Source organism: Micropterus salmoides, unplaced genomic scaffold, assembly GCF_014851395.1.
Source record: "Micropterus salmoides isolate LMB-PRFRI ecotype aquatic unplaced genomic scaffold, ASM1485139v1 Ms_hic_scaffold_2544, whole genome shotgun sequence".
Classification (NCBI taxonomy): Eukaryota; Metazoa; Chordata; class Actinopteri; order Centrarchiformes; family Centrarchidae; genus Micropterus; species Micropterus salmoides.
In genome coordinates this window covers 1-69,452 of record NW_024041756.1, presented here as the reverse complement: position 1 = coordinate 69,452, position 69,452 = coordinate 1, and the positions used below count along the sequence as shown (strand labels likewise).

At 47.3% G+C, this 69,452-nt stretch overlaps 15 non-coding genes and 5 pseudogenes across 15 annotated transcripts; all 20 read right to left on the bottom strand.

Annotated features, from left to right (window-relative positions):
* Positions 1 to 10,143: 10,143 nt before the first annotated feature.
* On the bottom strand, positions 10,144 to 10,323 carry LOC119919086 (annotated as a pseudogene).
* A 12,179-nt stretch (positions 10,324 to 22,502) lies between these two features.
* Positions 22,503 to 22,694, bottom strand: LOC119919111. The gene has a single exon (XR_005447615.1). It is a non-coding gene; the product is annotated as a U2 spliceosomal RNA (small nuclear RNA).
* A 183-nt stretch (positions 22,695 to 22,877) lies between these two features.
* LOC119919105 lies at positions 22,878 to 22,990 on the bottom strand. Its single transcript, XR_005447610.1, has one exon. It is a non-coding gene; the product is annotated as a U5 spliceosomal RNA (small nuclear RNA).
* Positions 22,991 to 23,959: 969 nt separating this feature from the next.
* On the bottom strand, positions 23,960 to 24,141 carry LOC119919090. The gene has a single exon (XR_005447599.1). It is a non-coding gene; the product is annotated as a U2 spliceosomal RNA (small nuclear RNA).
* Positions 24,142 to 29,578: 5,437 nt separating this feature from the next.
* Positions 29,579 to 29,691, bottom strand: LOC119919104. Its single transcript, XR_005447609.1, has one exon. It is a non-coding gene; the product is annotated as a U5 spliceosomal RNA (small nuclear RNA).
* Positions 29,692 to 30,660: 969 nt separating this feature from the next.
* On the bottom strand, positions 30,661 to 30,852 carry LOC119919102. The gene has a single exon (XR_005447607.1). It is a non-coding gene; the product is annotated as a U2 spliceosomal RNA (small nuclear RNA).
* A 183-nt stretch (positions 30,853 to 31,035) lies between these two features.
* Positions 31,036 to 31,148, bottom strand: LOC119919103. Its single transcript, XR_005447608.1, has one exon. It is a non-coding gene; the product is annotated as a U5 spliceosomal RNA (small nuclear RNA).
* A 969-nt stretch (positions 31,149 to 32,117) lies between these two features.
* Positions 32,118 to 32,294, bottom strand: LOC119919092 (annotated as a pseudogene).
* A 6,297-nt stretch (positions 32,295 to 38,591) lies between these two features.
* Positions 38,592 to 38,704, bottom strand: LOC119919100. The gene has a single exon (XR_005447606.1). It is a non-coding gene; the product is annotated as a U5 spliceosomal RNA (small nuclear RNA).
* A 969-nt stretch (positions 38,705 to 39,673) lies between these two features.
* On the bottom strand, positions 39,674 to 39,865 carry LOC119919089. Its single transcript, XR_005447598.1, has one exon. It is a non-coding gene; the product is annotated as a U2 spliceosomal RNA (small nuclear RNA).
* A 183-nt stretch (positions 39,866 to 40,048) lies between these two features.
* LOC119919099 lies at positions 40,049 to 40,161 on the bottom strand. Its single transcript, XR_005447605.1, has one exon. It is a non-coding gene; the product is annotated as a U5 spliceosomal RNA (small nuclear RNA).
* A 969-nt stretch (positions 40,162 to 41,130) lies between these two features.
* On the bottom strand, positions 41,131 to 41,322 carry LOC119919077. The gene has a single exon (XR_005447593.1). It is a non-coding gene; the product is annotated as a U2 spliceosomal RNA (small nuclear RNA).
* A 183-nt stretch (positions 41,323 to 41,505) lies between these two features.
* Positions 41,506 to 41,618, bottom strand: LOC119919098. The gene has a single exon (XR_005447604.1). It is a non-coding gene; the product is annotated as a U5 spliceosomal RNA (small nuclear RNA).
* Positions 41,619 to 42,587: 969 nt separating this feature from the next.
* LOC119919083 lies at positions 42,588 to 42,767 on the bottom strand (annotated as a pseudogene).
* A 5,831-nt stretch (positions 42,768 to 48,598) lies between these two features.
* On the bottom strand, positions 48,599 to 48,711 carry LOC119919097. The gene has a single exon (XR_005447603.1). It is a non-coding gene; the product is annotated as a U5 spliceosomal RNA (small nuclear RNA).
* Positions 48,712 to 49,680: 969 nt separating this feature from the next.
* On the bottom strand, positions 49,681 to 49,863 carry LOC119919093. The gene has a single exon (XR_005447600.1). It is a non-coding gene; the product is annotated as a U2 spliceosomal RNA (small nuclear RNA).
* Positions 49,864 to 55,291: 5,428 nt separating this feature from the next.
* Positions 55,292 to 55,404, bottom strand: LOC119919096. Its single transcript, XR_005447602.1, has one exon. It is a non-coding gene; the product is annotated as a U5 spliceosomal RNA (small nuclear RNA).
* A 968-nt stretch (positions 55,405 to 56,372) lies between these two features.
* LOC119919082 lies at positions 56,373 to 56,552 on the bottom strand (annotated as a pseudogene).
* A 5,685-nt stretch (positions 56,553 to 62,237) lies between these two features.
* On the bottom strand, positions 62,238 to 62,350 carry LOC119919094. The gene has a single exon (XR_005447601.1). It is a non-coding gene; the product is annotated as a U5 spliceosomal RNA (small nuclear RNA).
* A 969-nt stretch (positions 62,351 to 63,319) lies between these two features.
* LOC119919091 lies at positions 63,320 to 63,496 on the bottom strand (annotated as a pseudogene).
* Between the last annotated feature and the right edge of the window lie 5,956 nt (positions 63,497 to 69,452).

Below are 69,452 nucleotides of genomic sequence, written 5' to 3'. Positions count from 1 at the left end.
GGAACCCCATTTTTTACAGTACCTGGAAAAGGTACTGGTGCGAGACCCGATCAAAGGCTTTCTCAAAATCTAAATTCAGGTCTACTAGCCGAATGTTTCTGTCTCTCGCGTAACAGATGGTATCTCGGATCAGTACGAGGCTGTCGGTGATCTTCCTCCCCGGGACGGCACAGGCTTGATCCGGGTGAATCAGATCTTCTAAAAACAAGGACATGCGTGAGGCTAATAGTTTACTAAAAAGTTTACAGTCAAAATTTAAGAGTGTGATAGGTCTCCAATTTTTCAAGTCCGTCTTGTCTTTGTCTTTGTGAAGGAGAGTCACTATCCCTACTCTAAAGCTGTCAGGAAGTCGGTCCATTTGTTCAAAATCCATAAAAACAGCAAGCAAGTCTGGTGCTAAAATGTCCCAAAATGTCAGATAAAATTCCAAGGGAAGCCCGTCTTCTCCCGGCGACTTCCCTGTCTTAAAAGATTTGATGCATTTGTTTAATTCAGGTATCGTAAAATCTTGGGTTAAAAGCACGTTGTCGTTTGTCGCTCGGTCAATGGATTTTAAAACTTCATTAACAGTTTTTTCTGCGTACAGTTCACGGTAAAAATGTTCGACAGTTTCTTTGATTTCCTCTGTTGTGTCAGCTGTGCACCCGTTTTCTTTTTTAAGTCTCAACATGGCCCCCCCTTTATTTACGATTTTCTTAAAAAAATATCTTGTGCACTTCTCTCCTTCCTCTATTTCCCTTTCCTTGCTTCTTAAAATCACACCTTTGCTATTAATTTCTGCTAAAACCGACATCTCTGTTTTAATTTGTTTTATCTCTTCATTAAAATCCATTCCATGTTGGATTAGTTTAAAATACCTCTGAAGACGTTTCTGCAGTCCCAACATGCGTCTGTTGTCCCTCTTTTTCTTTCTTTTCCCTGCCTGTCTGTAAAACGTCTTTGTCTTTCCCTTCACCATTTCCCACCACTGTGCACGTGTATCGTAAAAGTCTTGAAGGGTCTGCCACTCTCGGTATTGCTCCCTGTACAGCCTAACTAGCTCCCTGTCTTCTAACAGGGAGCAATTGAGCTTCCACAGACCACTTCCTGCCGTCACACCGGAAGAGAGTGAAAGGGTGCAGGAAAGAATTGCGTGATCAGAAAAGAAAACAGGTTCCAATCTAGCATCGGTTGGTGGGCAATCACGTGATAAAATGTAGTCTATGCGAGAGGCTCGGGTGCCATCACTACTGAACCAGGTGAAGCCCTCCTCTCTGGGATGCATGGTTTTAAAACAGTCCACAAGTCTAAAATCACGGCATATGCTTTGAAGTAAAACTGAAGTCTTGTCCACTTTAAAATCGTCCCCTATTCTTCTCCTATCGTTCCTGCTTGAAATACAATTAAAATCCCCCCCTACAACTAAAGGTGCCCTGCCTAGCTTGTGGGGCTGCAAGTCTTCTAAAAGGTCATACCTGTCGTTCTTGTCATTAAAGCCATAAATATTTAAGACGTTAAAATCCTTCCCCATAAAAGTCAAGTGTGTTAAAAGTGCCCGACCATCTCTCACCACAGTGCTGCCCTTTACCAGGACTAGAGGGTTTTTTATTAAAATGGCCACTCCATCATTTTTGTTTTCATTTGAGCCGCTCCATATCGACGTTTGTGACCATAACTCCTCCCATTCTCTGTAGTGTTTTAAAAATGGTAGGCCGCATTCCTGTATTAAAAACACGTCAGACTTAAAAGAGTTAAGAAAGGATAAAACAATCTGGGCTCTAACTCTCGACTTCACACTCCTCACATTGATAGTTGAGAAGGTGAGTGTCATGAGTATGGTTAAAATTTGCAGGTATGACATCTTAAAAGACTAAAAAAAAAAGGGGGATTTCAAATGTTTAAAAACACAGCAGTTAGTGGATTTCTTGTGAATGGAGCTCTTCCTTCATTCTCATGGGTGAGAGATGACGGGGTTGAGCTCCATTTCCCTTTCGGACTCTAGGAGTTGGCCTCTGACGCAGGGTGGCATTGAGCTTTGAGTCCTTAGGGGTTGATTGCAGAGCTATAGTTAAAAAAGAGACTTCATTAGGCGAATTGGAGGGGAAGACTCTGGGCTCCTCCACAGATGAACTGTCTGAGTAGCTCTCAGCTCTTCCCCTCTTTTCCGAGGCTCCAGGAGAGTCAGAAGACAATTCTGAAATTAGTCTCTTGGCCGGCTGGGCATTGGGGAGGGGGACATCCTCGCTATCACTCTGTGACTGGCCAAATTTTTGTTCTGAGCCAGTCACTGAGCTAGCTCCGCCTTCTGCCTGCACTGCCACTGCTTCTTCCCTGTTCTCCACTTGTGGGGCAGCTGCAGGCCCCTCCCCTTCTCCCGCCTCTACTGGTCCTTCTCCTCCAATCACAGGATTTGGCGGGAGATTTGAATTCTCCAGCCCAGCCTCTTCAATTAGCTCTCTAACTGCTTCATCTTGTCCGCCATTTTGTTGCTTTTCTGGATTCTTTGCTGCCTTTAATTTGTTGGCAAACGACTTAGGGCAATCTCTAAAGAGGTGGTTTGTTTCTCCACAAAGATTGCACTTTCTGCCATTGGTGCATTCCTCGAAAGTATGCCCAATTTCTCTACATTTACCACAAATGATCTGCTGGCACGCTTCTGCCAGGTGCCCATTCTCACCACACTTGCGGCAGAGTTTGGGCTGGCCCTGGTAATGAATGTAGCCCCTGTTGTTTCCCAGAACTATCATGGATGGCAGATGTTTCAGGCCCTGGAAGCCTTGAGGGTCTTGCCATTGTTGGATGGGGACCCTCCAAGCGCAATTCCAGATGCCATCCTCATCTCTCACTTTGGTAGCCTGGCCTTTAACAGTGCAAAATCTGCCCAGCCACAAACAAATGTCATCTGCATTCACAGTCTCATTGAACATTCTGACAATTACCGTTTTAGCGGCATTATCAGTCAGTTTCTCCACATTAAATGCAGTAAACTGGGGTTTTTCATTTTCGAAGCGTGTCCAGAAATCTCTGAACACGGCAGCAGAGACAAAACTCACATCGAAACCTTTTCCAAATGGCAGAGTCAAAATACAATTGATATCCTGCGGGGAGAATTTCAAAATGTTCTGGATCATTTTCCTTGAGAAGTCCAGCCTTGACATAACAAGGGTTTTCCCATCTTTTTCTTTGAATGTAAATCTGACACTGTGGTGCCTCCTCATGCCGGCATGGTTGGCCGCCATGGTGGAGGCACCACAACGTAAAAGTGGTAAAAAAGAAGCTAAAACACCTAAAACAGTCTAAAACCAAGTCAACTAAAATAAGGTAAAAGAATGCTCTAAAAAGAGCAATAAAATCTACTAAAAATGTTAGAAAGGTGAATAAAACACACTTACCTTGTCTTGTTTGGCCTGGTCGAGATGTTATTCCAGCAGAGTACAGGTAAGCAGTCCTCTGAACCAATGAATTCCTTTGTGTGAAACAATTTCAACTACAACAAAGTTGAAATTTTATTCACAAGGAATAATGTGAGTATCCTCCCAAAAACCTGGTAACACTTCGCCACAAACAGGCAAAAGTTTTATCCAGACACAGGAGGCGATCGCAGTCTTAGCCAAAAGGCCGAGAAGCGATGATAAGAACAGATTTTTTTCTTTTGAGAAAAATTTTATTGACACTCAATTCAAACATGATTCATAATATGTCAATTCCAAGTTACCTTTTAAAATACAACACGTCAATAAATAGATAAATGTTCTCTGTAAAACAACATTTAAAAAAAGTGTTTAAAATGCATTACAGATAACGTCATAAATTAAAGGTATAAAATGGTTTTCAGCTTGTCCATGTCAGTGAGTGTCTCTGTTAAAATGTCTTCAAAGCGGAGTGCATTTGTTAAAATAAAACTCACGAAAAATAAATGGATAATAAAAGCTCTTCTCCAAGTCCACTGTTGTGCAGGAGTGTAGTGAGTCCCTATCAAAGGGGAACTCATTCAGCTCCCCCAAACAGATTTGGTCTCTCGGCATCTTGTCCAGGCGCTCAGAGGAGACCCTCACCCTGTAGCTCCTTCCCACCAACCTCACCCGGAGGGTCAGGCCGCCGCTGCCTTGAACTTTCCTTGTGTGGCTCCGGCTCCTCCGTCCGAATGGGTACAGAGGCGATTCTTCTTTGTGGCTGTGTCTTAGGCCCGCCGCCTGCAGCTCTGGCCGTTTGGACCGTTGCTGCGGCCATCCGGATCACAGCCACGGGGGGGATCTGCATGTGCTTTCTTGCCAGCAAGTTTCTGGAGGTCCATATGGCGTCTTTGATGGCGGCTAGGGTGAGCCACTGTTTGGCAAATGTACGTGCTGGTATCTGATTTCCTTGGCTCACCCCGTACAGCACCAGCTGTGGTGTGAGGACCTCCCTTGCTGGCAAGTACGGGAATTGCAAGGAGCCGGCCGTTGCCCACTGTTCTACGGCAGCGCTGCACTCCCAGAGCAGATGCCTTACCGACTCAGGCGCGCCACAACCTGGTCGGGGGCAAGTTGAGTGCGCCGACATGCCCCGGGAGTGCATTACGGACCTGACTGGGAGGATCTCATGAGCCACCATCCATGACAGGTCCCAGAGTCTGTTTGGAAGAGCTGGATGGTTCACGTTGCGCCAAACTGTTGAGGGCTCGCCGAATGCAAGCCCGCGCACTGGACTCACTGGTTCCCGCTCCTGCACAACAGAAATGAGAGAGCGGTGAGTGGTTAAAACCTGCAACTCCTCCTGCTCAAGGTTAAAATGCCTTAAAAATGACTGGATAAAAGCATAGGCTGGTGGCAGGTTAAAAGACACTGGTACTTTGAGACTTGTGGGTAAGATCTTAAGTTTTCTGAGGTAGGACCCCATCCAGAACCGTGTCATTGCTGCGGTCTTGGGGTTTCTGGATGGGGCTGTGGCGGTTGCGATGTGTAGTGCTGTGTATCTGCTTCCTAGGAACAAGTGCAGGTCTGGCACTCCTTTTCCTCCTTTCTCCTTTGGCTTCTTCATCACGCTTCGTCTCAGTCTTTCCCACTTGGAGCCCCACAAAAAATAAAAGATGGCTCGTTCCAGGTCTAAGATCACTCTCCTAGGCGGGATAAAAACAGAACTGATGAGTAAAAGCAAAGGTAAAATCACTGCTTTGATGATTAAAACCTTTCCTTCTAAAGTCAGTCCTCTAAGTGTCCAGTACCCTAGTCTCTGCCTGACTTTCCCTACTATGTCTGCCCAATTTGTTTTCCCCTCCCCCTCCCTATCAAACCTGATCCCAAGTATTTTTTGGTCAGTCTGGGTCACAGTCAGGGGGAGTCCTGTCATCTCAGTCGCTGTCCACGGTCCATAAAAATGGGCTTGGGTCTTGCTTCTGTTCAGCTTTGACCCAGAGGCCTGTCCGAACCAGTCAGTCAAGTCCAGCGTCCTGTTGACAGATAAAAGGTCAGTGCATAAAATGTTGATGTCGTCCATATATAAAATACATTTTGTCTCGAGTCCCCCGCTCCCTGGGACTCCTACCCCATGGATTCGTTGGTCCCTTCTCAAGGTCTGTGCCAATGGTTCTATACAGATAACGTAGAGGAGGGCAGATAACGGACAACCCTGACGGACACCGCAGTTTATATCCACTGCTCTTGTCAGATGCCCGTTAACAATGAATTTGCTGTTGATCTCCCGGTACAGCAGTCCCACCCAGGCTATAAACCTTCTCGGGAACCCCATTTTTTGCAGTACCTGGAAAAGGTACTGGTGCGAGACCCGATCAAAGGCTTTCTCAAAATCTAAATTCAGGTCTACTAGCCGAATGTTTCTGTCTCTCGCGTAACAGATGGTATCTCGGATCAGTACGAGGCTGTCGGTGATCTTCTCCCCGGGACGGCACAGGCTTGATCCGGGTGAATCAGATCTTCTAAAAACAAGGACATGCGTGAGGCTAATAGTTTACTAAAAAGTTTACAGTCAAAATTTAAGAGTGTGATAGGTCTCCAATTTTTCAAGTCCGTCTTGTCTTTGTCTTTGTGAAGGAGAGTCACTATCCCTGCTCTAAAGCTGTCAGGAAGTCGGTCCATTTGTTCAAAATCCATAAAAACAGCAAGCAAGTCTGGTGCTAAAATGTCCCAAAATGTCAGATAAAATTCCAAGGGAAGCCCGTCTTCTCCCGGCGACTTCCCTGTCTTAAAAGATTTGATGCATTTGTTTAATTCCGGTATCGTAAAATCTTGGGTTAAAAGCACGTTGTCGTTTGTTGCTTGGTCAATGGATTTTAAAACTTCGTCATGGTGTCCCCGTTAACAGTTTTGTATGCGTACAGTTCACGGTAAAAATGTTCGACAGTTTCTTTGATTTCCTCTGTTGTGTCAGCTGTGCACCCGTTTTCTTTTTTAAGTCTCAACATGGCCCCCCCTTTATTTACGATTTTCTTAAAAAAATATCTTGTGCACTTCTCTCCTTCCTCTATTTCCCTTTCCTTGCTTCTTAAAATCACACCTTTGCTATTAATTTCTGCTAAAACCGACATCTCTGTTTTAATTTGTTTTATCTCTTCATTAAAATCCATTCCATGTTGGATTAGTTTAAAATACCTCTGAAGCCGTTTCTGCAGTCCCAACATGCGTCTGTTGTCCCTCTTTTTCTTTCTTTTCCCTGCCTGTCTGTAAAACGTCTTTGTCTTTCCCTTCACCATTTCCCACCACTGTGCACGTGTATCGTAAAAGTCTTGAAGGGTCTGCCACTCTCGGTATTGCTCCCTGTACAGCCTAACTAGCTCCCTGTCTTCTAACAGGGAGCAATTGAGCTTCCACAGACCACTTCCTGCCGTCACACCGGAAGAGAGTGAAAGGGTGCAGGAAAGAATTGCGTGATCAGAAAAGAAAACAGGTTCCAATCTAGCATCGGTTGGTGGGCAATCACGTGATAAAATGTAGTCTATGCGAGAGGCTCGGGTGCCATCACTACTGAACCAGGTGAAGCCCTCCTCTCTGGGATGCATGGTTTTAAAACAGTCCACAAGTCTAAAATCACTGCATATGCTTTGAAGTAAAACTGAAGTCTTGTCCACTTTAAAATCGTCCCCTATTCTTCTCCTGTCGTTCCTGCTTAAAATACAATTAAAATCCCCCCCTACAACTAAAGGTGCCCTGCCTAGCATGTGGGGCTGCAGTCTTCTAAAAGGTCATACCTGTCGTTCTTGTCATTAAAGCCATAAATATTTAAGACGTTAAAATCCTTCCCCATAAAAGTCAAGTGTGTTAAAAGTGCCCGACCATCTCTCACCACAGTGCTGCCCTTCACCAGGACTAGAGGGTTTTTTATTAAAATGGCCACTCCATCATTTTTGTTTTCATTTGAGCCGCTCCATATCGACGTTTGTGGCCATAACTCCTCCCATTCTCTGTAGTGTTTTAAAAATGGTAGGCCGCATTCCTGTATTAAAAACACGTCAGACTTAAAAGAGTTAAGAAAGGATAAAACAATCTGGGCTCTAACTCTCGACTTCACACTCCTCACATTGATAGTTGAGAAGGTGAGTGTCATGAGTATGGTTAAAATTTGCAGGTATGACATCTTAAAAGACTAAAAAAAGGGGGATTTCAAATGTTTAAAAACAGCAGTTAGTGGATTTCTTGTGAATGGAGCTCTTCCTTCATTCTCATGGGTGAGAGATGACGGGGTTGAGCTCCATTTCCCTTTCGGACTCTAGGAGTTGGCCTCTGACGCAGGGTGGCATTGAGCTTTGAGTCCTTAGGGGTTGATTGCAGAGCTATAGTTAAAAAAGAGACTTCATTAGGCGAATTGGAGGGGAAGACTCTGGGCTCCTCCACAGATGAACTGTCTGAGTAGCTCTCAGCTCTTCCCCTCTTTTCCGAGGCTCCAGGAGACTCAGAAGACAATTCTGAAATTAGTCTCTTGGCCGGCTGGGCATTGGGGAGGGGGACATCCTCGCTATCACTCTGTGACTGGCCAAATTTTTGTTCTGAGCCAGTCACTGAGCTAGCTCCGCCTTCTGCCTGCACTGCCACTGCTTCTTCCCTGTTCTCCACTTGTGGGGCAGCTGCAGGCCCCTCCCCTTCTCCCGCCTCTACTGGTCCTTCTCCTCCAATCACAGGATTTGGCGGGAGATTTGAATTCTCCAGCCCAGCCTCTTCAATTAGCTCTCTAACTGCTTCGTCTTGTCCGCCATTTTGTGCCTTTGCTGCCTTTAATTTGTTGGCAAACGACTTAGGGCAATCTCTGAAGAGGTGGTTTGTTTCTCCACAAAGATTGCACTTTCTGCCATTGGTGCATTCCTCGAAAGTATGCCCAATTTCTCTACATTTACCACAAATGATCTGCTGGCACGCTTCTGCCAGGTGCCCATTCTCACCACACTTGCGGCAGAGTTTGGGCTGGCCCTGGTAATGAATGTAGCCCCTGTTGTTTCCCAGAACTATCATGGATGGCAGATGTTTCAGGCCCTGGAAGCCTTGAGGGTCTTGCCATTGTTGGATGGGGACCCTCCAAGCGCAATTCCAGATGCCATCCTCATCTCTCACTTTGGTAGCCTGGCCTTTAACAGTGCAAAATCTGCCCAGCCACAAACAAATGTCATCTGCATTCACAGTCTCATTGAACATTCTGACAATTACCGTTTTAGCGGCATTATCAGTCAGTTTCTCAACATTAAATGCAGTAAACTGGGGTTTTTCATTTTCGAAGCGTGTCCAGAAATCTCTGAACACGGCAGCAGAGACAAAACTCACATCGAAACCTTTTCCAAATGGCAGAGTCAAAATACAATTTATATCCTGCGGGGAGAATTTCAAAATGTTCTGGATCATTTTCCTTGAGAAGTCCAGCCTTGACATAACAAGGGTTTTCCCATCTTTTTCTTTGAATGTAAATCTGACACTGTGGTGCCTCCTCATGCCGGCATGGTTGGCCGCCATGGTGGAGGCACCACAACGTAAAAGTGGTAAAAAGAAGCTAAAACACCTAAAACAGTCTAAAACCAAGTCAACTAAAATAAGGTAAAAGAATGCTCTAAAAAGAGCAATAAAATCTACTAAAAATGTTAGAAAGGTGAATAAAACACACTTACCTTGTCTTGTTTGGCCTGGTCGAGATGTTATTCCGGCAGAGTACAGGTAAGCAGTCCTCTGAACCAATGAATTCCTTTGTGTGAAACAATTTCAACTACAACAAAGTTGAAATTTTCTTCACAAGGAATAATGTGAGTATCCTCCCAAAAACCTGGTAACACTTCGCCACAAACAGGCAAAAGTTTTATCCAGACACTGGAGGCGATCGCAGTCTTAGCCAAAAGGCCGAGAAGCGAAGGTCATGGCAGGCTCTATCCAATCGGGCTGCGGAGAGACGAAGGCCTGGCTTTTGGACAGAGGCTACCGAACGACTCGGGCTCTTGTAGCCTCTCGATGACGAGTGAGAGAAAGGGAGGGGAAATGTGGCCGATCGCTTCTCGGCCTTTTGGCCAAGACTGCAATGGCCTCCTCTTTCTGGTTAAAACCTTTGCCGGTTTGGGGCTTCGTTTTGTGTCACCAGCTTTTCTGGGAGGAGATTCACCTCATTCCTTGTGAATAAAATTTCAACTTTGCCGTAGCTGAAAAACTTTTGCAACAAGGAATTCATTGGTCCCGAGGACTGCCTACCTGTCCTCTGCCGGACTGCCACCTTGACCAGACCAAAGACGAGAAGGTAAGTGTGTTTTATTCACCGATTTAGCAGTTGTAGCAGGTTTTCTTGCTTCATTTGAGGTGTTTTAGTTTCTTGTATCCTTTCTACGCTGCGGTTCCTCCACCGTGTTGGCCAACCGTGCCGGGCCTACGGAGGCGCCGCAGTGTCCCCTCCCCACCTTCTGAGAGGCTCTATCCAATCGGAGAAATGAAGGCCTGGCTTTTGGACACAGGCTACCGAGCATCCGAAATACTCGGGCTCTCGATGACGAGTGGGAGAAAGGGAGGGGAAGTGCAGGGCACATTTAACAGCCATGCCGGTCCCAAATATCCCCTCGTCGTCTGCCAATCATAAAGTGCAAATCTCGCTGCCTTCTTCGAGGCTTCAGCTGGCCGCCCCCCCTCGACTGGCGCCTTTTTCGGGCCGGCGTCCGGCAGAGCGACGAACCTCTGCGTTTGGGTCAGTATTTTGGTTTTACACAAGGCAGGAGAAGGGTGCACCGCCCCCGGAGGCACTGCAATACCGGGTCGATGCGTGGAGTGGACGGAGCAAGCCCCTCGTCTCAGCTCCCGGTGCTAAAAATCCATTTAATATGTTGCCCCCTTATAGGGGACATATCAGATATTAAACTGATAAGAACAGATTTTTTTCTTTTGAGAAAAATTTTATTGACACTCAATTCAAACATGATTCATAATATGTCAATTCCAAGTTACCTTTTAAAATACAACATGTCAATAAATAGATAAATGTTCTCTGTAAAACAACATTTAAAAAAAGTGTTTAAAATGCATTACAGATAACGTCATAAATTAAAGGTATAAAATGGTTTTCAGCTTGTCCATGTCTGTGAGTGTCTGTTAAAAGTCTTCAAAGCGGAGTGCATTTGTTAAAATAAAACTCACAAAAATAAATGGATAATAAAAGCTCTTCTCCAAGTCCACTGTTGTGCAGGAGTGTAGTGAGTCCCTATCAAAGGGGAACTCATTCAGCTCCCCCAAACAGATTTGGACTCTCGGGATCTTGTGCAGGCGCTCAGAGGAGACCCTCACCCTGTAGCTCCTTCCCACCAACCTCACCCGGAGGGTCAGGCCGCCGCTGCCTTGAACTTTCCTTGTGTGGCTCCGGCTCCTCCGTCCGAATGGGCACAGAGGCGATTCTTCTTTGTGGCTGTGTCCTAGGCCCGCCGCCTGCAGCTCTGGCCGTTTGGACCGTTGCTGCGGCCATCCGGATCACAGCCACGGGGGGGATCTGCATGTGCTTTCTTGCCAGCAAGTTTCTGGAGGTCCATATGGCGTCTTTGATGGCGGCTAGGGTGAGCCACTGTTTGGCAAATGTACGTGCTGGTATCTGATTTCCTTGGCTCACCCCGTACAGCACCAGCTGTGGTGTGAGGACCTCCCTTGCTGGCAAGTACGGGAATTGCAAGGAGCCGGCCGTTGCCCACTGTTCTACGGCAGCGCTGCACTCCCAGAGCAGATGCCTTACCGACTCAGGCGCGCCACAACCTGGTCGGGGGCAAGTTGAGTGCGCCGACATGCCCCGGGAGTGCATTACGGACCTGACTGGGAGGATCTCATGAGCCACCATCCATGACAGGTCCCGGAGTCTGTTTGGAAGAGCTGGATGGTTCACGTTGCGCCAAACTGTTGAGGGCTCGCCGAATGCAAGCCCGCGCACTGGACTCACTGGTTCCCGCTCCTGCACAACAGAAATGAGAGAGCGGTGAGTGGTTAAAACCTGCAACTCCTCCTGCTCAAGGTTAAAATGCCTTAAAAATGACTGGATAAAAGCATAGGCTGGTGGCAGGTTAAAAGACACTGGTACTTTGAGACTTGTGGGTAAGATCTTAAGTTTTCTGAGGTAGGACCCCATCCAGAACCGTGTCATTGCTGCGGTCTTGGGGTTTCTGGATGGGGCTGTGGCGGTTGCGATGTGTAGTGCTGTGTATCTGCTTCCTAGGAACAAGTGCAGGTCTGGCACTCCTTTTCCTCCTTTCTCCTTTGGCTTCTTCATCACGCTTCGTCTCAGTCTTTCCCACTTGGAGCCCCACAAAAAATAAAAGATGGCTCGTTCCAGGTCTAAGATCACTCTCCTAGGCGGGATAAAAACAGAACTGATGAGTAAAAGCAAAGGTAAAATCACTGCTTTGATGATTAAAACCTTTCCTTCTAAAGTCAGTCCTCTAAGTGTCCAGTACCCTAGTCTCTGCCTGACTTTCCCTACTATGTCTGCCCAATTTGTTTTCCCCTCCCCCTCCCTATCAAACCTGATCCCAAGTATTTTTTGGTCAGTCTGGGTCACAGTCAGGGGGAGTCCTGTCGTCTCAGTCGCTGTCCACGGTCCATAAAAATGGGCTTGGGTCTTGCTTCTGTTCAGCTTTGACCCAGAGGCCTGTCCGAACCAGTCAGTCAAGTCCAGCGTCCTGTTGACAGATAAAAGGTCAGTGCATAAAATGTTGATGTCGTCCATATATAAAATACATTTTGTCTCGAGTCCCCCGCTCCCTGGGACTCCTACCCCATGGATTCGTTGGTCCCTTCTCAAGGTCTGTGCCAGTGGTTCTATACAGATAACGTAGAGGAGGGCAGATAACGGACAACCCTGACGGACACCGCAGTTTATATCCACTGCTCTTGTCAGATGCCCGTTAACAATGAATTTGCTGTTGATCTCCCGGTACAGCAGTCCCACCCAGGCTATAAACCTTCTCGGGAACCCCATTTTTTGCAGTACCTGGAAAAGGTACTGGTGCGAGACCCGATCAAAGGCTTTCTCAAAATCTAAATTCAGGACTACTAGCCGAATGTTTCTGTCTCTCGCGTAACAGATGGTATCTCGGATCAGTACGAGGCTGTCGGTGATCTTCCTCCCCGGGACGGCACAGGCTTGATCCGGGTGAATCAGATCTTCTAAAAACAAGGACATGCGTGAGGCTAAAGTTTACTAAAAAGTTTACAGTCAAAATTTAAGAGTGTGATAGGTCTCCAATTTTTCAAGTCCGTCTTGTCTTTGTCTTTGTGAAGGAGAGTCACTATCCCTGCTCTAAAGCTGTCAGGAAGTCGGTCCATTTGTTCAAAATCCATAAAAACAGCAAGCAAGTCTGGTGCTAAAATGTCCCAAAATGTCAGATAAAATTCCAAGGGAAGCCCGTCTTCTCCCGGCGACTTCCCTGTCTTAAAAGATTTGATGCATTTGTTTAATTCCGGTATCGTAAAATCTTGGGTTAAAAGCACGTTGTCGTTTGTTGCTTGGTCAATGGATTTTAAAACTTCATTCAGTTTTTTCTGCGTACAGTTCACGGTAAAAATGTTCGACAGTTTCTTTGATTTCCTCTGTTGTGTCAGCTGTGCACCCGTTTTCTTTTTTAAGTCTCAACATGGCCCCCCCTTTATTTACGATTTTCTTAAAAAAATATCTTGTGCACTTCTCTCCTTCCTCTATTTCCCTTTCCTTGCTTCTTAAAATCACACCTTTGCTATTAATTTCTGCTAAAACCGACATCTCTGTTTTAATTTGTTTTATCTCTTCATTAAAATCCATTCCATGTTGGATTAGTTTAAAATACCTCTGAAGCCGTTTCTGCAGTCCCAACATGCGTCTGTTGTCCCTCTTTTTCTTTCTTTTCCCTGCCTGTCTGTAAAACGTCTTTGTCTTTCCCTTCACCATTTCCCACCACTGTGCACGTGTATCGTAAAAGTCTTGAAGGGTCTGCCACTCTCGGTATTGCTCCCTGTACAGCCTAACTAGCTCCCTGTCTTCTAACAGGGAGCAATTGAGCTTCCACAGACCACTTCCTGCCGTCACACCGGAAGAGAGTGAAAGGGTGCAGGAAAGAATTGCGTGATCAGAAAAGAAAACAGGTTCCAATCTAGCATCGGTTGGTGGGCAATCACGTGATAAAATGTAGTCTATGCGAGAGGCTCGGGTGCCATCACTACTGAACCAGGTGAAGCCCTCCTCTCTGGGATGCATGGTTTTAAAACAGTCCACAAGTCTAAAATCACGGCATATGCTTTGAAGTAAAACTGAAGTCTTGTCCACTTTAAAATCGTCCCCTATTCTTCTCCTATCGTTCCTGCTTAAAATACAATTAAAATCCCCCCCTACAACTAAAGGTGCCCTGCCTAGCATGTGGGGCTGCAGTCTTCTAAAAGGTCATACCTGTCGTTCTTGTCATTAAAGCCATAAATATTTAAGACGTTAAAATCCTTCCCCATAAAAGTCAAGTGTGTTAAAAGTGCCCGACCATCTCTCACCACAGTGCTGCCCTTCACCAGGACTAGAGGGTTTTTTATTAAAATGGCCACTCCATCATTTTTGTTTTCATTTGAGCCGCTCCATATCGACGTTTGTGGCCATAACTCCTCCCATTCTCTGTAGTGTTTTAAAAATGGTAGGCCGCATTCCTGTATTAAAAACACGTCAGACTTAAAAGAGTTAAGAAAGGATAAAACAATCTGGGCTCTAACTCTCGACTTCACACTCCTCACATTGATAGTTGAGAAGGTGAGTGTCATGAGTATGGTTAAAATTTGCAGGTATGACATCTTAAAAGACTAAAAAAAAAGGGGGATTTCAAATGTTTAAAAACACAGCAGTTAGTGGATTTCTTGTGAATGGAGCTCTTCCTTCATTCTCATGGGTGAGAGATGACGGGGTTGAGCTCCATTTCCCTTTCGGACTCTAGGAGTTGGCCTCTGACGCAGGGTGGCATTGAGCTTTGAGTCCTTAGGGGTTGATTGCAGAGCTATAGTTAAAAAAGAGACTTCATTAGGCGAATTGGAGGGGAAGACTCTGGGCTCCTCCACAGATGAACTGTCTGAGTAGCTCTCAGCTCTTCCCCTCTTTTCCGAGGCTCCAGGAGACTCAGAAGACAATTCTGAAATTAGTCTCTTGGCCGGCTGGGCATTGGGGAGGGGGACATCCTCGCTATCACTCTGTGACTGGCCAAATTTTTGTTCTGAGCCAGTCACTGAGCTAGCTCCGCCTTCTGCCTGCACTGCCACTGCTTCCTCCCTGTTCTCCACTTGTGGGGCAGCTGCAGGCCCCTCCCCTTCTCCCGCCTCTACTGGTCCTTCTCCTCCAATCACAGGATTTGGCGGGAGATTTGAATTCTCCAGCCCAGCCTCTTCAATTAGCTCTCTAACTGCTTCATCTTGTCCGCCATTTTGTGTCTTTTCTGGAAGCTTTGCTGCCTTTAATTTGTTGGCAAACGACTTAGGGCAATCTCTGAAGAGGTGGTTTGTTTCTCCACAAAGATTGCACTTTCTGCCATTGGTGCATTCCTCGAAAGTATGCCCAATTTCTCTACATTTACCACAAATGATCTGCTGGCACGCTTCTGCCAGGTGCCCATTCTCACCACACTTGCGGCAGAGTTTGGGCTGGCCCTGGTAATGAATGTAGCCCCTGTTGTTTCCCAGAACTATCATGGATGGCAGATGTTTCAGGCCCTGGAAGCCTTGAGGGTCTTGCCATTGTTGGATGGGGACCCTCCAAGCGCAATTCCAGATGCCATCCTCATCTCTCACTTTGGTAGCCTGGCCTTTAACAGTGCAAAATCTGCCCAGCCACAAACAAATGTCATCTGCATTCACAGTCTCATTGAACATTCTGACAATTACCGTTTTAGCGGCATTATCAGTCAGTTTCTCACATTAAATGCAGTAAACTGGGGTTTTTCATTTTCGAAGCGTGTCCAGAAATCTCTGAACACGGCAGCAGAGACAAAACTCACATCGAAACCTTTTCCAAATGGCAGAGTCAAAATACAATTGATATCCTGCGGGGAGAATTTCAAAATGTTCTGGATCATTTTCCTTGAGAAGTCCAGCCTTGACATAACAAGGGTTTTCCCATCTTTTTCTTTGAATGTAAATCTGACACTGTGGTGCCTCCTCATGCCGGCATGGTTGGCCGCCATGGTGGAGGCACCACAACGTAAAAGTGGTAAAAAGAAGCTAAAACACCTAAAACAGTCTAAAACCAAGTCAACTAAAATAAGGTAAAAGAATGCTCTAAAAAGAGCAATAAAATCTACTAAAAATGTTAGAAAGGTGAATAAAACACACTTACCTTGTCTTGTTTGGCCTGGTCGAGATGTTATTCCAGCAGAGTACAGGTAAGCAGTCCTCTGAACCAATGAATTCCTTTGTGTGAAACAATTTCAACTACAACAAAGTTGAAATTTTATTCACAAGGAATAATGTGAGTATCCTCCCAAAAACCTGGTAACACTTCGCCACAAACAGGCAAAAGTTTTATCCAGACACAGGAGGCGATCGCAGTCTTAGCCAAAAGGCCGAGAAGCGATGATAAGAACAGATTTTTTTCTTTTGAGAAAAATTTTATTGACACTCAATTCAAACATGATTCATAATATGTCAATTCCAAGTTACCTTTTAAAATACAACACGTCAATAAATAGATAAATGTTCTCTGTAAAACAACATTTAAAAAAAGTGTTTAAAATGCATTACAGATAACGTCATAAATTAAAGGTATAAAATGGTTTTCAGCTTGTCCATGTCAGTGAGTGTCTCTGTTAAAATGTCTTCAAAGCGGAGTGCATTTGTTAAAATAAAACTCACAAAAATAAATGGATAATAAAAGCTCTTCTCCAAGTCCACTGTTGTGCAGGAGTGTAGTGAGTCCCTATCAAAGGGGAACTCATTCAGCTCCCCCAAACAGATTTGGTCTCTCGGGATCTTGTCCAGGCGCTCAGAGGAGACCCTCACCCTGTAGCTCCTTCCCACCAACCTCACCCGGAGGGTCAGGCCGCCGCTGCCTTGAACTTTCCTTGTGTGGCTCCGGCTCCTCCGTCCGAATGGGTACAGAGGCGATTCTTCTTTGTGGCTGTGTCCTAGGCCCGCCGCCTGCAGCTCTGGCCGTTTGGACCGTTGCTGCGGCCATCCGGATCACAGCCACGGGGGGGATCTGCATGTGCTTTCTTGCCAGCAAGTTTCTGGAGGTCCATATGGCGTCTTTGATGGCGGCTAGGGTGAGCCACTGTTTGGCAAATGTACGTGCTGGTATCTGATTTCCTTGGCTCACCCCGTACAGCACCAGCTGTGGTGTGAGGACCTCCCTTGCTGGCAAGTACGGGAATTGCAAGGAGCCGGCCGTTGCCCACTGTTCTACGGCAGCGCTGCACTCCCAGAGCAGATGCCTTACCGACTCAGGCGCGCCACAACCTGGTCGGGGGCAAGTTGAGTGCGCCGACATGCCCCGGGAGTGCATTACGGACCTGACTGGGAGGATCTCATGAGCCACCATCCATGACAGGTCCCGGAGTCTGTTTGGAAGAGCTGGATGGTTCACGTTGCGCCAAACTGTTGAGGGCTCGCCGAATGCAAGCCCGCGCACTGGACTCACTGGTTCCCGCTCCTGCACAACAGAAATGAGAGAGCGGTGAGTGGTTAAAACCTGCAACTCCTCCTGCTCAAGGTTAAAATGCCTTAAAAATGACTGGATAAAAGCATAGGCTGGTGGCAGGTTAAAAGACACTGGTACTTTGAGACTTGTGGGTAAGATCTTAAGTTTTCTGAGGTAGGACCCCATCCAGAACCGTGTCATTGCTGCGGTCTTGGGGTTTCTGGATGGGGCTGTGGCGGTTGCGATGTGTAGTGCTGTGTATCTGCTTCCTAGGAACAAGTGCAGGTCTGGCACTCCTTTTCCTCCTTTCTCCTTTGGCTTCTTCATCACGCTTCGTCTCAGTCTTTCCCACTTGGAGCCCCACAAAAAATAAAAGATGGCTCGTTCCAGGTCTAAGATCACTCTCCTAGGCGGGATAAAAACAGAACTGATGAGTAAAAGCAAAGGTAAAATCACTGCTTTGATGATTAAAACCTTTCCTTCTAAAGTCAGTCCTCTAAGTGTCCAGTACCCTAGTCTCTGCCTGACTTTCCCTACTATGTCTGCCCAATTTGTTTTCCCCTCCCCCTCCCTATCAAACCTGATCCCAAGTATTTTTTGGTCAGTCTGGGTCACAGTCAGGGGGAGTCCTGTCGTCTCAGTCGCTGTCCACGGTCCATAAAAATGGGCTTGGGTCTTGCTTCTGTTCAGCTTTGACCCAGAGGCCTGTCCGAACCAGTCAGTCAAGTCCAGCGTCCTGTTGACAGATAAAAGGTCAGTGCATAAAATGTTGATGTCGTCCATATATAAAATACATTTTGTCTCGAGTCCCCCGCTCCCTGGGACTCCTACCCCATGGATTCGTTGGTCCCTTCTCAAGGTCTGTGCCAGTGGTTCTATACAGATAACGTAGAGGAGGGCAGATAACGGACAACCCTGACGGACACCGCAGTTTATATCCACTGCTCTTGTCAGATGCCCGTTAACAATGAATTTGCTGTTGATCTCCCGGTACAGCAGTCCCACCCAGGCTATAAACCTTCTCGGGAACCCCATTTTTTGCAGTACCTGGAAAAGGTACTGGTGCGAGACCCGATCAAAGGCTTTCTCAAAATCTAAATTCAGGACTACTAGCCGAATGTTTCTGTCTCTCGCGTAACAGATGGTATCTCGGATCAGTACGAGGCTGTCGGTGATCTTCCTCCCCGGGACGGCACAGGCTTGATCCGGGTGAATCAGATCTTCTAAAAACAAGGACATGCGTGAGGCTAAAGTTTACTAAAAAGTTTACAGTCAAAATTTAAGAGTGTGATAGGTCTCCAATTTTTCAAGTCCGTCTTGTCTTTGTCTTTGTGAAGGAGAGTCACTATCCCTGCTCTAAAGCTGTCAGGAAGTCGGTCCATTTGTTCAAAATCCATAAAAACAGCAAGCAAGTCTGGTGCTAAAATGTCCCAAAATGTCAGATAAAATTCCAAGGGAAGCCCGTCTTCTCCCGGCGACTTCCCTGTCTTAAAAGATTTGATGCATTTGTTTAATTCCGGTATCGTAAAATCTTGGGTTAAAAGCACGTTGTCGTTTGTTGCTTGGTCAATGGATTTTAAAACTTCGGTCATGGTGTCCCCGTTAACAGTTTTGTATGCGTACAGTTCACGGTAAAAATGTTCGACAGTTTCTTTGATTTCCTCTGTTGTGTCAGCTGTGCACCCGTTTTCTTTTTTAAGTCTCAACATGGCCCCCCCTTTATTTACGATTTTCTTAAAAAAATATCTTGTGCACTTCTCTCCTTCCTCTATTTCCCTTTCCTTGCTTCTTAAAATCACACCTTTGCTATTAATTTCTGCTAAAACCGACATCTCTGTTTTAATTTGTTTTATCTCTTCATTAAAATCCATTCCATGTTGGATTAGTTTAAAATACCTCTGAAGCCGTTTCTGCAGTCCCAACATGCGTCTGTTGTCCCTCTTTTTCTTTCTTTTCCCTGCCTGTCTGTAAAACGTCTTTGTCTTTCCCTTCACCATTTCCCACCACTGTGCACGTGTATCGTAAAAGTCTTGAAGGGTCTGCCACTCTCGGTATTGCTCCCTGTACAGCCTAACTAGCTCCCTGTCTTCTAACAGGGAGCAATTGAGCTTCCACAGACCACTTCCTGCCGTCACACCGGAAGAGAGTGAAAGGGTGCAGGAAAGAATTGCGTGATCAGAAAAGAAAACAGGTTCCAATCTAGCATCGGTTGGTGGGCAATCACGTGATAAAATGTAGTCTATGCGAGAGGCTCGGGTGCCATCACTACTGAACCAGGTGAAGCCCTCCTCTCTGGGATGCATGGTTTTAAAACAGTCCACAAGTCTAAAATCACTGCATATGCTTTGAAGTAAAACTGAAGTCTTGTCCACTTTAAAATCGTCCCCTATTCTTCTCCTGTCGTTCCTGCTTAAAATACAATTAAAATCCCCCCCTACAACTAAAGGTGCCCTGCCTAGCATGTGGGGCTGCAGGTCTTCTAAAAGGTCATACCTGTCGTTCTTGTCATTAAAGCCATAAATATTTAAGACGTTAAAATCCTTCCCCATAAAAGTCAAGTGTGTTAAAAGTGCCCGACCATCTCTCACCACAGTGCTGCCCTTCACCAGACTAGAGGGTTTTTTATTAAAATGGCCACTCCATCATTTTTGTTTTCATTTGAGCCGCTCCATATCGACGTTTGTGGCCATAACTCCTCCCATTCTCTGTAGTGTTTTAAAAATGGTAGGCCGCATTCCTGTATTAAAAACACATCAGACTTAAAAGAGTTAAGAAAGGATAAAACAATCTGGGCTCTAACTCTCGACTTCACACTCCTCACATTGATAGTTGAGAAGGTGAGTGTCATGAGTATGGTTAAAATTTGCAGGTATGACATCTTAAAAGACTAAAAAAAGGGGGATTTCAAATGTTTAAAAACATAGCAGTTAGTGGATTTCTTGTGAATGGAGCTCTTCCTTCATTCTCATGGGTGAGAGATGACGGGGTTGAGCTCCATTTCCCTTTCGGACTCTAGGAGTTGGCCTCTGACGCAGGGTGGCATTGAGCTTTGAGTCCTTAGGGGTTGATTGCAGAGCTATAGTTAAAAAAGAGACTTCATTAGGCGAATTGGAGGGGAAGACTCTGGGCTCCTCCACAGATGAACTGTCTGAGTAGCTCTCAGCTCTTCCCCTCTTTTCCGAGGCTCCAGGAGACTCAGAAGACAATTCTGAAATTAGTCTCTTGGCCGGCTGGGCATTGGGGAGGGGGACATCCTCGCTATCACTCTGTGACTGGCCAAATTTTTGTTCTGAGCCAGTCACTGAGCTAGCTCCGCCTTCTGCCTGCACTGCCACTGCTTCTTCCCTGTTCTCCACTTGTGGGGCAGCTGCAGGCCCCTCCCCTTCTCCCGCCTCTACTGGTCCTTCTCCTCCAATCACAGGATTTGGCGGGAGATTTGAATTCTCCAGCCCAGCCTCTTCAATTAGCTCTCTAACTGCTTCGTCTTGTCCGCCATTTTGTGCCTTTGCTGCCTTTAATTTGTTGGCAAATGACTTAGGGCAATCTCTGAAGAGGTGGTTTGTTTCTCCACAAAGATTGCACTTTCTGCCATTGGTGCATTCCTCGAAAGTATGCCCAATTTCTCTACATTTACCACAAATGATCTGCTGGCACGCTTCTGCCAGGTGCCCATTCTCACCACACTTGCGGCAGAGTTTGGGCTGGCCCTGGTAATGAATGTAGCCCCTGTTGTTTCCCAGAACTATCATGGATGGCAGATGTTTCAGGCCCTGGAAGCCTTGAGGGTCTTGCCATTGTTGGATGGGGACCCTCCAAGCGCAATTCCAGATGCCATCCTCATCTCTCACTTTGGTAGCCTGGCCTTTAACAGTGCAAAATCTGCCCAGCCACAAACAAATGTCATCTGCATTCACAGTCTCATTGAACATTCTGACAATTACCGTTTTAGCGGCATTATCAGTCAGTTTCTCAACATTAAATGCAGTAAACTGGGGTTTTTCATTTTCGAAGCGTGTCCAGAAATCTCTGAACACGGCAGCAGAGACAAAACTCACATCGAAACCTTTTCCAAATGGCAGAGTCAAAATACAATTTATATCCTGCGGGGAGAATTTCAAAATGTTCTGGATCATTTTCCTTGAGAAGTCAGCCTTGACATAACAAGGGTTTTCCCATCTTTTTCTTTGAATGTAAATCTGACACTGTGGTGCCTCCTCATGCCGGCATGGTTGGCCGCCATGGTGGAGGCACCACAACGTAAAAGTGGTAAAAAGAAGCTAAAACACCTAAAACAGTCTAAAACCAAGTCAACTAAAATAAGGTAAAAGAATGCTCTAAAAAGAGCAATAAAATCTACTAAAAATGTTAGAAAGGTGAATAAAACACACTTACCTTGTCTTGTTTGGCCTGGTCGAGATGTTATTCCGGCAGAGTACAGGTAAGCAGTCCTCTGAACCAATGAATTCCTTTGTGTGAAACAATTTCAACTACAACAAAGTTGAAATTTTCTTCACAAGGAATAATGTGAGTATCCTCCCAAAAACCTGGTAACACTTAGCCACAAACAGGCAAAAGTTTTATCCAGACACTGGAGGCGATCGCAGTCTTAGCCAAAAGGCCGAGAAGCGAAGGTCATGGCAGGCTCTATCCAATCGGGCTGCGGAGAGACGAAGGCCTGGCTTTTGGACAGAGGCTACCGAACGACTCGGGCTCTTGTAGCCTCTCGATGACGAGTGAGAGAAAGGGAGGGGAAATGTGGCCGATCGCTTCTCGGCCTTTTGGCCAAGACTGCAATGGCCTCCTCTTTCTGGTTAAAACCTTTGCCGGTTTGGGGCTTCGTTTTGTGTCACCAGCTTTTCTGGGAGGAGATTCACCTCATTCCTTGTGAATAAAATTTCAACTTTGCCGTAGCTGAAAAACTTTTGCAACAAGGAATTCATTGGTCCCGAGGACTGCCTACCTGTCCTCTGCCGGACTGCCACCTTGACCAGACCAAAGACGAGAAGGTAAGTGTGTTTTATTCACCGATTTAGCAGTTGTAGCAGGTTTTCTTGCTTCATTTGAGGTGTTTTAGTTTCTTGTATCCTTTCTACGCTGCGGTTCCTCCACCGTGTTGGCCAACCGTGCCGGGCCTACGGAGGCGCCGCAGTGTCCCCTCCCCACCTTCTGAGAGGCTCTATCCAATCGGAGAAATGAAGGCCTGGCTTTTGGACACAGGCTACCGAGCATCCGAAATACTCGGGCTCTCGATGACGAGTGGGAGAAAGGGAGGGGAAGTGCAGGGCACATTTAACAGCCATGCCGGTCCCAAATATCCCCTCGTCGTCTGCCAATCATAAAGTGCAAATCTCGCTGCCTTCTTCGAGGCTTCAGCTGGCCCCCCCTCGACTGGCGCCTTTTTCGGGCCGGCGTCCGGCAGAGCGACGAACCTCTGCGTTTGGGTCAGTATTTTGGTTTTACACAAGGCAGGAGAAGGGTGCACCGCCCCCGGAGGCACTGCAATACCGGGTCGATGCGTGGAGTGGACGGAGCAAGCCCCTCGTCTCAGCTCCCGGTGCTAAAAATCCATTTAATATGTTGCCCCCTTATAGGGGACATATCAGATATTAAACTGATAAGAACAGATACTACACTTGATCTTAGCCAAAAGGCCGAGAAGCGATAACCCCCGCTGGTTGCTTCCAGCGCCCACCTCCCGGAGCAGTTCTCCCCCTGCCGTGGCGCAGTGGTTTCAACTGCGCATAACAACGGCTGAGTCTCAGCACCTCCTCCCGAGCGCGCCTCGTCGCACCGCTCAACCTTGCCGGGGGCGGCGTTTTATTTCCTTTTCACAAACGCACGAGGCTCGGCCACACGGCAGAGCCTGCCAAAAATAGTTTTAACTCATTGGCGTCCCTCTCCACGGAAGTCTTTAGTAAAAGGCGAAAGACTTGTACGTTATGAAGAGAAACCCGAGTAAGTACGGGCCCCTCCTCCAGAGCCGCCGACGAGCCTAGTCGTCCCGGCCACTACCCTCACGGTAAGCCTCACTCTGCCTCTCGAGTCCCAAGTACCAGGCCACGCCCGTTCCCCTACCCCTCCCCAGGTCATGGCAGGCTCTATCCAATCGGGCTGCGGAGAGACGAAGGCCTGGCTTTTGGACAGAGGCTACCGAACGACTCGGGCTCTTGTAGCCTCTCGATGACGAGTGAGAGAAAGGGAGGGGAAATGTGGCCGATCGCTTCTCGGCCTTTTGGCCAAGACTGCAATGGCCTCCTCTTTCTGGTTAAAACCTTTGCCGGTTTGGGGCTTCGTTTTGTGTCACCAGCTTTTCTGGGAGGAGATTCACCTCATTCCTTGTGAATAAAATTTCAACTTTGCCGTAGCTGAAAAACTTTTGCAACAAGGAATTCATTGGTCCCGAGGACTGCCTACCTGTCCTCTGCCGGACTGCCACCTTGACCAGACCAAAGACGAGAAGGTAAGTGTGTTTTATTCACCGATTTAGCAGTTGTAGCAGGTTTTCTTGCTTCATTTGAGGTGTTTTAGTTTCTTGTATCCTTTCTACGCTGCGGTTCCTCCACCGTGTTGGCCAACCGTGCCGGGCCTACGGAGGCGCCGCAGTGTCCCCTCCCCACCTTCTGAGAGGCTCTATCCAATCGGAGAAATGAAGGCCTGGCTTTTGGACACAGGCTACCGAGCATCCGAAATACTCGGGCTCTCGATGACGAGTGGGAGAAAGGGAGGGGAAGTGCAGGGCACATTTAACAGCCATGCCGGTCCCAAATATCCCCTCGTCGTCTGCCAATCATAAAGTGCAAATCTCGCTGCCTTCTTCGAGGCTTCAGCTGGCCGCCCCCCCTCGACTGGCGCCTTTTTCGGGCCGGCGTCCGGCAGAGCGACGAACCTCTGCGTTTGGGTCAGTATTTTGGTTTTACACAAGGCAGGAGAAGGGTGCACCGCCCCCGGAGGCACTGCAATACCGGGTCGATGCGTGGAGTGGACGGAGCAAGCCCCTCGTCTCAGCTCCCGGTGCTAAAAATCCATTTAATATGTTGCCCCCTTATAGGGGACATATCAGATATTAAACTGATAAGAACAGATTTTTTTTTTTTTTTTTGGAAAATATAATTTATTTGTGACATAAACATTCAATACACACATTTCAGTACTTACATCCCACCTATATTAATCCCACATCCAACACAAAACAACAATCCTCCCCCTCGGCATCTCTATACACAGTGTCCCTTTGTTACCTTAATTAGTAAAAAAAAAAAAAAAAAAAAACGACATCAACAAAACACAAGGTATACATCAATAACTCATGGAACCCAGTTCTCGAGCCCTCTCTTTTTTTCTTTTTTTCCATTACGATGCATGGCATGTATGCATGAAGAGACCATAACAAAACCACTCCCATAACCATCATAATAAATCCACAACACCTTCTGTTGACCTCTATGAATTACCATAAATCATTTTCCATCTGTCTTTGATCGAGTCAATACCCCATTTTCTGATCTCTAATTGGTATCGCCTCTCTATTGAGTCTTCAATGCTCTTTATAGTTCCCAACACTGACCACTTGCTTCCTCCATTTAGCCCATCACATCTTACCTCCCACAACTTGTACTTTACTATAGATACGAGAAGCACTACTTTATGCAGTTTCTCCCTCTCCATATTAAATTCCATGTAAAGAACCCCTTCCCATGTCATATCCCTCAAAGACACAAACTTTTTACCCAACCCCTCCCAAATTTGTTGTGCGAAAAAACACTCAAATAATGCATGTTCCACCGTTTCTTTTCCCAAACATCCCTCTCTTGGACAGTACTTACTTCTTGTTAGGCCGTGATTAAACAAGGTGTTTCTTACTGCTAATCTCCTGTGAAGCACCAACCAATTAAAATCTTTCAACTGATTGTCCAACTGCTTAAACTGTGTTCTCTTCCATACTTCAGAAGGAATATGAACAGTTTCTCTTGGGTTGAACCTGGCCATCAATTCCTCATACAGTTTTCTATGATTGAGTACTAAATGACTATCCCAACACTCCTTGTACTTCTTTGCCCAACTGATTATTCCTTTATAGTACAAAGGCATAACCTCAGCTTTGGGAGACCTGTTATCCCATGCTACCCCTAAGGGCCTCAAATGCATAGCAAGCCAAAATTTCATTAAAGAGTGACATTTATGTTTTGGAGGTGACATAGTTATTTTACAGATATTTGAAAAAAAAATCACGTTCAACTTCAACCTGACATTTGGCATGTCTTTACCTCCTCTCTCAATGGGCTGGTACATTATTTCTCTTTTAATATATTCATACCCTCCCCACATGAAATTAAACAACATCCTTTGCAACTTTAAGCAAATCATTGCCGTCATGGGAAAAACACATGCCACATGAAGTAAGGCTGGCAATATATCGGCTTTTATAGCTAGGACTTTGCCACTGAATGACAGTTTTCTCAATTTCCACATGTTGAGCTTTGATAGCACTTTAGCTAATCTTACCTCCCAATTACTTTCAACATCATCCTTATTACCAAAGGATATACCCAATAATGTCATCGGCCCCGCGCACAGGGCAAGCCCATATGGCTTGTCATTCCTATCCTTCCACCTTCCCAGATATTTAATCAGTGACTTCCCTTTATTAATCCTAGACCCTGAAGCACTCGAGAACACTTCAATAACATTAATAGCTTCCTTTAAACAAAAGTCATTTTCTAAATACAATACAGTGTCGTCTGCAAACTGAGATATAACCAATGTTTCCCCACCTGGCAACGGTAGACCCCTGATTTTAGCATTTTTTCTAATTGCACATGCCAAAATTTCAATAAACACAACATACAAAGGGGCTGATGCAGGGCACCCCTGCCTGACGCCCCTGGTTTGCTTAAACAAAACTCCCATGTTGCCATTGACATTAACTCTACTTCCTACCTCTGTGTATAAAATCTTCAGCCAACTTCTAAATCTTTTACCAAACCCAAATCTTTCCAAAATCCTAAATAAAAATTTGTGATTGACCCTATCAAAAGCTTTTTCCTGATCAAGACTGAGCACAATAAGGGGAAAATTTCTATCCTCGGAATAGGCTAGTACATCTCTGTGCATTTGCAGATTCCATTGTATCTGTCTGCCTTGTACTGCACAAGTTTGATCCAGTCCTATAATGAACTCCAAGGCGGATACCAACCTGTTTGTTAGAATTTTACTAAAAATCTTATAATCTGTGCACAACATCGTTAAGGGTCTGTAGTTGGATATATCTCGAACGTCCCCTTTTTTATATAGCAGGGAAATCACCCCCTCTCTCATTGTGCTCCCCATTATCCCAGATGTGCAAATGAAAGTAAACAAATCTAACAACTGAGGCCCAATATCTTCCCAGAAAACCAAGTAAAATTCTTTTGTAAGTCCATCCACTCCTGGCACCTTCCCTTTCTTTAAAGACTGAAGCGCCTTCAAAATTTCTTCCAATTGTATGTCTTTATCCAACTCTAGTTTCAGATAGTCGGGGATTGAGCTATCTACATTATTCAACAGCAGTGAACCCTTACTATAATCTACTATTTCTGCGCTAAAAAACTTGGAATAATTACCCGAAGCAATTTCTACCAGCCCTTCCGGATCGTCAATTTCCTCCCCTCGTTCATTTAGAAGGGAGGCTATTCTCCTTCTCTTTGCCCGTACTTTAGACTGCTTGAAAAAATAGGATGAACATTTCTCATCCTTTTCCCATTTTTCATCAAGACTCCTGAATTTATAAGCCTCAGCCCTCTTATGAAAAAATAGCCTCTGCTCGTTTTGCCAGCGTTTCAATAATTCCTCATCTATGCGCTCACCAGTGTTTTGTTGTGCCATTAAATTTTCTATTGATTTTTGCAATTGATAATATTCTTTAAACTCCGCTTTTCTGGATTCTTTTGAGTACACCTGTATGTAATGTTTAATACGGACCTTTGTGCTTTCCCACCATCCAGATACATTACCATAAAACATCTTCATTTTAATGCACTCCTTGAAGAAACTCCTGAACCCTACCCTAAACTGCCGGGCTCCAAGAATACTGTTATTCAATTTCCAGTACCCTTTCCCAAAACATGTCACCTTCAGGTTTAATACAACAGAGAGCATGTTGTGATCTGAGTAGAAAACAGGTGACACTTGTGCCTCAAACACCTGAAAATCTAACGGACAAAAAATATAATCTATTCTACTCCGTGCCCCTCTACTGTTTCCCCATGTGAAACCAGGGTCATCAGAGTTAAAACTCCTAAAACTATCAACTAAACTGTACTTTTTTACCAAACTATGGAAGTTAACTCCCATGTTTTTGCCCTCACTAGGAGAGTTGAAATCACCTCCAACGATTACATGACGATTGGTCATGAAAACGGTGTCTAACTTAAGAAATAGCTCATTTCGTTCTTTTGGTGCAGCATGGGCATATATATTTACCACTCTTAAACTCTTACCCTTCCAGTCAACATCTGTGACCAAAACCCTCCCCTGTATCACAGAAAAACTCCCGACTATTTTAACTTCCACATTCCCACTTAACGTCCCCACCCCAGATGAGTGAACACCCCCAATGCTCCATCTAGAGTCCCCTTTAACCCACTCTTTTGTGAACCCCTTCACATCCTCCACAGTCTTTAGGTGGACCTCTTGCAAGAGGCACAAAGAAAAATCCACTGAACTTAAATGAGAAAAAACTACTGCTCTCTTTGACGCATTTCTCAACCCCCTCACATTTATAGTTAATATATGAAATAAAGACAGACTATGCAAAAAAAAGAAAAATGGAGGAAGTGACAGAAAAAAAAGGAGCCCAAAACAGTATGCTCACTCACGTTGCTCTTTCCACCAATCATGGCAGAAAGTCCTCCTCATCTGGCTCCTTCAGTGGGAAAGAGCACTCTGAACTGGAAGGGCTATCTTCTGAGAGTACGGGGCAGCTTCTCGGGGCAGGAGGAGCATCCGAGGAGAATACAGCTATGCAGGGAGGCTCTCCTGGGACACCGCTAGCTGGAACCTTACTACTGGACGATGCAGTCATGCCTTTCTGGGTTAACGCCTCCCCAGCTTCCTCACTCTCCAGGCAATCGTCCACAGCTGCCGCAGCGCTGCCCCCCCCCTTTGCCGCCTTGTCAGTGATCTCATGCACCTGTCCAGTCTCCTTTCCCTCCTGCATTTCTTCCCAAACCTCAGAAACAAGTACCCCAAACCTGTTCGCCTCAACGAGCAGAGGAGAGGATGGTGGTGAAAGCAACAAGCTCGTCTTTGCCCTCTTTCTCTTACTTTTTCCTCCTTTCTTCCCCGCGACCCACTCAATAACAGAAGAAGCCTCCTCCAAACTCTCAGCTTCCCCCCCCTGCTTCCCCCAGGCGTCCTCGCTCTCTGCCTGGACTGACACCACCTCCGGTGCATCTGCCCCCTTTGTCTCCACCACTCCTCCCGTGAGCTCGGCAATTACGTCCTCAATTGCTCTTAAGGATGTGGAGCGTGGGTCGTCACATGCGGGTCCATCCCTGTGTTGCGCACCTGGGGCCACCGACTCCCGTCTGGCAGCACGTGCATACGAAGACCCCACTTCTGGGCAATGCCCAAATAAATGTCCTTCCAGCCCACATAAACTACATTTTTTTGGCTGATCACAATTTCTCATGGTGTGTCCCAAACTATCACAGTTTCTGCACCGCACCTGTCTGCAAGACCTTGCCAGGTGTCCATATGAAGCACATTGCCTGCAGTACAGCGGCTGACCCCCATAGACTAGGAAACCTCTATGGGAGCCAATGGTGAAGGTAGGGGGGATGGCAAAAACCATCATAACCATTCGGGTCTTCCTTCAGCATGACCCGGAATTGCCGTTTTCCGGTCCATATCCCCAGCACATCCTTAATGTCTCCCATACTTGTTAACACAGTCACGTACCTGGCAAGAAAATACCTGGTTGCTTCCTCTGACACCCAAGGGTTGTAAATGTGCACAGTCACAATGCGCTCACCAGTACGACACAGGCTGAGCACCCTGAAGTTTTTCAGCAATCCGTCTGCCAATCGAAGTGCTAATCCTTTCACCTCCTCCATCTTGGTAACGGTGTAAAACGTGACGTCGTAATACTTGTCCGTGGCGTTTTTCTGCAGACACAGAAGGTCGTCAATCTTGAGGCACAGAGCTCCAAACAGAATGGCTTGTCCAAAAATCTTTCTCTCCATTAACTCGTCGGTACTGTTCCACACAAACCTAAGCGTATTTTTCAGCACGGCATGCACCTGCTGTGAGTTAGCTGACGATGTCATTGTAGACTGTCAACAGATCCTCCTCTTACTCAATCTTAGCCAAAAGGCCGAGAAGCGATAACCCCCGCTGGTTGCTTCCAGCGCCCACCTCCCGGAGCAGTTCTCCCCCTGCCGTGGCGCAGTGGTTTCAACTGCGCATAACAACGGCTGAGTCTCAGCACCTCCTCCCGAGCGCGCCTCGTCGCACCGCTCAACCTTGCCGGGGGCGGCGTTTTATTTCCTTTTCACAAACGCACGAGGCTCGGCCACACGGCAGAGCCTGCCAAAAATAGTTTTAACTCATTGGCGTCCCTCTCCACGGAAGTCTTTAGTAAAAGGCGAAAGACTTGTACGTTATGAAGAGAAACCCGAGTAAGTACGGGCCCCTCCTCCAGAGCCGCCGACGAGCCTAGTCGTCCCGGCCACTACCCTCACGGTAAGCCTCACTCTGCCTCTCGAGTCCCAAGTACCAGGCCACGCCCGTTCCCCTACCCCTCCCCAGGTCATGGCAGGCTCTATCCAATCGGGCTGCGGAGAGACGAAGGCCTGGCTTTTGGACAGAGGCTACCGAACGACTCGGGCTCTTGTAGCCTCTCGATGACGAGTGAGAGAAAGGGAGGGGAAATGTGGCCGATCGCTTCTCGGCCTTTTGGCCAAGACTGCAATGGCCTCCTCTTTCTGGTTAAAACCTTTGCCGGTTTGGGGCTTCGTTTTGTGTCACCAGCTTTTCTGGGAGGAGATTCACCTCATTCCTTGTGAATAAAATTTCAACTTTGCCGTAGCTGAAAAACTTTTGCAACAAGGAATTCATTGGTCCCGAGGACTGCCTACCTGTCCTCTGCCGGACTGCCACCTTGACCAGACCAAAGACGAGAAGGTAAGTGTGTTTTATTCACCGATTTAGCAGTTGTAGCAGGTTTTCTTGCTTCATTTGAGGTGTTTTAGTTTCTTGTATCCTTTCTACGCTGCGGTTCCTCCACCGTGTTGGCCAACCGTGCCGGGCCTACGGAGGCGCCGCAGTGTCCCCTCCCCACCTTCTGAGAGGCTCTATCCAATCGGAGAAATGAAGGCCTGGCTTTTGGACACAGGCTACCGAGCATCCGAAATACTCGGGCTCTCGATGACGAGTGGGAGAAAGGGAGGGGAAGTGCAGGGCACATTTAACAGCCATGCCGGTCCCAAATATCCCCTCGTCGTCTGCCAATCATAAAGTGCAAATCTCGCTGCCTTCTTCGAGGCTTCAGCTGGCCGCCCCCCCTCGACTGGCGCCTTTTTCGGGCCGGCGTCCGGCAGAGCGACGAACCTCTGCGTTTGGGTCAGTATTTTGGTTTTACACAAGGCAGGAGAAGGGTGCACCGCCCCCGGAGGCACTGCAATACCGGGTCGATGCGTGGAGTGGACGGAGCAAGCCCCTCGTCTCAGCTCCCGGTGCTAAAAATCCATTTAATATGTTGCCCCCTTATAGGGGACATATCAGATATTAAACTGATAAGAACAGATACTACACTTGATCTTAGCCAAAAGGCCGAGAAGCGATAACCCCCGCTGGTTGCTTCCAGCGCCCACCTCCCGGAGCAGTTCTCCCCCTGCCGTGGCGCAGTGGTTTCAACTGCGCATAACAACGGCTGAGTCTCAGCACCTCCTCCCGAGCGCGCCTCGTCGCACCGCTCAACCTTGCCGGGGGCGGCGTTTTATTTCCTTTTCACAAACGCACGAGGCTCGGCCACACGGCAGAGCCTGCCAAAAATAGTTTTAACTCATTGGCGTCCCTCTCCACGGAAGTCTTTAGTAAAAGGCGAAAGACTTGTACGTTATGAAGAGAAACCCGAGTAAGTACGGGCCCCTCCTCCAGAGCCGCCGACGAGCCTAGTCGTCCCGGCCACTACCCTCACGGTAAGCCTCACTCTGCCTCTCGAGTCCCAAGTACCAGGCCACGCCCGTTCCCCTACCCCTCCCCAGGTCATGGCAGGCTCTATCCAATCGGGCTGCGGAGAGACGAAGGCCTGGCTTTTGGACAGAGGCTACCGAACGACTCGGGCTCTTGTAGCCTCTCGATGACGAGTGAGAGAAAGGGAGGGGAAATGTGGCCGATCGCTTCTCGGCCTTTTGGCCAAGACTGCAATGGCCTCCTCTTTCTGGTTAAAACCTTTGCCGGTTTGGGGCTTCGTTTTGTGTCACCAGCTTTTCTGGGAGGAGATTCACCTCATTCCTTGTGAATAAAATTTCAACTTTGCCGTAGCTGAAAAACTTTTGCAACAAGGAATTCATTGGTCCCGAGGACTGCCTACCTGTCCTCTGCCGGACTGCCACCTTGACCAGACCAAAGACGAGAAGGTAAGTGTGTTTTATTCACCGATTTAGCAGTTGTAGCAGGTTTTCTTGCTTCATTTGAGGTGTTTTAGTTTCTTGTATCCTTTCTACGCTGCGGTTCCTCCACCGTGTTGGCCAACCGTGCCGGGCCTACGGAGGCGCCGCAGTGTCCCCTCCCCACCTTCTGAGAGGCTCTATCCAATCGGAGAAATGAAGGCCTGGCTTTTGGACACAGGCTACCGAGCATCCGAAATACTCGGGCTCTCGATGACGAGTGGGAGAAAGGGAGGGGAAGTGCAGGGCACATTTAACAGCCATGCCGGTCCCAAATATCCCCTCGTCGTCTGCCAATCATAAAGTGCAAATCTCGCTGCCTTCTTCGAGGCTTCAGCTGGCCGCCCCCCCTCGACTGGCGCCTTTTTCGGGCCGGCGTCCGGCAGAGCGACGAACCTCTGCGTTTGGGTCAGTATTTTGGTTTTACACAAGGCAGGAGAAGGGTGCACCGCCCCCGGAGGCACTGCAATACCGGGTCGATGCGTGGAGTGGACGGAGCAAGCCCCTCGTCTCAGCTCCCGGTGCTAAAAATCCATTTAATATGTTGCCCCCTTATAGGGGACATATCAGATATTAAACTGATAAGAACAGATTTTTTTTCTTTTGAGAAAAATTTTATTGACACTCAATTCAAACATGATTCATAATATGTCAATTCCAAGTTACCTTTTAAAATACAACACGTCAATAAATAGATAAATGTTCTCTGTAAAACAACATTTAAAAAAAGTGTTTAAAATGCATTACAGATAACGTCATAAATTAAAGGTATAAAATGGTTTTCAGCTTGTCCATGTCTGTGAGTGTCTGTTAAAAAGTCTTCAAAGCGGAGTGCATTTGTTAAAATAAAACTCACAAAAAATAAATGGATAATAAAAGCTCTTCTCCAAGTCCACTGTTGTGCAGGAGTGTAGTGAGTCCCTATCAAAGGGGAACTCATTCAGCTCCCCCAAACAGATTTGGACTCTCGGGATCTTGTGCAGGCGCTCAGAGGAGACCCTCACCCTGTAGCTCCTTCCCACCAACCTCACCCGGAGGGTCAGGCCGCCGCTGCCTTGAACTTTCCTTGTGTGGCTCCGGCTCCTCCGTCCGAATGGGCACAGAGGCGATTCTTCTTTGTGGCTGTGTCCTAGGCCCGCCGCCTGCAGCTCTGGCCGTTTGGACCGTTGCTGCGGCCATCCGGATCACAGCCACGGGGGGATCTGCATGTGCTTTCTTGCCAGCAAGTTTCTGGAGGTCCATATGGCGTCTTTGATGGCGGCTAGGGTGAGCCACTGTTTGGCAAATGTACGTGCTGGTATCTGATTTCCTTGGCTCACCCCGTACAGCACCAGCTGTGGTGTGAGGACCTCCCTTGCTGGCAAGTACGGGAATTGCAAGGAGCCGGCCGTTGCCCACTGTTCTACGGCAGCGCTGCACTCCCAGAGCAGATGCCTTACCGACTCAGGCGCGCCACAACCTGGTCGGGGGCAAGTTGAGTGCGCCGACATGCCCCGGGAGTGCATTACGGACCTGACTGGGAGGATCTCATGAGCCACCATCCATGACAGGTCCCGGAGTCTGTTTGGAAGAGCTGGATGGTTCACGTTGCGCCAAACTGTTGAGGGCTCGCCGAATGCAAGCCCGCGCACTGGACTCACTGGTTCCCGCTCCTGCACAACAGAAATGAGAGAGCGGTGAGTGGTTAAAACCTGCAACTCCTCCTGCTCAAGGTTAAAATGCCTTAAAAATGACTGGATAAAAGCATAGGCTGGTGGCAGGTTAAAAGACACTGGTACTTTGAGACTTGTGGGTAAGATCTTAAGTTTTCTGAGGTAGGACCCCATCCAGAACCGTGTCATTGCTGCGGTCTTGGGGTTTCTGGATGGGGCTGTGGCGGTTGCCATGTGTAGTGCTGTGTATCTGCTTCCTAGGAACAAGTGCAGGTCTGGCACTCCTTTTCCTCCTTTCTCCTTTGGCTTCTTCATCACGCTTCGTCTCAGTCTTTCCCACTTGGAGCCCCACAAAAAATAAAAGATGGCTCGTTCCAGGTCTAAGATCACTCTCCTAGGCGGGATAAAAACAGAACTGATGAGTAAAAGCAAAGGTAAAATCACTGCTTTGATGATTAAAACCTTTCCTTCTAAAGTCAGTCCTCTAAGTGTCCAGTACCGTTTCTGACTTTCCCAAACATCCCTCCCTTGGACAGTACTTACTTCTTGTTAGGCCTGATTAAACAAGGTGTTTCTTACTGCTAATCTCCTGTGAAGCACCAACCAATTAAAATCTTTCAACTGATTGTCCAACTGCTTAAACTGTGTCTCTTCCATACTTCAGAAGGAATATGAACAGTTCAGTGGGTTGAACCTGGCCATCAATTCCTCATACATTTTCTATGATTGAGTACTAAATGACTATCCCAACACTCCTTGTACTTCTTTGCCCAACTGGATTATTCCTTTATAGTAGAAGGCATAACCTCAACTTTGGGAGACCTGTTATCCCATGCTCCCCTAAGGGCCTAACAATGCATAGCAAGCCAATCTTCATTAAAGAGTGACATTTATGTTTTGGGGTGACATAGTTATTTTACAGATATTTGAAAAAAAAATCACGTTCAACTTCAACCTGACATTTGGCATGTCTTTACCTCCTCTCTCAATGGGCTGGTACATTATTTCTCTTTTAATATATCATACCCTCCCCACATGAAATTAAACAACATCCTTTGCAACTTTAAGCAAATCATTGCCGTCATGGGAAAAACACATGCCACATGAAGTAAGGCTGGCAATATATCGGCTTTTATAGCTAGGACTTTGCCACTGAATGACAGTTTTCTCAATTTCCACATGTTGAGCTTTGATAGCACTTTAGCTAATCTTACCTCCCAATTACTTTCAACATCATCCTTATTACCAAAGGATATACCCAATAATGTCATCGGCCCCGCGCACAGGGCAAGCCCATATGGCTTGTCATTCCTATCCTTCCACCTTCCCAGATATTTAATCAGTGACTTCCCTTTATTAATCCTAGACCCTGAAGCACTCGAGAACACTTCAATAACATTAATAGCTTCCTTTAAACAAAAGTCATTTTCTAAATACAATACAGTGTCGTCTGCAAACTGAGATATAACCAATGTTTCCCCACCTGGCAACGGTAGACCCCTGATTTTAGCATTTTTTCTAATTGCACATGCCAAAATTTCAATAAACACAACATACAAAGGGGCTGATGCAGGGCACCCCTGCCTGACGCCCCTGGTTTGCTTAAACAAAACTCCCATGTTGCCATTGACATTAACTCTACTTCCTACCTCTGTGTATAAAATCTTCAGCCAACTTCTAAATCTTTTACCAAACCCAAATCTTTCCAAAATCCTAAATAAAAATTTGTGATTGACCCTATCAAAAGCTTTTTCCTGATCAAGACTGAGCACAATAAGGGGAAAATTTCTATCCTCGGAATAGGCTAGTACATCTCTGTGCATTTGCAGATTCCATTGTATCTGTCTGCCTTGTACTGCACAAGTTTGATCCAGTCCTATAATGAACTCCAAGGCGGATACCAACCTGTTTGTTAGAATTTTACTAAAAATCTTATAATCTGTGCACAACATCGTTAAGGGTCTGTAGTTGGATATATCTCGAACGTCCCCTTTTTTATATAGCAGGGAAATCACCCCCTCTCTCATTGTGCTCCCCATTATCCCAGATGTGCAAATGAAAGTAAACAAATCTAACAACTGAGGCCCAATATCTTCCCAGAAAACCAAGTAAAATTCTTTTGTAAGTCCATCCACTCCTGGCACCTTCCCTTTCTTTAAAGACTGAAGCGCCTTCAAAATTTCTTCCAATTGTATGTCTTTATCCAACTCTAGTTTCAGATAGTCGGGGATTGAGCTATCTACATTATTCAACAGCAGTGAACCCTTACTATAATCTACTATTTCTGCGCTAAAAAACTTGGAATAATTACCCGAAGCAATTTCTACCAGCCCTTCCGGATCGTCAATTTCCTCCCCTCGTTCATTTAGAAGGGAGGCTATTCTCCTTCTCTTTGCCCGTACTTTAGACTGCTTGAAAAAATAGGATGAACATTTCTCATCCTTTTCCCATTTTTCATCAAGACTCCTGAATTTATAAGCCTCAGCCCTCTTATGAAAAAATAGCCTCTGCTCGTTTTGCCAGCGTTTCAATAATTCCTCATCTATGCGCTCACCAGTGTTTTGTTGTGCCATTAAATTTTCTATTGATTTTTGCAATTGATAATATTCTTTAAACTCCGCTTTTCTGGATTCTTTTGAGTACACCTGTATGTAATGTTTAATACGGACCTTTGTGCTTTCCCACCATCCAGATACATTACCATAAAACATCTTCATTTTAATGCACTCCTTGAAGAAACTCCTGAACCCTACCCTAAACTGCCGGGCTCCAAGAATACTGTTATTCAATTTCCAGTACCCTTTCCCAAAACATGTCACCTTCAGGTTTAATACAACAGAGAGCATGTTGTGATCTGAGTAGAAAACAGGTGACACTTGTGCCTCAAACACCTGAAAATCTAACGGACAAAAAATATAATCTATTCTACTCCGTGCCCCTCTACTGTTTCCCCATGTGAAACCAGGGTCATCAGAGTTAAAACTCCTAAAACTATCAACTAAACTGTACTTTTTTACCAAACTATGGAAGTTAACTCCCATGTTTTTGCCCTCACTAGGAGAGTTGAAATCACCTCCAACGATTACATGACGATTGGTCATGAAAACGGTGTCTAACTTAAGAAATAGCTCATTTCGTTCTTTTGGTGCAGCATGGGCATATATATTTACCACTCTTAAACTCTTACCCTTCCAGTCAACATCTGTGACCAAAACCCTCCCCTGTATCACAGAAAAACTCCCGACTATTTTAACTTCCACATTCCCACTTAACGTCCCCACCCCAGATGAGTGAACACCCCCAATGCTCCATCTAGAGTCCCCTTTAACCCACTCTTTTGTGAACCCCTTCACATCCTCCACAGTCTTTAGGTGGACCTCTTGCAAGAGGCACAAAGAAAAATCCACTGAACTTAAATGAGAAAAAACTACTGCTCTCTTTGATGCATTTCTCAACCCCCTCACATTTATAGTTAATATATGAAATAAAGACAGACTATGCAAAAAAAAAGAAAAATGGAGGAAGTGACAGAAAAAAAGGAGCCCAAAACAGTATGCTCACTCACGTTGCTCTTTCCACCAATCATGGCAGAAAGTCCTCCTCATCTGGCTCCTTCAGTGGGAAAGAGCACTCTGAACTGGAAGGGCTATCTTCTGAGAGTACGGGGCAGCTTCTCGGGGCAGGAGGAGCATCCGAGGAGAATACAGCTATGCAGGGAGGCTCTCCTGGGACACCGCTAGCTGGAACCTTACTACTGGACGATGCAGTCATGCCTTTCTGGGTTAACGCCTCCCCAGCTTCCTCACTCTCCAGGCAATCGTCCACAGCTGCCGCAGCGCTGCCCCCTCCTTTGCCGCATTGTCAGTGATCTCATGCACCTGTCCAGTCTCCTTTCCCTCCTGCATTTCTTCCCAAACCTCAGAAACAAGTACCCCAAACCTGTTCGCCTCAACGAGCAGAGGAGAGGATGGTGGTGAAAGCAACAAGCTCGTCTTTGCCCTCTTTCTCTTACTTTTTCCTCCTTTCTTCCCCGCGACCCACTCAATAACAGAAGAAGCCTCCTCCAAACTCTCAGCTTCCCCCCCCTGCTTCCCCCAGGCGTCCTCGCTCTCTGCCTGGACTGACACCACCTCCGGTGCATCTGCCCCCTTTGTCTCCACCACTCCTCCCGTGAGCTCGGCAATTACGTCCTCAATTGCTCTTAAGGATGTGGAGCGTGGGTCGTCACATGCGGGTCCATCCCTGTGTTGCGCACCTGGGGCCACCGACTCCCGTCTGGCAGCACGTGCATACGAAGACCCCACTTCTGGGCAATGCCCAAATAAATGTCCTTCCAGCCCACATAAACTACATTTTTTTGGCTGATCACAATTTCTCATGGTGTGTCCCAAACTATCACAGTTTCTGCACCGCACCTGTCTGCAAGACCTTGCCAGGTGTCCATATGAAGCACATTGCCTGCAGTACAGCGGCTGACCCCCATAGACTAGGAAACCTCTATGGGAGCCAATGGTGAAGGTAGCGGGGGGATGGCAAAAACCATCATAACCATTCGGGTCTTCCTTCAGCATGACCCGGAATTGCCGTTTTCCGGTCCATATCCCCAGCACATCCTTAATGTCTCCCATACTTGTTAACACAGTCACGTACCTGGCAAGAAAATACCTGGTTGCTTCCTCTGACACCCAAGGGTTGTAAATGTGCACAGTCACAATGCGCTCACCAGTACGACACAGGCTGAGCACCCTGAAGTTTTTCAGCAATCCGTCTGCCAATCGAAGTGCTAATCCTTTCACCTCCTCCATCTTGGTAACGGTGTAAAACGTGACGTCGTAATACTTGTCCGTGGCGTTTTTCTGCAGACACAGAAGGTCGTCAATCTTGAGGCACAGAGCTCCAAACAGAATGGCTTGTCCAAAAATCTTTCTCTCCATTAACTCGTCGGTACTGTTCCACACAAACCTAAGCGTATTTTTCAGCACGGCATGCACCTGCTGTGAGTTAGCTGACGATGTCATTGTAGACTGTCAACAGATCCTCCTCTTACTCAATCTTAGCCAAAAGGCCGAGAAGCGATAACCCCCGCTGGTTGCTTCCAGCGCCCACCTCCCGGAGCAGTTCTCCCCCTGCCGTGGCGCAGTGGTTTCAACTGCGCATAACAACGGCTGAGTCTCAGCACCTCCTCCCGAGCGCGCCTCGTCGCACCGCTCAACCTTGCCGGGGGCGGCGTTTTATTTCCTTTTCACAAACGCACGAGGCTCGGCCACACGGCAGAGCCTGCCAAAAATAGTTTTAACTCATTGGCGTCCCTCTCCACGGAAGTCTTTAGTAAAAGGCGAAAGACTTGTACGTTATGAAGAGAAACCCGAGTAAGTACGGGCCCCTCCTCCAGAGCCGCCGACGAGCCTAGTCGTCCCGGCCACTACCCTCACGGTAAGCCTCACTCTGCCTCTCGAGTCCCAAGTACCAGGCCACGCCCGTTCCCCTACCCCTCCCCAGGTCATGGCAGGCTCTATCCAATCGGGCTGCGGAGAGACGAAGGCCTGGCTTTTGGACAGAGGCTACCGAACGACTCGGGCTCTTGTAGCCTCTCGATGACGAGTGAGAGAAAGGGAGGGGAAATGTGGCCGATCGCTTCTCGGCCTTTTGGCCAAGACTGCAATGGCCTCCTCTTTCTGGTTAAAACCTTTGCCGGTTTGGGGCTTCGTTTTGTGTCACCAGCTTTTCTGGGAGGAGATTCACCTCATTCCTTGTGAATAAAATTTCAACTTTGCCGTAGCTGAAAAACTTTTGCAACAAGGAATTCATTGGTCCCGAGGACTGCCTACCTGTCCTCTGCCGGACTGCCACCTTGACCAGACCAAAGACGAGAAGGTAAGTGTGTTTTATTCACCGATTTAGCAGTTGTAGCAGGTTTTCTTGCTTCATTTGAGGTGTTTTAGTTTCTTGTATCCTTTCTACGCTGCGGTTCCTCCACCGTGTTGGCCAACCGTGCCGGGCCTACGGAGGCGCCGCAGTGTCCCCTCCCCACCTTCTGAGAGGCTCTATCCAATCGGAGAAATGAAGGCCTGGCTTTTGGACACAGGCTACCGAGCATCCGAAATACTCGGGCTCTCGATGACGAGTGGGAGAAAGGGAGGGGAAGTGCAGGGCACATTTAACAGCCATGCCGGTCCCAAATATCCCCTCGTCGTCTGCCAATCATAAAGTGCAAATCTCGCTGCCTTCTTCGAGGCTTCAGCTGGCCGCCCCCCCTCGACTGGCGCCTTTTTCGGGCCGGCGTCCGGCAGAGCGACGAACCTCTGCGTTTGGGTCAGTATTTTGGTTTTACACAAGGCAGGAGAAGGGTGCACCGCCCCCGGAGGCACTGCAATACCGGGTCGATGCGTGGAGTGGACGGAGCAAGCCCCTCGTCTCAGCTCCCGGTGCTAAAAATCCATTTAATATGTTGCCCCCTTATAGGGGACATATCAGATATTAAACTGATAAGAACAGATACTACACTTGATCTTAGCCAAAAGGCCGAGAAGCGATAACCCCCGCTGGTTGCTTCCAGCGCCCACCTCCCGGAGCAGTTCTCCCCCTGCCGTGGCGCAGTGGTTTCAACTGCGCATAACAACGGCTGAGTCTCAGCACCTCCTCCCGAGCGCGCCTCGTCGCACCGCTCAACCTTGCCGGGGGCGGCGTTTTATTTCCTTTTCACAAACGCACGAGGCTCGGCCACACGGCAGAGCCTGCCAAAAATAGTTTTAACTCATTGGCGTCCCTCTCCACGGAAGTCTTTAGTAAAAGGCGAAAGACTTGTACGTTATGAAGAGAAACCCGAGTAAGTACGGGCCCCTCCTCCAGAGCCGCCGACGAGCCTAGTCGTCCCGGCCACTACCCTCACGGTAAGCCTCACTCTGCCTCTCGAGTCCCAAGTACCAGGCCACGCCCGTTCCCCTACCCCTCCCCAGGTCATGGCAGGCTCTATCCAATCGGGCTGCGGAGAGACGAAGGCCTGGCTTTTGGACAGAGGCTACCGAACGACTCGGGCTCTTGTAGCCTCTCGATGACGAGTGAGAGAAAGGGAGGGGAAATGTGGCCGATCGCTTCTCGGCCTTTTGGCCAAGACTGCAATGGCCTCCTCTTTCTGGTTAAAACCTTTGCCGGTTTGGGGCTTCGTTTTGTGTCACCAGCTTTTCTGGGAGGAGATTCACCTCATTCCTTGTGAATAAAATTTCAACTTTGCCGTAGCTGAAAAACTTTTGCAACAAGGAATTCATTGGTCCCGAGGACTGCCTACCTGTCCTCTGCCGGACTGCCACCTTGACCAGACCAAAGACGAGAAGGTAAGTGTGTTTTATTCACCGATTTAGCAGTTGTAGCAGGTTTTCTTGCTTCATTTGAGGTGTTTTAGTTTCTTGTATCCTTTCTACGCTGCGGTTCCTCCACCGTGTTGGCCAACCGTGCCGGGCCTACGGAGGCGCCGCAGTGTCCCCTCCCCACCTTCTGAGAGGCTCTATCCAATCGGAGAAATGAAGGCCTGGCTTTTGGACACAGGCTACCGAGCATCCGAAATACTCGGGCTCTCGATGACGAGTGGGAGAAAGGGAGGGGAAGTGCAGGGCACATTTAACAGCCATGCCGGTCCCAAATATCCCCTCGTCGTCTGCCAATCATAAAGTGCAAATCTCGCTGCCTTCTTCGAGGCTTCAGCTGGCCGCCCCCCCTCGACTGGCGCCTTTTTCGGGCCGGCGTCCGGCAGAGCGACGAACCTCTGCGTTTGGGTCAGTATTTTGGTTTTACACAAGGCAGGAGAAGGGTGCACCGCCCCCGGAGGCACTGCAATACCGGGTCGATGCGTGGAGTGGACGGAGCAAGCCCCTCGTCTCAGCTCCCGGTGCTAAAAATCCATTTAATATGTTGCCCCCTTATAGGGGACATATCAGATATTAAACTGATAAGAACAGATACTACACTTGATCTTAGCCAAAAGGCCGAGAAGCGATAACCCCCGCTGGTTGCTTCCAGCGCCCACCTCCCGGAGCAGTTCTCCCCCTGCCGTGGCGCAGTGGTTTCAACTGCGCATAACAACGGCTGAGTCTCAGCACCTCCTCCCGAGCGCGCCTCGTCGCACCGCTCAACCTTGCCGGGGGCGGCGTTTTATTTCCTTTTCACAAACGCACGAGGCTCGGCCACACGGCAGAGCCTGCCAAAAATAGTTTTAACTCATTGGCGTCCCTCTCCACGGAAGTCTTTAGTAAAAGGCGAAAGACTTGTACGTTATGAAGAGAAACCCGAGTAAGTACGGGCCCCTCCTCCAGAGCCGCCGACGAGCCTAGTCGTCCCGGCCACTACCCTCACGGTAAGCCTCACTCTGCCTCTCGAGTCCCAAGTACCAGGCCACGCCCGTTCCCCTACCCCTCCCCAGGTCATGGCAGGCTCTATCCAATCGGGCTGCGGAGAGACGAAGGCCTGGCTTTTGGACAGAGGCTACCGAACGACTCGGGCTCTTGTAGCCTCTCGATGACGAGTGAGAGAAAGGGAGGGGAAATGTGGCCGATCGCTTCTCGGCCTTTTGGCCAAGACTGCAATGGCCTCCTCTTTCTGGTTAAAACCTTTGCCGGTTTGGGGCTTCGTTTTGTGTCACCAGCTTTTCTGGGAGGAGATTCACCTCATTCCTTGTGAATAAAATTTCAACTTTGCCGTAGCTGAAAAACTTTTGCAACAAGGAATTCATTGGTCCCGAGGACTGCCTACCTGTCCTCTGCCGGACTGCCACCTTGACCAGACCAAAGACGAGAAGGTAAGTGTGTTTTATTCACCGATTTAGCAGTTGTAGCAGGTTTTCTTGCTTCATTTGAGGTGTTTTAGTTTCTTGTATCCTTTCTACGCTGCGGTTCCTCCACCGTGTTGGCCAACCGTGCCGGGCCTACGGAGGCGCCGCAGTGTCCCCTCCCCACCTTCTGAGAGGCTCTATCCAATCGGAGAAATGAAGGCCTGGCTTTTGGACACAGGCTACCGAGCATCCGAAATACTCGGGCTCTCGATGACGAGTGGGAGAAAGGGAGGGGAAGTGCAGGGCACATTTAACAGCCATGCCGGTCCCAAATATCCCCTCGTCGTCTGCCAATCATAAAGTGCAAATCTCGCTGCCTTCTTCGAGGCTTCAGCTGGCCGCCCCCCCTCGACTGGCGCCTTTTTCGGGCCGGCGTCCGGCAGAGCGACGAACCTCTGCGTTTGGGTCAGTATTTTGGTTTTACACAAGGCAGGAGAAGGGTGCACCGCCCCCGGAGGCACTGCAATACCGGGTCGATGCGTGGAGTGGACGGAGCAAGCCCCTCGTCTCAGCTCCCGGTGCTAAAAATCCATTTAATATGTTGCCCCCTTATAGGGGACATATCAGATATTAAACTGATAAGAACAGATTTTTTTCTTTTGAGAAAAATTTTATTGACACTCAATTCAAACATGATTCATAATATGTCAATTCCAAGTTACCTTTTAAAATACAACATGTCAATAAATAGATAAATGTTCTCTGTAAAACAACATTTAAAAAAAGTGTTTAAAATGCATTACAGATAACGTCATAAATTAAAGGTATAAAATGGTTTTCAGCTTGTCCATGTCTGTGAGTGTCTGTTAAAAGTCTTCAAAGCGGAGTGCATTTGTTAAAATAAAACTCACAAAAAATAAATGGATAATAAAAGCTCTTCTCCAAGTCCACTGTTGTGCAGGAGTGTAGTGAGTCCCTATCAAAGGGGAACTCATTCAGCTCCCCCAAACAGATTTGGACTCTCGGGATCTTGTGCAGGCGCTCAGAGGAGACCCTCACCCTGTAGCTCCTTCCCACCAACCTCACCCGGAGGGTCAGGCCGCCGCTGCCTTGAACTTTCCTTGTGTGGCTCCGGCTCCTCCGTCCGAATGGGCACAGAGGCGATTCTTCTTTGTGGCTGTGTCCTAGGCCCGCCGCCTGCAGCTCTGGCCGTTTGGCCGTTGCTGCGGCCATCCGGATCACAGCCACGGGGGGGATCTGCATGTGCTTTCTTGCCAGCAAGTTTCTGGAGGTCCATATGGCGTCTTTGATGGCGGCTAGGGTGAGCCACTGTTTGGCAAATGTACGTGCTGGTATCTGATTTCCTTGGCTCACCCCGTACAGCACCAGCTGTGGTGTGAGGACCTCCCTTGCTGGCAAGTACGGGAATTGCAAGGAGCCGGCCGTTGCCCACTGTTCTACGGCAGCGCTGCACTCCCAGAGCAGATGCCTTACCGACTCAGGCGCGCCACAACCTGGTCGGGGGCAAGTTGAGTGCGCCGACATGCCCCGGGAGTGCATTACGGACCTGACTGGGAGGATCTCATGAGCCACCATCCATGACAGGTCCCGGAGTCTGTTTGGAAGAGCTGGATGGTTCACGTTGCGCCAAACTGTTGAGGGCTCGCCGAATGCAAGCCCGCGCACTGGACTCACTGGTTCCCGCTCCTGCACAACAGAAATGAGAGAGCGGTGAGTGGTTAAAACCTGCAACTCCTCCTGCTCAAGGTTAAAATGCCTTAAAAATGACTGGATAAAAGCATAGGCTGGTGGCAGGTTAAAAGACACTGGTACTTTGAGACTTGTGGGTAAGATCTTAAGTTTTCTGAGGTAGGACCCCATCCAGAACCGTGTCATTGCTGCGGTCTTGGGGTTTCTGGATGGGGCTGTGGCGGTTGCGATGTGTAGTGCTGTGTATCTGCTTCCTAGGAACAAGTGCAGGTCTGGCACTCCTTTTCCTCCTTTCTCCTTTGGCTTCTTCATCACGCTTCGTCTCAGTCTTTCCCACTTGGAGCCCCACAAAAAATAAAAGATGGCTCGTTCCAGGTCTAAGATCACTCTCCTAGGCGGGATAAAAACAGAACTGATGAGTAAAAGCAAAGGTAAAATCACTGCTTTGATGATTAAAACCTTTCCTTCTAAAGTCAGTCCTCTAAGTGTCCAGTACCCTAGTCTCTGCCTGACTTTCCCTACTATGTCTGCCCAATTGTTTTCCCCTCCCCCTCCCTATCAAACCTGATCCCAAGTATTTTTTGGTCAGTCTGGGTCACAGTCAGGGGGAGTCCTGTCGTCTCAGTCGCTGTCCACGGTCCATAAAAATGGGCTTGGGTCTTGCTTCTGTTCAGCTTTGACCCAGAGGCCTGTCCGAACCAGTCAGTCAAGTCCAGCGTCCTGTTGACAGATAAAAGGTCAGTGCATAAAATGTTGATGTCGTCCATATATAAAATACATTTTGTCTCGAGTCCCCCGCTCCCTGGGACTCCTACCCCATGGATTCGTTGGTCCCTTCTCAAGGTCTGTGCCAGTGGTTCTATACAGATAACGTAGAGGAGGGCAGATAACGGACAACCCTGACGGACACCGCAGTTTATATCCACTGCTCTTGTCAGATGCCCGTTAACAATGAATTTGCTGTTGATCTCCCGGTACAGCAGTCCCACCCAGGCTATAAACCTTCTCGGGAACCCCATTTTTTGCAGTACCTGGAAAAGGTACTGGTGCGAGACCCGATCAAAGGCTTTCTCAAAATCTAAATTCAGGACTACTAGCCGAATGTTTCTGTCTCTCGCGTAACAGATGGTATCTCGGATCAGTACGAGGCTGTCGGTGATCTTCCTCCCCGGGACGGCACAGGCTTGATCCGGGTGAATCAGATCTTCTAAAAACAAGGACATGCGTGAGGCTAAAGTTTACTAAAAAGTTTACAGTCAAAATTTAAGAGTGTGATAGGTCTCCAATTTTTCAAGTCCGTCTTGTCTTTGTCTTTGTGAAGGAGAGTCACTATCCCTGCTCTAAAGCTGTCAGGAAGTCGGTCCATTTGTTCAAAATCCATAAAAACAGCAAGCAAGTCTGGTGCTAAAATGTCCCAAAATGTCAGATAAAATTCCAAGGGAAGCCCGTCTTCTCCCGGCGACTTCCCTGTCTTAAAAGATTTGATGCATTTGTTTAATTCCGGTATCGTAAAATCTTGGGTTAAAAGCACGTTGTCGTTTGTTGCTTGGTCAATGGATTTTAAAACTTCGGTCATGGTGTCCCCGTTAACAGTTTTGTATGCGTACAGTTCACGGTAAAAATGTTCGACAGTTTCTTTGATTTCCTCTGTTGTGTCAGCTGTGCACCCGTTTTCTTTTTTAAGTCTCAACATGGCCCCCCCTTTATTTACGATTTTCTTAAAAAAATATCTTGTGCACTTCTCTCCTTCCTCTATTTCCCTTTCCTTGCTTCTTAAAATCACACCTTTGCTATTAATTTCTGCTAAAACCGACATCTCTGTTTTAATTTGTTTTATCTCTTCATTAAAATCCATTCCATGTTGGATTAGTTTAAAATACCTCTGAAGCCGTTTCTGCAGTCCCAACATGCGTCTGTTGTCCCTCTTTTTCTTTCTTTTCCCTGCCTGTCTGTAAAACGTCTTTGTCTTTCCCTTCACCATTTCCCACCACTGTGCACGTGTATCGTAAAAGTCTTGAAGGGTCTGCCACTCTCGGTATTGCTCCCTGTACAGCCTAACTAGCTCCCTGTCTTCTAACAGGGAGCAATTGAGCTTCCACAGACCACTTCCTGCCGTCACACCGGAAGAGAGTGAAAGGGTGCAGGAAAGAATTGCGTGATCAGAAAAGAAAACAGGTTCCAATCTAGCATCGGTTGGTGGGCAATCACGTGATAAAATGTAGTCTATGCGAGAGGCTCGGGTGCCATCACTACTGAACCAGGTGAAGCCCTCCTCTCTGGGATGCATGGTTTTAAAACAGTCCACAAGTCTAAAATCACTGCATATGCTTTGAAGTAAAACTGAAGTCTTGTCCACTTTAAAATCGTCCCCTATTCTTCTCCTGTCGTTCCTGCTTAAAATACAATTAAAATCCCCCCCTACAACTAAAGGTGCCCTGCCTAGCATGTGGGGCTGCAGGTCTTCTAAAAGGTCATACCTGTCGTTCTTGTCATTAAAGCCATAAATATTTAAGACGTTAAAATCCTTCCCCATAAAAGTCAAGTGTGTTAAAAGTGCCCGACCATCTCTCACCACAGTGCTGCCCTTCACCAAGACTAGAGGGTTTTTTATTAAAATGGCCACTCCATCATTTTTGTTTTCATTTGAGCCGCTCCATATCGACGTTTGTGGCCATAACTCCTCCCATTCTCTGTAGTGTTTTAAAAATGGTAGGCCGCATTCCTGTATTAAAAACACGTCAGACTTAAAAGAGTTAAGAAAGGATAAAACAATCTGGGCTCTAACTCTCGACTTCACACTCCTCACATTGATAGTTGAGAAGGTGAGTGTCATGAGTATGGTTAAAATTTGCAGGTATGACATCTTAAAAGACTAAAAAAAAAAGGGGGATTTCAAATGTTTAAAAACAGCAGTTAGTGGATTTCTTGTGAATGGAGCTCTTCCTTCATTCTCATGGGTGAGAGATGACGGGGTTGAGCTCCATTTCCCTTTCGGACTCTAGGAGTTGGCCTCTGACGCAGGGTGCATTGAGCTTTGAGTCCTTAGGGGTTGATTGCAGAGCTATAGTTAAAAAAGAGACTTCATTAGGCGAATTGGAGGGGAAGACTCTGGGCTCCTCCACAGATGAACTGTCTGAGTAGCTCTCAGCTCTTCCCCTCTTTTCCGAGGCTCCAGGAGACTCAGAAGACAATTCTGAAATTAGTCTCTTGGCCGGCTGGGCATTGGGGAGGGGGACATCCTCGCTATCACTCTGTGACTGGCCAAATTTTTGTTCTGAGCCAGTCACTGAGCTAGCTCCGCCTTCTGCCTGCACTGCCACTGCTTCTTCCCTGTTCTCCACTTGTGGGGCAGCTGCAGGCCCCTCCCCTTCTCCCGCCTCTACTGGTCCTTCTCCTCCAATCACAGGATTTGGCGGGAGATTTGAATTCTCCAGCCCAGCCTCTTCAATTAGCTCTCTAACTGCTTCGTCTTGTCCGCCATTTTGTGCCTTTGCTGCCTTTAATTTGTTGGCAAACGACTTAGGGCAATCTCTGAAGAGGTGGTTTGTTTCTCCACAAAGATTGCACTTTCTGCCATTGGTGCATTCCTCGAAAGTATGCCCAATTTCTCTACATTTACCACAAATGATCTGCTGGCACGCTTCTGCCAGGTGCCCATTCTCACCACACTTGCGGCAGAGTTTGGGCTGGCCCTGGTAATGAATGTAGCCCCTGTTGTTTCCCAGAACTATCATGGATGGCAGATGTTTCAGGCCCTGGAAGCCTTGAGGGTCTTGCCATTGTTGGATGGGGACCCTCCAAGCGCAATTCCAGATGCCATCCTCATCTCTCACTTTGGTAGCCTGGCCTTTAACAGTGCAAAATCTGCCCAGCCACAAACAAATGTCATCTGCATTCACAGTCTCATTGAACATTCTGACAATTACCGTTTTAGCGGCATTATCAGTCAGTTTCTCAACATTAAATGCAGTAAACTGGGGTTTTTCATTTTCGAAGCGTGTCCAGAAATCTCTGAACACGGCAGCAGAGACAAAACTCACATCGAAACCTTTTCCAAATGGCAGAGTCAAAATACAATTTATATCCTGCGGGGAGAATTTCAAAATGTTCTGGATCATTTTCCTTGAGAAGTCAAGCCTTGACATAACAAGGGTTTTCCCATCTTTTTCTTTGAATGTAAATCTGACACTGTGGTGCCTCCTCATGCCGGCATGGTTGGCCGCCATGGTGGAGGCACCACAACGTAAAAGTGGTAAAAGAAGCTAAAACACCTAAAAAGTCTAAAACCAAGTCAACTAAAATAAGGTAAAAGAATGCTCTAAAAAGAGCAATAAAATCTACTAAAAATGTTAAAAGGTGAATAAAACACACTTACCTTGTCTTGTTTGGCCTGGTCGAGATGTTATTCCGGCAGAGTACAGGTAAGCAGTCCTCTGAACCAATGAATTCCTTTGTGTGAAACAATTTCAACTACAACAAAGTTGAAATTTTATTCACAAGGAATAATGTGAGTATCCTCCCAAAAACCTGGTAACACTTCGCCACAAACAGGCAAAAGTTTTATCCAGACACAGGAGGCGATCGCAGTCTTAGCCAAAAGGCCGAGAAGCGATAACCCCCGCTGGTTGCTTCCAGCGCCCACCTCCCGGAGCAGTTCTCCCCCTGCCGTGGCGCAGTGGTTTCAACTGCGCATAACAACGGCTGAGTCTCAGCACCTCCTCCCGAGCGCGCCTCGTCGCACCGCTCAACCTTGCCGGGGGCGGCGTTTTATTTCCTTTTCACAAACGCACGAGGCTCGGCCACACGGCAGAGCCTGCCAAAAATAGTTTTAACTCATTGGCGTCCCTCTCCACGGAAGTCTTTAGTAAAAGGCGAAAGACTTGTACGTTATGAAGAGAAACCCGAGTAAGTACGGGCCCCTCCTCCAGAGCCGCCGACGAGCCTAGTCGTCCCGGCCACTACCCTCACGGTAAGCCTCACTCTGCCTCTCGAGTCCCAAGTACCAGGCCACGCCCGTTCCCCTACCCCTCCCCAGGTCATGGCAGGCTCTATCCAATCGGGCTGCGGAGAGACGAAGGCCTGGCTTTTGGACAGAGGCTACCGAACGACTCGGGCTCTTGTAGCCTCTCGATGACGAGTGAGAGAAAGGGAGGGGAAATGTGGCCGATCGCTTCTCGGCCTTTTGGCCAAGACTGCAATGGCCTCCTCTTTCTGGTTAAAACCTTTGCCGGTTTGGGGCTTCGTTTTGTGTCACCAGCTTTTCTGGGAGGAGATTCACCTCATTCCTTGTGAATAAAATTTCAACTTTGCCGTAGCTGAAAAACTTTTGCAACAAGGAATTCATTGGTCCCGAGGACTGCCTACCTGTCCTCTGCCGGACTGCCACCTTGACCAGACCAAAGACGAGAAGGTAAGTGTGTTTTATTCACCGATTTAGCAGTTGTAGCAGGTTTTCTTGCTTCATTTGAGGTGTTTTAGTTTCTTGTATCCTTTCTACGCTGCGGTTCCTCCACCGTGTTGGCCAACCGTGCCGGGCCTACGGAGGCGCCGCAGTGTCCCCTCCCCACCTTCTGAGAGGCTCTATCCAATCGGAGAAATGAAGGCCTGGCTTTTGGACACAGGCTACCGAGCATCCGAAATACTCGGGCTCTCGATGACGAGTGGGAGAAAGGGAGGGGAAGTGCAGGGCACATTTAACAGCCATGCCGGTCCCAAATATCCCCTCGTCGTCTGCCAATCATAAAGTGCAAATCTCGCTGCCTTCTTCGAGGCTTCAGCTGGCCGCCCCCCCTCGACTGGCGCCTTTTTCGGGCCGGCGTCCGGCAGAGCGACGAACCTCTGCGTTTGGGTCAGTATTTTGGTTTTACACAAGGCAGGAGAAGGGTGCACCGCCCCCGGAGGCACTGCAATACCGGGTCGATGCGTGGAGTGGACGGAGCAAGCCCCTCGTCTCAGCTCCCGGTGCTAAAAATCCATTTAATATGTTGCCCCCTTATAGGGGACATATCAGATATTAAACTGATAAGAACAGATTTTTTTTTTTTTTTTTTGGAAAATATAATTTATTTGTGACATAAACATTCAATACACACATTTCAGTACTTGCATCCCACCTATATTAATCCCACATCCAACACAAAACAACAATCCTCCCCCTCGGCATCTCTATACACAGTGTCCCTTTGTTACCTTAATTAGTAAAAAAAAGAAAAACGACATCAACAAAACACAAGGTATACATCAATAACTCATGGAACCCAGTTCTCGAGCCCTCTCTTTTTTTCTTTTTTTCCATTACGATGCATGGCATGTATGCATGAAGAGACCATAACAAAACCACTCCCATAACCATCATAATAAATCCACAACACCTTCTGTTGACCTCTATGAATTACCATAAATCATTTTCCATCTGTCTTTGATCGAGTCAATACCCCATTTTCTGATCTCTAATTGGTATCGCCTCTCTATTGAGTCTTCAATGCTCTTTATAGTTCCCAACACTGACCACTTGCTTCCTCCATTTAGCCCATCACATCTTACCTCCCACAACTTGTACTTTACTATAGATACGAGAAGCACTACTTTATGCAGTTTCTCCCTCTCCATATTAAATTCCATGTAAAGAACCCCTTCCCATGTCATATCCCTCAAAGAACAAACTTTTTACCCAACCCCTCCCAAATTTGTTGTGCGAAAAAACACTCAAATAATGCATGTTCCACCGTTTCTTTTCCCAAACATCCCTCTCTTGGACAGTACTTACTTCTTGTTAGGCCGTGATTAAACAAGGTGTTTCTTACTGCTAATCTCCTGTGAAGCACCAACCAATTAAAATCTTTCAACTGATTGTCCAACTGCTTAAACTGTGTTCTCTTCCATACTTCAGAAGGAATATGAACAGTTTCTCTTGGGTTGAACCTGGCCATCAATTCCTCATACAGTTTTCTATGATTGAGTACTAAATGACTATCCCAACACTCCTTGTACTTCTTTGCCCAACTGATTATTCCTTTATAGTACAAAGGCATAACCTCAGCTTTGGGAGACCTGTTATCCCATGCTACCCCTAAGGGCCTCAAATGCATAGCAAGCCAAAATTTCATTAAAGAGTGACATTTATGTTTTGGAGGTGACATAGTTATTTTACAGATATTTGAAAAAAAAATCACGTTCAACTTCAACCTGACATTTGGCATGTCTTTACCTCCTCTCTCAATGGCTGGTACATTATTTCTCTTTTAATATATTCATACCCTCCCCACATGAAATTAAACAACATCCTTTGCAACTTTAAGCAAATCATTGCCGTCATGGGAAAAACACATGCCACATGAAGTAAGGCTGGCAATATATCGGCTTTTATAGCTAGGACTTTGCCACTGAATGACAGTTTTCTCAATTTCCACATGTTGAGCTTTGATAGCACTTTAGCTAATCTTACCTCCCAATTACTTTCAACATCATCCTTATTACCAAAGGATATACCCAATAATGTCATCGGCCCCGCGCACAGGGCAAGCCCATATGGCTTGTCATTCCTATCCTTCCACCTTCCCAGATATTTAATCAGTGACTTCCCTTTATTAATCCTAGACCCTGAAGCACTCGAGAACACTTCAATAACATTAATAGCTTCCTTTAAACAAAAGTCATTTTCTAAATACAATACAGTGTCGTCTGCAAACTGAGATATAACCAATGTTTCCCCACCTGGCAACGGTAGACCCCTGATTTTAGCATTTTTTCTAATTGCACATGCCAAAATTTCAATAAACACAACATACAAAGGGGCTGATGCAGGGCACCCCTGCCTGACGCCCCTGGTTTGCTTAAACAAAACTCCCATGTTGCCATTGACATTAACTCTACTTCCTACCTCTGTGTATAAAATCTTCAGCCAACTTCTAAATCTTTTACCAAACCCAAATCTTTCCAAAATCCTAAATAAAAATTTGTGATTGACCCTATCAAAAGCTTTTTCCTGATCAAGACTGAGCACAATAAGGGGAAAATTTCTATCCTCGGAATAGGCTAGTACATCTCTGTGCATTTGCAGATTCCATTGTATCTGTCTGCCTTGTACTGCACAAGTTTGATCCAGTCCTATAATGAACTCCAAGGCGGATACCAACCTGTTTGTTAGAATTTTACTAAAAATCTTATAATCTGTGCACAACATCGTTAAGGGTCTGTAGTTGGATATATCTCGAACGTCCCCTTTTTTATATAGCAGGGAAATCACCCCCTCTCTCATTGTGCTCCCCATTATCCCAGATGTGCAAATGAAAGTAAACAAATCTAACAACTGAGGCCCAATATCTTCCCAGAAAACCAAGTAAAATTCTTTTGTAAGTCCATCCACTCCTGGCACCTTCCCTTTCTTTAAAGACTGAAGCGCCTTCAAAATTTCTTCCAATTGTATGTCTTTATCCAACTCTAGTTTCAGATAGTCGGGGATTGAGCTATCTACATTATTCAACAGCAGTGAACCCTTACTATAATCTACTATTTCTGCGCTAAAAAACTTGGAATAATTACCCGAAGCAATTTCTACCAGCCCTTCCGGATCGTCAATTTCCTCCCCTCGTTCATTTAGAAGGGAGGCTATTCTCCTTCTCTTTGCCCGTACTTTAGACTGCTTGAAAAAATAGGATGAACATTTCTCATCCTTTTCCCATTTTTCATCAAGACTCCTGAATTTATAAGCCTCAGCCCTCTTATGAAAAAATAGCCTCTGCTCGTTTTGCCAGCGTTTCAATAATTCCTCATCTATGCGCTCACCAGTGTTTTGTTGTGCCATTAAATTTTCTATTGATTTTTGCAATTGATAATATTCTTTAAACTCCGCTTTTCTGGATTCTTTTGAGTACACCTGTATGTAATGTTTAATACGGACCTTTGTGCTTTCCCACCATCCAGATACATTACCATAAAACATCTTCATTTTAATGCACTCCTTGAAGAAACTCCTGAACCCTACCCTAAACTGCCGGGCTCCAAGAATACTGTTATTCAATTTCCAGTACCCTTTCCCAAAACATGTCACCTTCAGGTTTAATACAACAGAGAGCATGTTGTGATCTGAGTAGAAAACAGGTGACACTTGTGCCTCAAACACCTGAAAATCTAACGGACAAAAAATATAATCTATTCTACTCCGTGCCCCTCTACTGTTTCCCCATGTGAAACCAGGGTCATCAGAGTTAAAACTCCTAAAACTATCAACTAAACTGTACTTTTTTACCAAACTATGGAAGTTAACTCCCATGTTTTTGCCCTCACTAGGAGAGTTGAAATCACCTCCAACGATTACATGACGATTGGTCATGAAAACGGTGTCTAACTTAAGAAATAGCTCATTTCGTTCTTTTGGTGCAGCATGGGCATATATATTTACCACTCTTAAACTCTTACCCTTCCAGTCAACATCTGTGACCAAAACCCTCCCCTGTATCACAGAAAAACTCCCGACTATTTTAACTTCCACATTCCCACTTAACGTCCCCACCCCAGATGAGTGAACACCCCCAATGCTCCATCTAGAGTCCCCTTTAACCCACTCTTTTGTGAACCCCTTCACATCCTCCACAGTCTTTAGGTGGACCTCTTGCAAGAGGCACAAAGAAAAATCCACTGAACTTAAATGAGAAAAAACTACTGCTCTCTTTGATGCATTTCTCAACCCCCTCACATTTATAGTTAATATATGAAATAAAGACAGACTATGCAAAAAAAAGAAAAATGGAGGAAGTGACAGAAAAAAAGGAGCCCAAAACAGTATGCTCACTCACGTTGCTCTTTCCACCAATCATGGCAGAAAGTCCTCCTCATCTGGCTCCTTCAGTGGGAAAGAGCACTCTGAACTGGAAGGGCTATCTTCTGAGAGTACGGGGCAGCTTCTCGGGGCAGGAGGAGCATCCGAGGAGAATACAGCTATGCAGGGAGGCTCTCCTGGGACACCGCTAGCTGGAACCTTACTACTGGACGATGCAGTCATGCCTTTCTGGGTTAACGCCTCCCCAGCTTCCTCACTCTCCAGGCAATCGTCCACAGCTGCCGCAGCGCTGCCCCCCCCTTTGCCGCCTTGTCAGTGATCTCATGCACCTGTCCAGTCTCCTTTCCCTCCTGCATTTCTTCCCAAACCTCAGAAACAAGTACCCCAAACCTGTTCGCCTCAACGAGCAGAGGAGAGGATGGTGGTGAAAGCAACAAGCTCGTCTTTGCCCTCTTTCTCTTACTTTTTCCTCCTTTCTTCCCCGCGACCCACTCAATAACAGAAGAAGCCTCCTCCAAACTCTCAGCTTCCCCCCCCTGCTTCCCCCAGGCGTCCTCGCTCTCTGCCTGGACTGACACCACCTCCGGTGCATCTGCCCCCTTTGTCTCCACCACTCCTCCCGTGAGCTCGGCAATTACGTCCTCAATTGCTCTTAAGGATGTGGAGCGTGGGTCGTCACATGCGGGTCCATCCCTGTGTTGCGCACCTGGGGCCACCGACTCCCGTCTGGCAGCACGTGCATACGAAGACCCCACTTCTGGGCAATGCCCAAATAAATGTCCTTCCAGCCCACATAAACTACATTTTTTTGGCTGATCACAATTTCTCATGGTGTGTCCCAAACTATCACAGTTTCTGCACCGCACCTGTCTGCAAGACCTTGCCAGGTGTCCATATGAAGCACATTGCCTGCAGTACAGCGGCTGACCCCCATAGACTAGGAAACCTCTATGGGAGCCAATGGTGAAGGTAGCGGGGGGATGGCAAAAACCATCATAACCATTCGGGTCTTCCTTCAGCATGACCCGGAATTGCCGTTTTCCGGTCCATATCCCCAGCACATCCTTAATGTCTCCCATACTTGTTAACACAGTCACGTACCTGGCAAGAAAATACCTGGTTGCTTCCTCTGACACCCAAGGGTTGTAAATGTGCACAGTCACAATGCGCTCACCAGTACGACACAGGCTGAGCACCCTGAAGTTTTTCAGCAATCCGTCTGCCAATCGAAGTGCTAATCCTTTCACCTCCTCCATCTTGGTAACGGTGTAAAACGTGACGTCGTAATACTTGTCCGTGGCGTTTTTCTGCAGACACAGAAGGTCGTCAATCTTGAGGCACAGAGCTCCAAACAGAATGGCTTGTCCAAAAATCTTTCTCTCCATTAACTCGTCGGTACTGTTCCACACAAACCTAAGCGTATTTTTCAGCACGGCATGCACCTGCTGTGAGTTAGCTGACGATGTCATTGTAGACTGTCAACAGATCCTCCTCTTACTCAATCTTAGCCAAAAGGCCGAGAAGCGATAACCCCCGCTGGTTGCTTCCAGCGCCCACCTCCCGGAGCAGTTCTCCCCCTGCCGTGGCGCAGTGGTTTCAACTGCGCATAACAACGGCTGAGTCTCAGCACCTCCTCCCGAGCGCGCCTCGTCGCACCGCTCAACCTTGCCGGGGGCGGCGTTTTATTTCCTTTTCACAAACGCACGAGGCTCGGCCACACGGCAGAGCCTGCCAAAAATAGTTTTAACTCATTGGCGTCCCTCTCCACGGAAGTCTTTAGTAAAAGGCGAAAGACTTGTACGTTATGAAGAGAAACCCGAGTAAGTACGGGCCCCTCCTCCAGAGCCGCCGACGAGCCTAGTCGTCCCGGCCACTACCCTCACGGTAAGCCTCACTCTGCCTCTCGAGTCCCAAGTACCAGGCCACGCCCGTTCCCCTACCCCTCCCCAGGTCATGGCAGGCTCTATCCAATCGGGCTGCGGAGAGACGAAGGCCTGGCTTTTGGACAGAGGCTACCGAACGACTCGGGCTCTTGTAGCCTCTCGATGACGAGTGAGAGAAAGGGAGGGGAAATGTGGCCGATCGCTTCTCGGCCTTTTGGCCAAGACTGCAATGGCCTCCTCTTTCTGGTTAAAACCTTTGCCGGTTTGGGGCTTCGTTTTGTGTCACCAGCTTTTCTGGGAGGAGATTCACCTCATTCCTTGTGAATAAAATTTCAACTTTGCCGTAGCTGAAAAACTTTTGCAACAAGGAATTCATTGGTCCCGAGGACTGCCTACCTGTCCTCTGCCGGACTGCCACCTTGACCAGACCAAAGACGAGAAGGTAAGTGTGTTTTATTCACCGATTTAGCAGTTGTAGCAGGTTTTCTTGCTTCATTTGAGGTGTTTTAGTTTCTTGTATCCTTTCTACGCTGCGGTTCCTCCACCGTGTTGGCCAACCGTGCCGGGCCTACGGAGGCGCCGCAGTGTCCCCTCCCCACCTTCTGAGAGGCTCTATCCAATCGGAGAAATGAAGGCCTGGCTTTTGGACACAGGCTACCGAGCATCCGAAATACTCGGGCTCTCGATGACGAGTGGGAGAAAGGGAGGGGAAGTGCAGGGCACATTTAACAGCCATGCCGGTCCCAAATATCCCCTCGTCGTCTGCCAATCATAAAGTGCAAATCTCGCTGCCTTCTTCGAGGCTTCAGCTGGCCGCCCCCCTCGACTGGCGCCTTTTTCGGGCCGGCGTCCGGCAGAGCGACGAACCTCTGCGTTTGGGTCAGTATTTTGGTTTTACACAAGGCAGGAGAAGGGTGCACCGCCCCCGGAGGCACTGCAATACCGGGTCGATGCGTGGAGTGGACGGAGCAAGCCCCTCGTCTCAGCTCCCGGTGCTAAAAATCCATTTAATATGTTGCCCCCTTATAGGGGACATATCAGATATTAAACTGATAAGAACAGATTTTTTTCTTTTGAGAAAAATTTTATTGACACTCAATTCAAACATGATTCATAATATGTCAATTCCAAGTTACCTTTTAAAATACAACATGTCAATAAATAGATAAATGTTCTCTGTAAAACAACATTTAAAAAAAGTGTTTAAAATGCATTACAGATAACGTCATAAATTAAAGGTATAAAATGGTTTTCAGCTTGTCCATGTCTGTGAGTGTCTGTTAAAAGTCTTCAAAGCGGAGTGCATTTGTTAAAATAAAACTCACAAAAAATAAATGGATAATAAAAGCTCTTCTCCAAGTCCACTGTTGTGCAGGAGTGTAGTGAGTCCCTATCAAAGGGGAACTCATTCAGCTCCCCCAAACAGATTTGGACTCTCGGGATCTTGTGCAGGCGCTCAGAGGAGACCCTCACCCTGTAGCTCCTTCCCACCAACCTCACCCGGAGGGTCAGGCCGCCGCTGCCTTGAACTTTCCTTGTGTGGCTCCGGCTCCTCCGTCCGAATGGGCACAGAGGCGATTCTTCTTTGTGGCTGTGTCCTAGGCCCGCCGCCTGCAGCTCTGGCCGTTTGGGCCGTTGCTGCGGCCATCCGGATCACAGCCACGGGGGGGATCTGCATGTGCTTTCTTGCCAGCAAGTTTCTGGAGGTCCATATGGCGTCTTTGATGGCGGCTAGGGTGAGCCACTGTTTGGCAAATGTACGTGCTGGTATCTGATTTCCTTGGCTCACCCCGTACAGCACCAGCTGTGGTGTGAGGACCTCCCTTGCTGGCAAGTACGGGAATTGCAAGGAGCCGGCCGTTGCCCACTGTTCTACGGCAGCGCTGCACTCCCAGAGCAGATGCCTTACCGACTCAGGCGCGCCACAACCTGGTCGGGGGCAAGTTGAGTGCGCCGACATGCCCCGGGAGTGCATTACGGACCTGACTGGGAGGATCTCATGAGCCACCATCCATGACAGGTCCCGGAGTCTGTTTGGAAGAGCTGGATGGTTCACGTTGCGCCAAACTGTTGAGGGCTCGCCGAATGCAAGCCCGCGCACTGGACTCACTGGTTCCCGCTCCTGCACAACAGAAATGAGAGAGCGGTGAGTGGTTAAAACCTGCAACTCCTCCTGCTCAAGGTTAAAATGCCTTAAAAATGACTGGATAAAAGCATAGGCTGGTGGCAGGTTAAAAGACACTGGTACTTTGAGACTTGTGGGTAAGATCTTAAGTTTTCTGAGGTAGGACCCCATCCAGAACCGTGTCATTGCTGCGGTCTTGGGGTTTCTGGATGGGGCTGTGGCGGTTGCGATGTGTAGTGCTGTGTATCTGCTTCCTAGGAACAAGTGCAGGTCTGGCACTCCTTTTCCTCCTTTCTCCTTTGGCTTCTTCATCACGCTTCGTCTCAGTCTTTCCCACTTGGAGCCCCACAAAAAATAAAAGATGGCTCGTTCCAGGTCTAAGATCACTCTCCTAGGCGGGATAAAAACAGAACTGATGAGTAAAAGCAAAGGTAAAATCACTGCTTTGATGATTAAAACCTTTCCTTCTAAAGTCAGTCCTCTAAGTGTCCAGTACCCTAGTCTCTGCCTGACTTTCCCTACTATGTCTGCCCAATTGGTTTTCCCCTCCCCCTCCCTATCAAACCTGATCCCAAGTATTTTTTGGTCAGTCTGGGTCACAGTCAGGGGGAGTCCTGTCGTCTCAGTCGCTGTCCACGGTCCATAAAAATGGGCTTGGGTCTTGCTTCTGTTCAGCTTTGACCCAGAGGCCTGTCCGAACCAGTCAGTCAAGTCCAGCGTCCTGTTGACAGATAAAAGGTCAGTGCATAAAATGTTGATGTCGTCCATATATAAAATACATTTTGTCTCGAGTCCCCCGCTCCCTGGGACTCCTACCCCATGGATTCGTTGGTCCCTTCTCAAGGTCTGTGCCAGTGGTTCTATACAGATAACGTAGAGGAGGGCAGATAACGGACAACCCTGACGGACACCGCAGTTTATATCCACTGCTCTTGTCAGATGCCCGTTAACAATGAATTTGCTGTTGATCTCCCGGTACAGCAGTCCCACCCAGGCTATAAACCTTCTCGGGAACCCCATTTTTTGCAGTACCTGGAAAAGGTACTGGTGCGAGACCCGATCAAAGGCTTTCTCAAAATCTAAATTCAGGACTACTAGCCGAATGTTTCTGTCTCTCGCGTAACAGATGGTATCTCGGATCAGTACGAGGCTGTCGGTGATCTTCCTCCCCGGGACGGCACAGGCTTGATCCGGGTGAATCAGATCTTCTAAAAACAAGGACATGCGTGAGGCTAAAGTTTACTAAAAAGTTTACAGTCAAAATTTAAGAGTGTGATAGGTCTCCAATTTTTCAAGTCCGTCTTGTCTTTGTCTTTGTGAAGGAGAGTCACTATCCCTGCTCTAAAGCTGTCAGGAAGTCGGTCCATTTGTTCAAAATCCATAAAAACAGCAAGCAAGTCTGGTGCTAAAATGTCCCAAAATGTCAGATAAAATTCCAAGGGAAGCCCGTCTTCTCCCGGCGACTTCCCTGTCTTAAAAGATTTGATGCATTTGTTTAATTCCGGTATCGTAAAATCTTGGGTTAAAAGCACGTTGTCGTTTGTTGCTTGGTCAATGGATTTTAAAACTTCGGTCATGGTGTCCCCGTTAACAGTTTTTTGCGTACAGTTCACGGTAAAAATGTTCGACAGTTTCTTTGATTTCCTCTGTTGTGTCAGCTGTGCACCCGTTTTCTTTTTTAAGTCTCAACATGGCCCCCCCTTTATTTACGATTTTCTTAAAAAAATATCTTGTGCACTTCTCTCCTTCCTCTATTTCCCTTTCCTTGCTTCTTAAAATCACACCTTTGCTATTAATTTCTGCTAAAACCGACATCTCTGTTTTAATTTGTTTTATCTCTTCATTAAAATCCATTCCATGTTGGATTAGTTTAAAATACCTCTGAAGCCGTTTCTGCAGTCCCAACATGCGTCTGTTGTCCCTCTTTTTCTTTCTTTTCCCTGCCTGTCTGTAAAACGTCTTTGTCTTTCCCTTCACCATTTCCCACCACTGTGCACGTGTATCGTAAAAGTCTTGAAGGGTCTGCCACTCTCGGTATTGCTCCCTGTACAGCCTAACTAGCTCCCTGTCTTCTAACAGGGAGCAATTGAGCTTCCACAGACCACTTCCTGCCGTCACACCGGAAGAGAGTGAAAGGGTGCAGGAAAGAATTGCGTGATCAGAAAAGAAAACAGGTTCCAATCTAGCATCGGTTGGTGGGCAATCACGTGATAAAATGTAGTCTATGCGAGAGGCTCGGGTGCCATCACTACTGAACCAGGTGAAGCCCTCCTCTCTGGGATGCATGGTTTTAAAACAGTCCACAAGTCTAAAATCACTGCATATGCTTTGAAGTAAAACTGAAGTCTTGTCCACTTTAAAATCGTCCCCTATTCTTCTCCTGTCGTTCCTGCTTAAAATACAATTAAAATCCCCCCCTACAACTAAAGGTGCCCTGCCTAGCATGTGGGGCTGCAGGTCTTCTAAAAGGTCATACCTGTCGTTCTTGTCATTAAAGCCATAAATATTTAAGACGTTAAAATCCTTCCCCATAAAAGTCAAGTGTGTTAAAAGTGCCCGACCATCTCTCACCACAGTGCTGCCCTTCACCAGACTAGAGGGTTTTTTATTAAAATGGCCACTCCATCATTTTTGTTTTCATTTGAGCCGCTCCATATCGACGTTTGTGGCCATAACTCCTCCCATTCTCTGTAGTGTTTTAAAAATGGTAGGCCGCATTCCTGTATTAAAAACACGTCAGACTTAAAAGAGTTAAGAAAGGATAAAACAATCTGGGCTCTAACTCTCGACTTCACACTCCTCACATTGATAGTTGAGAAGGTGAGTGTCATGAGTATGGTTAAAATTTGCAGGTATGACATCTTAAAAGACTAAAAAAAAGGGGGATTTCAAATGTTTAAAAAACAGCAGTTAGTGGATTTCTTGTGAATGGAGCTCTTCCTTCATTCTCATGGGTGAGAGATGACGGGGTTGAGCTCCATTTCCCTTTCGGACTCTAGGAGTTGGCCTCTGACGCAGGGTTGCATTGAGCTTTGAGTCCTTAGGGGTTGATTGCAGAGCTATAGTTAAAAAAGAGACTTCATTAGGCGAATTGGAGGGGAAGACTCTGGGCTCCTCCACAGATGAACTGTCTGAGTAGCTCTCAGCTCTTCCCCTCTTTTCCGAGGCTCCAGGAGACTCAGAAGACAATTCTGAAATTAGTCTCTTGGCCGGCTGGGCATTGGGGAGGGGGACATCCTCGCTATCACTCTGTGACTGGCCAAATTTTTGTTCTGAGCCAGTCACTGAGCTAGCTCCGCCTTCTGCCTGCACTGCCACTGCTTCTCCCTGTTCTCCACTTGTGGGGCAGCTGCAGGCCCCTCCCCTTCTCCCGCCTCTACTGGTCCTTCTCCTCCAATCACAGGATTTGGCGGGAGATTTGAATTCTCCAGCCCAGCCTCTTCAATTAGCTCTCTAACTGCTTCGTCTTGTCCGCCATTTTGTGCCTTTGCTGCCTTTAATTTGTTGGCAAACGACTTAGGGCAATCTCTGAAGAGGTGGTTTGTTTCTCCACAAAGATTGCACTTTCTGCCATTGGTGCATTCCTCGAAAGTATGCCCAATTTCTCTACATTTACCACAAATGATCTGCTGGCACGCTTCTGCCAGGTGCCCATTCTCACCACACTTGCGGCAGAGTTTGGGCTGGCCCTGGTAATGAATGTAGCCCCTGTTGTTTCCCAGAACTATCATGGATGGCAGATGTTTCAGGCCCTGGAAGCCTTGAGGGTCTTGCCATTGTTGGATGGGGACCCTCCAAGCGCAATTCCAGATGCCATCCTCATCTCTCACTTTGGTAGCCTGGCCTTTAACAGTGCAAAATCTGCCCAGCCACAAACAAATGTCATCTGCATTCACAGTCTCATTGAACATTCTGACAATTACCGTTTTAGCGGCATTATCAGTCAGTTTCTCAACATTAAATGCAGTAAACTGGGGTTTTTCATTTTCGAAGCGTGTCCAGAAATCTCTGAACACGGCAGCAGAGACAAAACTCACATCGAAACCTTTTCCAAATGGCAGAGTCAAAATACAATTTATATCCTGCGGGGAGAATTTCAAAATGTTCTGGATCATTTTCCTTGAGAAGTCAGCCTTGACATAACAAGGGTTTTCCCATCTTTTTCTTTGAATGTAAATCTGACACTGTGGTGCCTCCTCATGCCGGCATGGTTGGCCGCCATGGTGGAGGCACCACAACGTAAAAGTGGTAAAAAGAAGCTAAAACACCTAAAAAGTCTAAAACCAAGTCAACTAAAATAAGGTAAAAGAATGCTCTAAAAAGAGCAATAAAATCTACTAAAAATGTTAAAAGGTGAATAAAACACACTTACCTTGTCTTGTTTGGCCTGGTCGAGATGTTATTCCGGCAGAGTACAGGTAAGCAGTCCTCTGAACCAATGAATTCCTTTGTGTGAAACAATTTCAACTACAACAAAGTTGAAATTTTATTCACAAGGAATAATGTGAGTATCCTCCCAAAAACCTGGTAACACTTCGCCACAAACAGGCAAAAGTTTTATCCAGACACAGGAGGCGATCGCAGTCTTAGCCAAAAGGCCCAAAAAAGGGGGCGGGCGTTTTATTTCCTTTTCACAAACGCACGAGGCTCGGCCACACGGCAGAGCCTGCCAAAAATAGTTTTAACTCATTGGCGTCCCTCTCCACGGAAGTCTTTAGTAAAAGGCGAAAGACTTGTACGTTATGAAGAGAAACCCGAGTAAGTACGGGCCCCTCCTCCAGAGCCGCCGACGAGCCTAGTCGTCCCGGCCACTACCCTCACGGTAAGCCTCACTCTGCCTCTCGAGTCCCAAGTACCAGGCCACGCCCGTTCCCCTACCCCTCCCCAGGTCATGGCAGGCTCTATCCAATCGGGCTGCGGAGAGACGAAGGCCTGGCTTTTGGACAGAGGCTACCGAACGACTCGGGCTCTTGTAGCCTCTCGATGACGAGTGAGAGAAAGGGAGGGGAAATGTGGCCGATCGCTTCTCGGCCTTTTGGCCAAGACTGCAATGGCCTCCTCTTTCTGGTTAAAACCTTTGCCGGTTTGGGGCTTCGTTTTGTGTCACCAGCTTTTCTGGGAGGAGATTCACCTCATTCCTTGTGAATAAAATTTCAACTTTGCCGTAGCTGAAAAACTTTTGCAACAAGGAATTCATTGGTCCCGAGGACTGCCTACCTGTCCTCTGCCGGACTGCCACCTTGACCAGACCAAAGACGAGAAGGTAAGTGTGTTTTATTCACCGATTTAGCAGTTGTAGCAGGTTTTCTTGCTTCATTTGAGGTGTTTTAGTTTCTTGTATCCTTTCTACGCTGCGGTTCCTCCACCGTGTTGGCCAACCGTGCCGGGCCTACGGAGGCGCCGCAGTGTCCCCTCCCCACCTTCTGAGAGGCTCTATCCAATCGGAGAAATGAAGGCCTGGCTTTTGGACACAGGCTACCGAGCATCCGAAATACTCGGGCTCTCGATGACGAGTGGGAGAAAGGGAGGGGAAGTGCAGGGCACATTTAACAGCCATGCCGGTCCCAAATATCCCCTCGTCGTCTGCCAATCATAAAGTGCAAATCTCGCTGCCTTCTTCGAGGCTTCAGCTGGCCGCCCCCCCTCGACTGGCGCCTTTTTCGGGCCGGCGTCCGGCAGAGCGACGAACCTCTGCGTTTGGGTCAGTATTTTGGTTTTACACAAGGCAGGAGAAGGGTGCACCGCCCCCGGAGGCACTGCAATACCGGGTCGATGCGTGGAGTGGACGGAGCAAGCCCCTCGTCTCAGCTCCCGGTGCTAAAAATCCATTTAATATGTTGCCCCCTTATAGGGGACATATCAGATATTAAACTGATAAGAACAGATTTTTTTTCTTTTGAGAAAAATTTTATTGACACTCAATTCAAACATGATTCATAATATGTCAATTCCAAGTTACCTTTTAAAATACAACATGTCAATAAATAGATAAATGTTCTCTGTAAAACAACATTTAAAAAAAGTGTTTAAAATGCATTACAGATAACGTCATAAATTAAAGGTATAAAATGGTTTTCAGCTTGTCCATGTCTGTGAGTGTCTGTTAAAAAGTCTTCAAAGCGGAGTGCATTTGTTAAAATAAAACTCACAAAAAATAAATGGATAATAAAAGCTCTTCTCCAAGTCCACTGTTGTGCAGGAGTGTAGTGAGTCCCTATCAAAGGGGAACTCATTCAGCTCCCCCAAACAGATTTGGACTCTCGGGATCTTGTGCAGGCGCTCAGAGGAGACCCTCACCCTGTAGCTCCTTCCCACCAACCTCACCCGGAGGGTCAGGCCGCCGCTGCCTTGAACTTTCCTTGTGTGGCTCCGGCTCCTCCGTCCGAATGGGCACAGAGGCGATTCTTCTTTGTGGCTGTGTCCTAGGCCCGCCGCCTGCAGCTCTGGCCGTTTGGGCCGTTGCTGCGGCCATCCGGATCACAGCCACGGGGGGGATCTGCATGTGCTTTCTTGCCAGCAAGTTTCTGGAGGTCCATATGGCGTCTTTGATGGCGGCTAGGGTGAGCCACTGTTTGGCAAATGTACGTGCTGGTATCTGATTTCCTTGGCTCACCCCGTACAGCACCAGCTGTGGTGTGAGGACCTCCCTTGCTGGCAAGTACGGGAATTGCAAGGAGCCGGCCGTTGCCCACTGTTCTACGGCAGCGCTGCACTCCCAGAGCAGATGCCTTACCGACTCAGGCGCGCCACAACCTGGTCGGGGGCAAGTTGAGTGCGCCGACATGCCCCGGGAGTGCATTACGGACCTGACTGGGAGGATCTCATGAGCCACCATCCATGACAGGTCCCGGAGTCTGTTTGGAAGAGCTGGATGGTTCACGTTGCGCCAAACTGTTGAGGGCTCGCCGAATGCAAGCCCGCGCACTGGACTCACTGGTTCCCGCTCCTGCACAACAGAAATGAGAGAGCGGTGAGTGGTTAAAACCTGCAACTCCTCCTGCTCAAGGTTAAAATGCCTTAAAAATGACTGGATAAAAGCATAGGCTGGTGGCAGGTTAAAAGACACTGGTACTTTGAGACTTGTGGGTAAGATCTTAAGTTTTCTGAGGTAGGACCCCATCCAGAACCGTGTCATTGCTGCGGTCTTGGGGTTTCTGGATGGGGCTGTGGCGGTTGCGATGTGTAGTGCTGTGTATCTGCTTCCTAGGAACAAGTGCAGGTCTGGCACTCCTTTTCCTCCTTTCTCCTTTGGCTTCTTCATCACGCTTCGTCTCAGTCTTTCCCACTTGGAGCCCCACAAAAAATAAAAGATGGCTCGTTCCAGGTCTAAGATCACTCTCCTAGGCGGGATAAAAACAGAACTGATGAGTAAAAGCAAAGGTAAAATCACTGCTTTGATGATTAAAACCTTTCCTTCTAAAGTCAGTCCTCTAAGTGTCCAGTACCCTAGTCTCTGCCTGACTTTCCCTACTATGTCTGCCCAATTGGTTTTCCCCTCCCCCTCCCTATCAAACCTGATCCCAAGTATTTTTTGGTCAGTCTGGGTCACAGTCAGGGGGAGTCCTGTCGTCTCAGTCGCTGTCCACGGTCCATAAAAATGGGCTTGGGTCTTGCTTCTGTTCAGCTTTGACCCAGAGGCCTGTCCGAACCAGTCAGTCAAGTCCAGCGTCCTGTTGACAGATAAAAGGTCAGTGCATAAAATGTTGATGTCGTCCATATATAAAATACATTTTGTCTCGAGTCCCCCGCTCCCTGGGACTCCTACCCCATGGATTCGTTGGTCCCTTCTCAAGGTCTGTGCCAGTGGTTCTATACAGATAACGTAGAGGAGGGCAGATAACGGACAACCCTGACGGACACCGCAGTTTATATCCACTGCTCTTGTCAGATGCCCGTTAACAATGAATTTGCTGTTGATCTCCCGGTACAGCAGTCCCACCCAGGCTATAAACCTTCTCGGGAACCCCATTTTTTGCAGTACCTGGAAAAGGTACTGGTGCGAGACCCGATCAAAGGCTTTCTCAAAATCTAAATTCAGGACTACTAGCCGAATGTTTCTGTCTCTCGCGTAACAGATGGTATCTCGGATCAGTACGAGGCTGTCGGTGATCTTCCTCCCCGGGACGGCACAGGCTTGATCCGGGTGAATCAGATCTTCTAAAAACAAGGACATGCGTGAGGCTAAAAGTTTACTAAAAAGTTTACAGTCAAAATTTAAGAGTGTGATAGGTCTCCAATTTTTCAAGTCCGTCTTGTCTTTGTCTTTGTGAAGGAGAGTCACTATCCCTGCTCTAAAGCTGTCAGGAAGTCGGTCCATTTGTTCAAAATCCATAAAAACAGCAAGCAAGTCTGGTGCTAAAATGTCCCAAAATGTCAGATAAAATTCCAAGGGAAGCCCGTCTTCTCCCGGCGACTTCCCTGTCTTAAAAGATTTGATGCATTTGTTTAATTCCGGTATCGTAAAATCTTGGGTTAAAAGCACGTTGTCGTTTGTTGCTTGGTCAATGGATTTTAAAACTTCGTTCATGGTGTCCCCGTTAACAGTTTTGTATGCGTACAGTTCACGGTAAAAATGTTCGACAGTTTCTTTGATTTCCTCTGTTGTGTCAGCTGTGCACCCGTTTTCTTTTTTAAGTCTCAACATGGCCCCCCCTTTATTTACGATTTTCTTAAAAAAATATCTTGTGCACTTCTCTCCTTCCTCATTTCCCTTTCCTTGCTTCTTAAAATCACACCTTTGCTATTAATTTCTGCTAAAACCGACATCTCTGTTTTAATTTGTTTTATCTCTTCATTAAAATCCATTCCATGTTGGATTAGTTTAAAATACCTCTGAAGCCGTTTCTGCAGTCCCAACATGCGTCTGTTGTCCCTCTTTTTCTTTCTTTTCCCTGCCTGTCTGTAAAACGTCTTTGTCTTTCCCTTCACCATTTCCCACCACTGTGCACGTGTATCGTAAAAGTCTTGAAGGGTCTGCCACTCTCGGTATTGCTCCCTGTACAGCCTAACTAGCTCCCTGTCTTCTAACAGGGAGCAATTGAGCTTCCACAGACCACTTCCTGCCGTCACACCGGAAGAGAGTGAAAGGGTGCAGGAAAGAATTGCGTGATCAGAAAAGAAAACAGGTTCCAATCTAGCATCGGTTGGTGGGCAATCACGTGATAAAATGTAGTCTATGCGAGAGGCTCGGGTGCCATCACTACTGAACCAGGTGAAGCCCTCCTCTCTGGGATGCATGGTTTTAAAACAGTCCACAAGTCTAAAATCACTGCATATGCTTTGAAGTAAAACTGAAGTCTTGTCCACTTTAAAATCGTCCCCTATTCTTCTCCTGTCGTTCCTGCTTAAAATACAATTAAAATCCCCCCCTACAACTAAAGGTGCCCTGCCTAGCATGTGGGGCTGCAGGTCTTCTAAAAGGTCATACCTGTCGTTCTTGTCATTAAAGCCATAAATATTTAAGACGTTAAAATCCTTCCCCATAAAAGTCAAGTGTGTTAAAAGTGCCCGACCATCTCTCACCACAGTGCTGCCCTTCACCAGACTAGAGGGTTTTTTATTAAAATGGCCACTCCATCATTTTTGTTTTCATTTGAGCCGCTCCATATCGACGTTTGTGGCCATAACTCCTCCCATTCTCTGTAGTGTTTTAAAAATGGTAGGCCGCATTCCTGTATTAAAACACGTCAGACTTAAAAGAGTTAAGAAAGGATAAAACAATCTGGGCTCTAACTCTCGACTTCACACTCCTCACATTGATAGTTGAGAAGGTGAGTGTCATGAGTATGGTTAAAATTTGCAGGTATGACATCTTAAAAGACTAAAAAAAAAGGGGGATTTCAAATGTTTAAAAAACAGCAGTTAGTGGATTTCTTGTGAATGGAGCTCTTCCTTCATTCTCATGGGTGAGAGATGACGGGGTTGAGCTCCATTTCCCTTTCGGACTCTAGGAGTTGGCCTCTGACGCAGGGTGGCATTGAGCTTTGAGTCCTTAGGGGTTGATTGCAGAGCTATAGTTAAAAAAGAGACTTCATTAGGCGAATTGGAGGGGAAGACTCTGGGCTCCTCCACAGATGAACTGTCTGAGTAGCTCTCAGCTCTTCCCCTCTTTTCCGAGGCTCCAGGAGACTCAGAAGACAATTCTGAAATTAGTCTCTTGGCCGGCTGGGCATTGGGGAGGGGGACATCCTCGCTATCACTCTGTGACTGGCCAAATTTTTGTTCTGAGCCAGTCACTGAGCTAGCTCCGCCTTCTGCCTGCACTGCCACTGCTTCTCCCTGTTCTCCACTTGTGGGGCAGCTGCAGGCCCCTCCCCTTCTCCCGCCTCTACTGGTCCTTCTCCTCCAATCACAGGATTTGGCGGGAGATTTGAATTCTCCAGCCCAGCCTCTTCAATTAGCTCTCTAACTGCTTCGTCTTGTCCGCCATTTTGTGCCTTTGCTGCCTTTAATTTGTTGGCAAACGACTTAGGGCAATCTCTGAAGAGGTGGTTTGTTTCTCCACAAAGATTGCACTTTCTGCCATTGGTGCATTCCTCGAAAGTATGCCCAATTTCTCTACATTTACCACAAATGATCTGCTGGCACGCTTCTGCCAGGTGCCCATTCTCACCACACTTGCGGCAGAGTTTGGGCTGGCCCTGGTAATGAATGTAGCCCCTGTTGTTTCCCAGAACTATCATGGATGGCAGATGTTTCAGGCCCTGGAAGCCTTGAGGGTCTTGCCATTGTTGGATGGGGACCCTCCAAGCGCAATTCCAGATGCCATCCTCATCTCTCACTTTGGTAGCCTGGCCTTTAACAGTGCAAAATCTGCCCAGCCACAAACAAATGTCATCTGCATTCACAGTCTCATTGAACATTCTGACAATTACCGTTTTAGCGGCATTATCAGTCAGTTTCTCAACATTAAATGCAGTAAACTGGGGTTTTTCATTTTCGAAGCGTGTCCAGAAATCTCTGAACACGGCAGCAGAGACAAAACTCACATCGAAACCTTTTCCAAATGGCAGAGTCAAAATACAATTTATATCCTGCGGGGAGAATTTCAAAATGTTCTGGATCATTTTCCTTGAGAAGTCAGCCTTGACATAACAAGGGTTTTCCCATCTTTTTCTTTGAATGTAAATCTGACACTGTGGTGCCTCCTCATGCCGGCATGGTTGGCCGCCATGGTGGAGGCACCACAACGTAAAAGTGGTAAAAAGAAGCTAAAACACCTAAAACAGTCTAAAACCAAGTCAACTAAAATAAGGTAAAAGAATGCTCTAAAAAGAGCAATAAAATCTACTAAAAATGTTAAAAGGTGAATAAAACACTTACCTTGTCTTGTTTGGCCTGGTCGAGATGTTATTCCGGCAGAGTACAGGTAAGCAGTCCTCTGAACCAATGAATTCCTTTGTGTGAAACAATTTCAACTACAACAAAGTTGAAATTTTATTCACAAGGAATAATGTGAGTATCCTCCCAAAAACCTGGTAACACTTCGCCACAAACAGGCAAAAGTTTTATCCAGACACAGGAGGCGATCGCAGTCTTAGCCAAAAGGCCGAGAAGCGATAACCCCGCTGGTTGCTTCCAGCGCCCACCTCCCGGAGCAGTTCTCCCCCTGCCGTGGCGCAGTGGTTTCAACTGCGCATAACAACGGCTGAGTCTCAGCACCTCCTCCCGAGCGCGCCTCGTCGCACCGCTCAACCTTGCCGGGGGCGGCGTTTTATTTCCTTTTCACAAACGCACGAGGCTCGGCCACACGGCGAGAGCCTGGCCAAAAATGTTTTAAACTCACCAGTCTGGCGTGCCCTCTCCACGGAAGTCATCCTTTAAAAGGCGAAATGACTTGTACGGTTTATGGAAGGAAGGCCCGC